This window comes from Eretmochelys imbricata, chromosome 2 (assembly GCF_965152235.1).
Source record: "Eretmochelys imbricata isolate rEreImb1 chromosome 2, rEreImb1.hap1, whole genome shotgun sequence".
NCBI classification, from domain to species: Eukaryota; Metazoa; Chordata; order Testudines; family Cheloniidae; genus Eretmochelys; species Eretmochelys imbricata.
Genome location: NC_135573.1, coordinates 186,631,084 through 186,703,172, shown reverse-complemented (window position 1 = coordinate 186,703,172; position 72,089 = coordinate 186,631,084). Strand labels below are relative to the sequence as shown.

The window sequence follows — 72,089 nt, the reverse complement described above, 5'->3', positions numbered from 1 at the left end:
CCTCCTGCACAACGCAGGCCACAGAATTTTTACCCACCACTCCTGCGAAAAACCTCTCACCTATGTCTGAGCTATTGAAGTCCTCAAATCATGGTTTAAAGACTTCAAGGAGCAGAGAATCCTCCAGCAAGTGACCCGTGCCCCATGCTACAGAGGAAGGCGAAAAACCTCCAGGGCCTCTTCCAATCTGCCCTGGAGGAAAATTCCTTCCCGCCCCAAATATGGCGATCAGCTAAACCCTGAGCATATGGGCAAGATTCACCAGCCAGATACTACAGAAAATTCTTTCCTGGGTAACTCAGATCCCACCCCATCTAATATCCCATCACAGGCCATTGGGCCTATTTACCATGAATATTTAATTACCAAAACCATGTTATCTCATCATACCATCTCCTCCATAAACTTATCGAGTTTAATCTTAAAGCCAGATCGATCTTTTGCCCCCACTGCTTCCCTTGGAAGGCTATTCCAAAACTTCACTCCTCTGATGGTTAGAAACCTTCGTCTAATTTTCAAGTCTAAACTTTCCAATGACCAGTTTATATCCATTTGTTCTTGTGTCCACATTGGTACTGAGCTTAAATAATTCCTCTCCCTCTCCAGTATTTATCCCTCTGATATATTTAGTGATGTTAGACTAAATTCATGTATTTCACACACATGTAAAGTAGTAACAGCAGTATTTTTTAGTAACATAAAATACCACCTATTAGAAACTATTTTAGCACAATTTAACGAGTAAAATCTGAAGTCTTCGCTAAGCCCAAAAGGAACACTAATTCAGCAGGTCAAAAGGAGGGCATTTCAAGCTCCTTGTGTGTGCAAAGAGGTACATGCCTCGGAGAAAACTCTTTACAATTCCATAAAGCCAAATAAAACAAACTGCTCTGGTGTCTGTTGAAGAGAGAATGTACTTTAATAGTAAAGCTTCTTCTAACCAGAGCTACCAGAATTTCTCATCCTGTTGCAGGGAGAGAATGGAAACTCCCTGCCAAAAGGAGAGAGTTTAGCAGAAGGATTTCAGAACCCTCATTTAGAGTACCCCTTCTGTACAGGAGGAGTCTAAGAGCTCACAGCAGTGCTGTCTGATTATAGCTGTTTTCACCAACTCTGCCTGCCTGGACTGCTCTCTCAGTTTAATGACCAAAACTAGCTCAGACTGGTTTTGATAAGAGAGGCCTGTATTCACAACAATCCTTATACTAACAAAAAAACCACAGGCATATTATAAAGCTAAAAGTGTAATTGAACAGTCTCACTGCAAACAATTGTTTGCTAACATATTGCACCAAGAGCAAGCCAATGCATTGAGAGTATAAATGGCGGGGGGGAAGGCGGGGCGGAAGCTCTCCATGCATTCAATGCAAAATATAAAAGATGGCATCTGAGGTAACTGGTTTTCTAAAGTGACCTGTGTCATGTCTCAGACCATTTCCTCCTCTTCTACCTTCCAGATCTTCATAATTTACCTCAGCTATTCTCTAACCCACAGGACAGACACAACAAATGGAACTGTGCTACAAATGGAGGTGCCTGCAGCATAAATCTCCAATGGAGGACGTGCAGCCAATTGCCCTACAAACTGAGCGAACGTGACAACTTCATACAGGTAACATGTAAAACATGGGGCTAGATTCATCTATTACTACAAAGTGGGTTTCGGCAGTGGAAATTAAATCACAATCTGCCCCATCATTCTGCAACACATTTAGCGAAAAACGGTCAGACACAGAGCTAAGCGAGGGATTCATAACACAACCGCAAGCTGCTTGAAATGGATTTAATTTCATGTTTTGTTACAAATTGTTACCTGACCCAAAATTCATAAAAAAGATTTGTAGGGATTCACCAGCCTCTCAAGCAAACCTGAGCTGATTCATTGTCTTATATCAAAATTTTGCAAAATTCACCTTCATATGCTGAGTAACTAAGTAATGGCTATTTGCTTTAGATGTTAGGTTCATTCAAACCTGAAATTCAAAGTGAAACTTTGGGGTGCAAACCCTTGACGATGAACCCCTCCCCCCAAAAAAAATTATTCACAAAAAGCAAAATTTCTGAGTTTACTACTTTCCTAGTCACAAAGTTTGCAAAGATCTAGTATAGCAGATGCATGGCAGTGTCCATTGTCTATAGTTCAAACTGGAAACCAGTGCTTTGTTTCTGCCTGTGAAAAATAACTGTATGAACATGTCTCACTATTAAACTATGGACTTCAATACACACGTACACATATAGTCCCACAAACTGTTAGAAACCACTTACATGCATATGCCATCAACAAAAAACAAAAGCAGGAAATCCCTACTTTAGTTCTCATCCAACCCGGACAACTACAAGCAGGATTTCACCTTCTCTGTATTACCTCAACCACATCCACAATACAGATACCCCCTCCCTCTGCCCCAAAACTGTAATTAAATTTTAAAAATAGGTTAATATGGTGTCTAGGTTGTACATTTTAAAAAAAATCACAAAAAGTCAGGGAATGCAAGAGTTCCAAGAGTGATATAAAATCAACTGCTGTGCACGTCGTACTTCTGTATTCCTGCATTTCTGGTTAAAATGTGCAGCGTAATATAGTATTGTTTATATTTTTAAAAAATAAAAAAACAGGCTATGCAATACAATCAAGATAATGTTGCTGATGAACCCTCACTTTTGCATTTCCTGATTGTTAATTTTTTTTGTGATTTTTAAATGTGCGACATGAACATTGCATTAATTATACACATGTATTCCAGTATGATTTGCTGAAATTAATATGGAAGGGAAATGATCAAATCTATTAATTTCCCCCACAATCCAGTGCATTCTACTGGTTAGACAAAAGAATTTGGGGGCTGGAATCCTGAGTTCTATCAGCTCTGTCACCTACTCACTGTGTGATCTTTGGGCAAGTCAGTGTCTCTGCACTTCAGTATATTTATAACATAGGGCTAATATTTACTGCATATCTCCTCCGGGGCATTGCAAGGCTTACTGTGCAGATGATTTGAGGTTTTTGAACAAAAGATGCTAAACAAGCACAAATTATTAATACTAGTAACAAACTATTCTTGGGCCTATAAATAGAAAGCTTTTGATTGAAAAAAAGAATCAAAAGGATAATGAACGCAGGAAGATATATTCAGCTTCCCTGCATAATGTCCATATAGAGCGAGGGCTTTTCATAATCTAGTCACATCCACAGACAGCAGCACCCCTCAAGAGTTGTGAAAATTGGTATCTCTCTTATCATAAAATCTCCTAGGCATTTTTGGTTCATATGCACAAAATGAAATGACTGCTCAAAAGCAGGTAGATGCATAGCCTTTCAGGGAAAGATTTTACCATCGGACATTTCATAGATATTTGATCTGCTGCTGAATCACGGCAGCAAAATTCCCACTGAACTGTATTAACTGCAAGTCATTTCTATGGATAGCAAACGATCTTGGAAGAGTGCTCAGACAAGCAGACATGCTGGTCTGTTGCCTTGAGATCTGATACCACAGCTCAGTATTAGCACATTTAATGAAGGAAAGGGAGCGGATGATGACAAAGGAAACCAGTTTAGAGGCAATTTAGAACATTGCCCTCTAACCTCTCTGGGCTCAATTAACCCCATGACTGCAATGGAGTTAGTGTCAAATTCATTTCTGGTTTGTCACCTGTCCCTAAGTGTTCCTTTGGGCCCTGAGTCAGCAAGATACTTAAGCCCATGCCTAACTTGAAGCATTTTAATAGCCTCACTGAAATCAGTTGAACTACTCAATTGCTTAAAGTTAAGCATGGGCCTAACTTTAAGCCTGTGCCCTAAATAGCTTGCTGAACTAGGGCCAAACTTTCCACTCACGGACTGTTCTCTCCCCTTGTTTGTTGTATTTTTATCATTTGATGGCTATGCTGCATTACTGACCTCAGTTCACAGCTTCAGTGCCTCTGTATGGCTTCCTTCCCCCTAAAAATCCCACATTTGCACCATTCAGTAGTGATTTCTTACTGTGTATCTAGCTCAGTCAGGAGACAAAGAAAATGGGACTCTTCCCACTCACCCCATTCCCAATGTTCCCTCTGTACAAATTCACTGAGCAAATAGGGACTCTCCAGAAAATGGATTGTTTTTATATATTTCAGCATTCAGCGGGAACTTCATCTCCTTTCTTGCTTGATGCTGAAATAGAATGCAGGCCTTGCCTGTATTTTGTTAAACACAATGGAGGCAAGATGCAGTTGTGGGGGAGGGGGAGGAGAAATATAGCCTGAGATAGTGAGATTTTGTTAAAAGTGTTTTTGCAAAGAAAATCTATTAATTCATATACTTACGTATTAAATTATAAAGATCCCTATATTTTAAAAGGGCCTCACCCAACCTTTCAATGTGTGTGCAGACAACTGCATATGCCAGAGGAGAATGGTCTAGCGGGACAAGGAAGCATCAGCAGTTATCCTAGGGGGCAGCAGTCAAGGATATTCTTTGCTTAGGGCCTATTCTAAATGATAAAACTACATTTCAGTCAGTCAGTCAGGGCTCGATTAAGTCATAAGCACTACAGACCCATGTCGAGGAACCCTGGAGTCATGTGATTCCATCAGGGTTTCAGCTTTTGTTTACACACACACACAGAAAAAGTTTTGCCCCCTTAAGAAAAGCTTGAAAATGTGACCTGAATATAACAAATTCAGTAACATCTTCCTGAGTCTGCAGACAGCCTGAAACAACAGCTCAGAAAGGGGCAAATGCCCCATGCTTCTCTGTGTTGTTAATTCCAAGTTACCCACACCCACCCGCCCCACTCTGGGGTGAGGCACCCTGCCTCCTACTGCTGCTGCTACTCTACCTGTCCAGTGGGGAAGGGAGCCTTAGCCAGCCCAAATAAGTGTGGTGGATGGGGGGTGTTTCCAGCAGACAGTTGCGTGGGTAGCACTTACCACGCCGAATGAGGGGCAGGCCATGGGAGCCCCCTAGTTATGGCAGGCCTAGAGCCTCAGATTGCCTTAATCTGGCCTGGTTTATGTTGTGTTTTTGACAATAATGGGTGGAAACAGGGAGTCAGAGAATTGGTAGTGCATAGTTCTGTAACATATGTTGCGCAGAGATGTGTATTTTAAAAGTGAATTGGCTCAGTAAGAGATGAATAAATAATAAAGATTGTCTGATGAATTTTGCCTCGCTCTGTTTGGGAGTTGTCCAGGAGTTAATCATCTTGGTACTGAATCTAACTGGAGGGTGTACTGCCGGCCATCCCTGACCCAATGTCAACAGGGAGACAAGCCACTTTCCTGTCAGAGTGTGCACAGCTTAGAGGCTCGATTTCTTTGTTGATTTAAGTCCAACTGCCCTCAACTAGCCTTATGTGGCCTGACTGGGCTTCCACAGTCACACAACATTCCCCAACCGGCGATGTGTCAGACACTCCATCAGAGACAGGGCGAGAGCACAACATGACCGGTCCATGCCGGTTATGTGCTGCTTCCCCCTTGGGCAGATCAGTGTCCCCCAGTTCCACTCCCCATGTCAGTTTTAGGAGTAGAGGGGATATAGAGTAATCACCAAAAAAAGTTGTCTCTGGAGCACCAGAACAAGATGGTTAGCCGGAGGTTTATGGCCGTTGGCAGAGTTGGCTAATTAATCTGAAGAAACTAACGCAATGGAATGCAAAAATCTCTCTAAGGCTGGGGAATGGGAAGCGTGCCAGTTGCCAGCGTTACCTCATCAGTAGCCAAAATGAAACATTCACTGTCTTGGGCAGGTTTTCAGATTCCTTCTAGTGCATGTTTTAGTAATGGAGGAAAAAAAGCCAGGGATTTTTTCCCAGTTCTGCCCTTTTGCGTTGTGGAGACTCTGCTATTACTGATAAATTTTGTAATTCCTTAAAATCAGCGGGGTGAAAACAACACTGCTTTAAAGGGATGAATAAATAGGTTTATAAAAATCAATAGAACCCAAAGTGCTATGTACAAAACACCAGGCACTTGAGGAACTGCCAGACTCTGACGGAAATAATAGGTGTGAGAGGATGGATTATGGAAGAGGAGAGGCTTGTTTAGAACTAATGGGCCGAGAACGGATGGCTAGCAAAAAAAGAAAAACAGCAGGACAGCTCATTTTGAAATGTGAAGGTAAACTAAGAGGAGTAAAAGCTTTAGACGAAATTCCCTTCAGTCATATCTTTGGCTTTGCGTACACTAAGGAAATTATCTACGAATGCCCTGCCATTGCTAACACCAGCTCAGTTCCCCTAGTACTAGCAACAGTGGGATCCCTGGTGTGAATGGTGCGCCAAGCACAGCAGCAATTTTAACACTATCATTTAGCCCTGCTTAGAGGAGGTCTAACTAAGTGTTAATAATGCTAGTGGCACCTGCCAGCATGTCTACACTAGGGCTGTGTGGAAAATTTTCAGAGCATGTCCCTAGTGTAGATAGGGCCTTTGAGTCACTGCCATTTTATTCCTGCAAAGCAGCAGAGTTTCTGTTGTTTTGCGAAGATGACACACTTTTCCTGAAAGAACAAGTTAGCTTTAAGGAACAAAATCACATCAGAAGTTAAGAAACAAAATAAAGAAGGGAGGGTGTAGTTGTTTCAGGTTCTATATATTTAGACTTCCGAGAGCCAGGGGTTCAAATCCTGGCAGGGTTGATTTAAGATGAAATCTTAAAAAAGAAGGTACTGTCTGCTCTGATTGGATCTTTCCTGTGGTAATTTTTGAAGAGATTTTGTGCCTCTTTGGCCAAAGTTTTCCCCAGACTGCCCACTGTTGTTCAGTGCACTATATTCCATTTACTCCTACTCTCCACCTCTGTGGTGGCTGCATTTCACTGGTACTATCAGAACTTGCCATAGTATTTTTGGGCCTTAGCTGCAGAAAAAATTTACTGGCCCACTTTCCCATTCCCAATTATCTCAGGCAGCGGGATTATGCTTTGGAGTACCCTCGAGTTCTGTTAGTTTCAAAACAAGAAAAAGGGTGGAGAAAAATCTTTGAGCAGCTCACAACTTCTCCCTGTAGATAGGTGGAGCCCAGCTGCTTATGCTGAGGTCTGAGCGTAGTTGCTAGCTGCATTCAAAAAATACATGCAAAGAACAAGTTTCCAAATAAGCTAGAGGTCTGAAATCACTGTAGCCATTAGAGGGTTGCGTGTGAGTTTTAGCACTTAAATAGTGGTCCTTTAAAAACAAACATTCAAAATATCCCTGACTCTGATCCTCAGCTTCTCTAGGAGCTCCACAGAGATTATGTTGAGGTTGAACAGCAACCTTTTGTTTCTAAATTAACATTCTAAGTCGTTAACACCATCTTTGGTCTCCTTTATTTCTCCCCCTTATGTTGGTCTACCTTATTTCTAAATCAGTTGCTATTGAAATACCCCCATCAGTAAGTTAGAAGTGATGCAGCAAGTGGGCAGAGATTATGGGGAGAAATAAATATATCTTTTGCACTTTAAAAAAACCCCCACATTCCTTTAAAAACAGGGCCCCAGCTCTCAGAACACATGACAAATCTCTCCAAATTGAGTAACCTGCTATGTAAATTTACTGCCACAAGAGGGAACTCTTATTGCATTATTACAGGGTTCACTTATGGTTAGCATTGACCAGACCCAGCTGCATAAAGTGCTAGAACAGACTCTAAAATGGTATAGCACAAAAATGAGTATCACATTCCTCCCCTTTCTGTATCTTAGGCTTTTTCCACATGTGAGTTAAAGGCTTATAACAGACTGACAGCCCTGAAGGCTGAAGTCCTCTCTCTGTGAAATAGGTACAGTAGCCAGGCAGCCTTCTCTCTATCATGTTCCCAAAGTGGAGTGTAAAGATCAAGTTATACATGAACAGTGCATGTGTAGAGCATGTTGTACAGGGATTTGTTCCTACAAAGTAACCAAGCCAATCCCAAAATGTGCAATGCAGTGTGTAGCAAATGCAATATAGTGTGTAAATGTATATCAAGGAAGTGGTTTTCTGTGTAACTTTGGATGTGTGGCACACTCTATACCCACCCCCTACGTTTCAGTCTGATCAATTCAGTATAGCTTTGCTGTCTGCCAAATAAAGATACATAAGTGATGAAATCTGGAGGCGAACTGAGTTTCTGAAGGCCAAGTGGAAAGAGGTTGCAAAGGGAATCCCAACAAATATGTGCCAGAGATCCCTGCAATCCTAGAGAAAACATGCATTACACACATCCTGATGGGGACGGATACACACACACAGACAGTCATGGACTCCTTTGCATCAAGTTACAGCCTACAGACAAGGTAGAGTGACAGCATTGTGCTCCCGCAGGATCTTTAGAATTCTTGGGGCAGATCCTCAGCTAGTGTAAGTTGTAATATCCCCCCTGAAGTCAATAAAGCTTTGTCAGTTTACACCAGAGCCTCAGGCAGGCATTATGCCTTCAGGAGCCCTAGGGAAACACAGCTGCAGGGCTACTCTTGGCAGAGGTGCAGAGTGTGCTTCTTCTTTTGAACCCCTAATCCCCACCATTCCCCTGGTCAGTAAGCTTGCCCTACGCCTTGCTACGTAGAAGTATTCATTTTCCTGGGGAAAAAAGCTTTAGAAGAAAATTACTGTTTGTTTTCATATTTAAAAAAAAAATGCAGCAGCATACTTAAATGAGGCAAGAGCAGCCAGCCTCCTCTTTCTTCCTTAGGAGAAAGCAGGGAACTATAGCAGCAGGGCTCTTCACTTCCTGGGAGAACTGGAGTGGTGGGGTTCAGCTATTGTTCCAGGAAAGCTCAGGAAGGAGGTGAAGTGGGGCTGTTGCTCTGTCCCTACAGCATCCATCATCAGCCAGCTGAGCACCTCCCAAGAATTAACAGAACAAAACAAACTCTCTCCTGGGAGACCCAGTGAGCCCTAACACTGGAGGTTTCCTTCATTCCCCAAGAGATCTTGTGCAAATTAAGGAGGAGCCCCAGTATAAGAATTCCTCCAGTAGGGTGCTTTCTAATGGGAAGTTCTCATACAGAAAAAAAGTGTCTAATTCAGGTGTTTCTATGTACGTTTTCTACACAAGAGATTTTTGCATATTATGTTTTCTACATGTAAATCCCTCACATGGAAAGTGTTCTACACCAGAACCTTTCCACATGAGTCTGACTCTTCATACAGCATGAGTACAGTTTCCTGGATAGAGATTGTCTACAGTCAAGTCTCTCACACACAGGGGTTTCTTTTCATTTACTAGGAGATCGGGGGGAGCAGTCTGAATGGTTTTCATAATTCCTCTCTTTTCTCTCTCCTGGTACTTCGGGGCTTCATCAGTGGAGCCTATAAATTCTTCAAAAGGGAGATAAAGGGACACTTTAGGCCAAAACAGGATCTTCTTACAAAGTTAGAGGGGAGGATGGTAGTGATGGATGGACGCATGGGTGTCAATACAGTATCAGGCTGAGAATGGAAATGGTCGTACCAACTCCAGTTAACTAACTATGGCATAGTATCACAGACCAATAATGGAGAGTGCTTTGCAGTTTAATACAGCTCCCTGAGCACAAAATCTCTTCCCCACCCAATATATCCAGACCATGACTTCTATTCATTTAAGTCTTAATTCAGCAGAGCACATAAGTTATGTCATTTCAGACAGACAGCAATATTGGCAATAAAAGTGGGTTTTTTTAAAAAAATAACCTTATCACAACTTTCCACATGTAATAAAGTGGGGTTTTGTATAATTTCATTGGGTTACATTTAAGAAATGATTTCTCTTTCTGCTCCTACTATTCTAGTGCATGCACGTACCCCCAGCTTCTTTTTTGTGTTTGTTTGAATTCTGCCAGACTATCTATATTGACATCTTTCTAACTGTAATTGTTATTCAGATAAAATAGATAGTAATAGATTATACTGGAGCTCACTTTCCTTTTATTGTTTTCATTCCTAGGAGGTTCTCAGCTGCTCTCTCAATGAGATGAGCTATTGACAGGAATAAGAACAGGAAATGCTAACAGAAGAGAAAGGAAGTATTTGATGGTTCCCCTTTTCTGTTCCCTGCCCCTTCTCATCATTCCTAGAATTATGTGATGAGATTGTTTCCACAGAGACATATGGCAAAAGTAAGTGCGGATTTGGGAACTCCGCTGTTATTCAGAATGCAGCATTTTTAAAAGTTATACTAGCTGCTCTTAATCCTCTCAGTTTAACTCACTGTGCCATCCACAGAGGTAATTTAATGCCCACAATATACAAACATATATCATTTATAAGATAATTTTGAGTATACCCTTTCTACAAAGCTCCCCCCCACCCCCCGCCTCCCTCCACAATGCAAGTCAATTGTTAATAGGCAATGAATTCAGGAGTCTCCAAAAGGAAAAAGTTAAGTGCTCAGAAATTTCTTTGTCATATTCTGCTAACTTAATGTGACTCTCTACCTCCACATATACAATGAATGCCATTAAAAAGTCAACTGTTACTAAGAGTTACCATACTGTTGTTTCTGAAATAGAATTAGAAATGACCCTGAAATTAAGTAAGAGAAATATAACAGCATATCAGACATTACCGTATGTGAAGTTGGCAAATAATGACTTTTTGGTGATAACCACTGTGAATATCTGTACATGTGCACATTCACATGCACCCCAAGGCTGGTTTTGCAAGACTCAGTCAAGATTTGTTCTGCAAAATCCAAACAGGGCCTGATCAAATCTGAATCTCATTTTATCCAAATAAAGTTAAGGGACATTTGGATACATGATTATGCCCATCTCCAAACACATGTATATTTAATAGATGTTCAGTAATACGTTACAGTTTACATGCAACAAGGGACTGTTTCCCTTGTTGCATGTTAACTGTAATGTATTACTGAACATCTATTAAATATACATGTGTTTGGAGATGGGCATAATATATATGCATGTGCAATATGGTTGAGTTAATGTTGAGGAAGCACTCCTAACTTTTGAAATATCTGGACTTCGGAGAGCTTGATTTCTCAAACTTAACATGGAATTAATGCTTGCTTTTGCAATTTACAACTTCAGTGCCTCACCAGAATAATAGTAGGCACAAATCAAGTATTATTGGGAAACCTTCTCAAGCACAGATCACTTATGAATGAGATGAATTCATTAATTAAGGGATTAATTAGCTAAAGCTCTATGTTTACCAGACAGAAAGGAAATTCTATCTCATTAAATATTAAGATACATGTTACATGTGCTTCCAGGATCCAGTTACACTTCAAAACACAAACTGTTTTTAATTTAAAAACTTGGATGTGGGTGCAAAGTCTAATATCCCAGTATATTAAAACTGTAATGTCACAAGTTAGACACTATTAGTCATCAAAAAGGAGAGAGACACCTAAGTAATATCAAGCAGAAAAATTAGAGTTCTATGAATTGTTCATGCTCCATTCACAAGTCTGACAATTACATAAATAATTGTTTAGGTTCTTGATTGTGCATTACTAATTTATACCTTGTGTGGAGCAAACTTAGAGGTAAAAGAGCAATCCTTTCTTTTCCCAGCCCATAATTCTAAGGAAGAAATAAAGCGTGCAAGACATTTTATCCTCCTAGGTAAACCAACCCCATATACTAAGAAAAACAGAGGATTCAAATCCTCATTGCTAAACAAGGTGAAATAAATTAGCCACATTATACAAGTATATAAATCCATGTCAAATATACATAGACTATTTTGTGGTCTGTTCTCTACTCTGATTCTGTGATGCATGCACACCACTGGAAAGGGAGTCCTGGTATGCAGTGTGCCAGACCTTTCTTTCCCTGATTCATGCCACTTCATACTGCTAAGATAAATTAATCCTTCCTGTCGCATGGTCTTTGACCGCTAACCTTGTGATGCCTTTGCATCCATGTGCCTACTCTGAAGATGCTCAGACCACTTCCCCCGTCACACTAATAGAAAAAGATATCGCTAGTACTTAACTACTAGCAAGAGGGAACCCCTGGATATCAAGTAGTCTGTCAAATGATTTTTGTATGTGAAGCAGTTATAGATTTTCTCCAGGTAACCCTGGAGATGTGTCAGACCCTGGAGATGTGTGATCACTAACCCAGCAGGTGCAGCTGGACTGAGAGCGTGTGTGTGTTACTCAATGGCTTCATAGAGGACAAAACCAGCAATGCTCCCAGGAGATTAAAAGTTGTGCTCGCACCCCAAAAGGAACAGAACTCTTCCATTTTTACCATGCTTTTGCGCCTGCATTTCAGCCTTAGAAAAAAGCTTGCTCTAATTTGCGAGGAGGATAATGCTGATCAGGACGTGATTATTTTGTTCATGCAAATCTGATCTAATACGGCTAAAGCAAGCGAAGTGGAAGATGAGGTGAAAGGGTCATTGTGACACATTAGGCAAAATCATGGATGGGAACGCGGTTAATCTGAAAGGGCTGCAAGACTGAGGCAAGGGTAATCACTCAGATAGCTATTAATAAATCCCTTTGATAAAAAAATAATTGTGTGCCATTGCATATGCCTTCCTACACACATGCTAACAAGTTTAATGAGGCAGATACTGCAATATATGATGATCACTAGCTTTGAGGAGGACAAGACTGCCATTTCTAATGTGTGATTACTGTTGATGTGAATTTGATTCTGGTATTATTTCAGTTTATAAAATCATCAGATGACATGCACCTAGGCTAAGCCTCTTTCCTCCTCACAGCATGAGACTGTGGAATTACCGAACTTCATAGTTTAATACATTTGCACGTCTTTGGCTTAATGAGTGGAGATGGTACGTGTGCACACAGAGAGAGAGAGAGAAAGAAAAGCAGCAGGGGCCATCTATGGGCAAGAGAGTGAGCCCTTGAATTGCTGCTTCTGTGAAAGACAACCTCTTTCTCAGGAAAAGGTTATACAGACAAGCCCTGAAGACATCAAATCAAACTGCATTTCTAGTGAACCTTCCATGCCATTTATTCCAAGGCACTTTTGAAAATTATATAATTAGCTGTGAGTGTACCAAAACAGGGCTTGAGCCTGCAGCTACATTTTAGAGGATGAATGAATGATCAGTTAGTAGCTATGTGATTAGGTGGAAATCTTGATGCTTAACCCAACAGTGAAGTGGTCATCTGACCCTGCTCTCAGCAGCTGTACACTCAATGATCAAGACCACCACCATTAGGCAGAACCAGTGATGCACACAGAGGAATAGATGTGGGATCTGTGCTTGAACAGAGCTGGTAGGCACTCATATTGGCACCATCTTGTTCTTCAGAATCTCAACTTTCATTTAAAAAAAAAAGTCGCTTGTTGTTAGGGTTGGAAAGAAGACACCAGGTTCACATTTTTGAGGTAACTGACGCAGCACCTGCAGAGAGCCTGGAACAATAGCTCTGAGAGGAATACATGGAGCCCCACTGCCCTAACACCCAGTCCTGTGCTTCAGTTATTAGACTACGTGTCCTCTATAGGAATGTACACAGACGACAATAGAGGACCCAAAGATCTGTGCCTGAGAAGCAAAACATCGACTGGGTTAAGATGGTCATTTGATGTTTCTCCCTTATCAATAGGGTTACATAAATCGATGCAGGTAAGAAAGATATTACAGTATGGAACTAGGTACTCCCAAAGCTTTAGTGTACATGCTTAGGCCAAAAATGGACATGACTTGTGTCTGCATGTCGTAGGATACTGCTGAGTATCCATCAAAGGGCTTTCCTTCATGTTTAAATAATGTGATGTAATGTAACACTGACAGGTGCTTTCCACACTGAAAAAGGATCAGAGCAGAAAGGGTTTGGATTGGATTGTTGTAGAGTGTGTGTCTCCCCTTCCCCCAAGCTCAGACCCTGAAGTTGCTGTCTAGCATGCAACTGATGTCAAAGTGAACTAGATACAGCTTCTTGGACTGCTCGCTTTACTGCACAGCAGCATGGAGACAAATAATTGGACTCTGAAAGAGGGGAAATAATAACCTACTGATAATTGGTGTGTGCACCGTACAAGGGCTACAGTGTTTCTGGGGGAAAAAATCATGGGGAGGAAAAAGAAATGTGCATTACAGGTCATCATGGAAGATGGTTAGTATGAACAAACAACCATTTCAGTTTTGATATATTGTACCAGTTTTACCAAATATTTGTAAAAATGTGTCTTAGGGCTCCACTTTGTGCGTGTCAATACATTTGATATTCTTTTGTGTTGGGAACTTTTATTAATTCACTTGCAAAGAGCTAAGAAATATTAAGGACTTCATAGCATAAAGATACAGTAGCATATCATTAAAGAGGGCACTCTGCGGTCCTCAGCCAGTACTTCAGAACGACAAGTGTAAAACATTGTATGTGAAAATCCCAACAACAAATTCAATTATTCAACATGCTTTGTCTTGCAGTTGGAATGGAGATTGATGGACAAGTGGAAAGTGACTCAGAGAGTGAAGGTAGAGTGGAAAATAATAGCTGCTGTCTTATTTGGAAATACACAATGAGAGATCTTTTTTCTCCAGAGCTTTATTTTGTGATTTGACTTGCTACACAGTGGTAATAGTCTAATGAGGTATGCATGGTTATATGCAGTGTTGTTGTAGCCCTGTTGGTCCCAGGATATTAACAAGACAAGGTGGGTGATGTAATATATTTTAGTGGAGTGAAAGCTTCTCTCTCACCAACAGAAACTGGTCCAATAAAAAGATATTACTTCACCCATGTTGCCTCTCTACTATGCATAGTTAGATTTCCTACCTGGGTAGTTGACTTTGATGATGATGATGTGCAGGAGAACGCTCCTAAACCTGGTTGTCCCCTTCTCTCTGTGTCACTGAGAAGGGATGGGACCCAGAATGAAGCTTTCCTTGGTCTGCCACAGTAAAGCAGGCCGCACTGTGTTCCATGGGTGGTGTGATGTGAGTGAATTTATAGGATAATGCAAACACCTAGAAACTGTCACCTTTCACTGCTTTTTATGTAATTCTTGTCATTACAGTAAGGGTGAGTCTTCGTTACATATGACTATGAGGAGAGAGAAGTAAAGCCAAGATAGATTTAGGACAGACTAGCAACTCATGGCAAAAATCAGGAAAAGCCATAGACCGGATTTAAATTTTTTAAAAATACTCTCACAAATACAGTAAATAAAGAGACATTGCTAAGGGCTAGGATTGCTGGGGTAGTGGATGGTTTTTGGTGATAGACAGACCCTCTAGAGCACAGTTCAAATCCAGCTTAGGTAAATAGTAACTGAAAATCCTCATCTGATGGCCTCTGTGAAATCAATTGATAGTCTTAGTCTAGTTTCCAGTGGACAAGGGAACCCACTAGAGCTGGTTAAGTTTTTTCCATTAGAAGCAAGAAGCCTTTTGAGAACAGTTTTGGGTAGTTTCACAATTTCCCTGTTTTTCCATCTAAACCAAAAATGTCAATATTTTGAACTGGGTTTTTTTTAAACTCTTTCTTCCCACTATTTTATTTTTTTATTTTAATTTTTGTGTGTGCCACTGAATGCAGCAAAACAGGTGATCTGTAAAGTTTTGTTTTACCACTTAATCTTTTCTTCCTCTCCCCCCCCCCCCCCCCCCATTTTCCCTTCTGCCACTCTAACTTTTCAGAGTGTTTCCACCTTTGGAAACATTCTAGAGAGGCAGAGTTACAGACTTTTCATTTTCCCTTTTGCCACTGTGTAACATTTCCAAAGTTGGAGACATTTGGAAAATTAGTGGCAGAAAGCAAAAATGAAAGTGAATGAAGCCTTAGAGAGGGTTTGTTTTAATCCTCTTTTTGCCACACAGTTAAAACGGGGGTGGAGGAAGAAAATTAACAACATTTTGGGGAAAATATGTTGTAATATTTAAAAAGGTAGAAACACATGTTCCATTTCAAATGCTGCAAAATGGAAAAAACTTTGAAATTATATTTTTTTCTTTTTTGCAAAATAATGTTTTGATCAGCTCTAGTATCCACATTACAACTGTTACAAATTAGTGTCTCTGCTGACAACAGGAACAAGAAAATGAATGTACATAGAGACTGGTCTACCTTTTCCACCCTACATCATTCCCCTCCAGGTAATGATTACAGCTTATTGAAGGCAGAGCACGGAGAAGCTTATTGCTGTCTACTTGTTCTGCACTGACAAGGGACCTCAGTCTCCAGGGCTAAGAATCAAGCCACTTTCATGCACATTAAATTAACATGCTGTTGTCTAAAGTATAGCCAATTGGTTGACCACACTTGAGATTCAATATTAAAAATGTTCTAGAGACCAAATCACCAAGCCTAGCCATTTTATTGTCTAGAAACAGAGCAGTACAATTCACAAAAGAAAGAGTTAATATGTTACCAATGCTTCCAAGAAGCAGTTTTCACAGCATGCACTCCGCCTTATATAGAAATATGATTTCAAAACCAGTCACATATATTGGGAGGTTGTTTACAAATTAAAAAGCGCTTTATAATTCACACAAGACCAAAATTCACCAATCAGCTTTTACTTTGTTTTTATGTACCATGCTGTACCCTTCTCATTTTCTGTTTTGGAAACCATATCCAAAGGTTAGAGTGGTGAAGGCACTCCTTACCTGCACCAGGACATAGAATGAATGTATCTTGTGTTTGATAGGTTTCATATTTGCCAAAGCTAAGTTCAGCTTTGCAAAGTGCTGTGGGATACTTGGCATGGATGAATAGAATTATTGGAAGAACATGATACAAGTCAGTTAGCATAATGACCCAGCACTCATATTTAACAATAACATATACAATATTAGTACCATGCACATAATACCTATTAACATGGGGGGGGGCATAATCTGTAACATAGGTGTTGGATAACAATGCAATTTTTTACAAGAAAAGTAGAGTAAATTAAACAATTTGCTTTCACAATTCTGGCATATATTTAAAGGTCAAATTCAGACTAAGGTCAGAAGGGATTATCATGATCATGTAGTCTGACTTCCTGTACGCTGCAGGCCACAGAACCTCTCCCACCCACTCCTGTAATAGACCCCAACCTCTGGCTGAGTTACTGAAGTCCTCAAATCGTGATTTCAAGACTTCAAGTTACAGAGAATCTTCCATTTACTCTAGTTTAAATCTGCAAGTGACCCATGCCCTATGCCGCAGAGGAAGGGGGGAAAAAAACCAGGGTCTCTGCCAATCTGACCCAGGGGAAATTCCTTCCTGACCACCAGATATGGCAATCAGTTAGACCCTGAGTATGTGGACAAGACCCACCAGCCAGACACCTGGGAAAGAATTCTCTGTAGTAACTCAGACCTCCCATCTAGTGCCCCATCTCCAGTGGTTGGAGATATTTGCTGATAGCAGTCACAGATTGCCTACAGTAGCATGTAGCCAGTCTCATTATACCATCCCCTCCATAAACTTATCAAGCTTAATCTTGAAGTCAGTTAGGTGTTTTGCCCCCAGTGCTCTCCCACTAACTTTGAAAGAACAGGGTCTGGAAATGATTTCTAGCTTTCAGCTCCTAGGATCCATTGACACACAAACATGAGTTTCACGATCATCAGTGGACACTGTGTGCACATGACCAAAGCTAAATGCAGTTCTCAGCCTGCTTGTCATCCAAAGTCTGTGGAGGTCATTGGTAGCTTGTTCAGACACCAGCGGGGTTTGGATTTGGCATTCTGTCTGTACTTTTTGAATAAAGGGCAAATCTTTATTGCACCAATATAGACTGTTTCCAAAAATACTTGGTTTCATCAATTGCAGAGGATGAAGAGGGGGAAAAGGCAACCAGAAAGCAGCACTCCAAGAAAGCCATCAAGTCAAGTGGACATGAAAGGAAAAAACAAAATAAGAATGGGGAAGAAGCTGAGCTTGAAGAGAAAGCTGAAGCCCCAAGGCAAAAAAGAACTACTAAGAAGAAAAGTCACAAAATGAATGACAGTGATGGGGAAAGTGAAGCAGGGGAAGCAGCAAGTAGGAAGAAAAAGAGAGAGAAAAAGGCTTCTGGCAAAGACCAAAAGGAAGCAGAAAATAAAGAAAAGCAAACAAACAAGAACAGGAAGGAGCAGGATAAGAAACAGAAGAAAAACCCGGCAGAGAGGTACTCTAACAATCCCCAGACAGAAACCTACATAGTAGAATCTCATTTTTGTTGAATGCCAGCTTCCTGGGAAGCAGGTTCATGAACCTGTGACGTAGTGGTGCGGGTTACTATAACATATTACAGTAAATTATTATCTGTAACAAAACTTTAACCCTGAGAAACAAAAAAGAGTTGTTTTTCTGGTTAAAATGCAAGCTAGAATCTTCTTCTACCCCAAATACAATCATAGAATTAAGTATGTAATGGATTCCTAATGTGTAAGTATTGGAGCAAGAAAAAAAAGTCCTTTTAAGGAAGACAACTGAAAGTAAGCCAGAATAAGGTACCTTCCTTTGGCTGGACACATGATAATCCTAAAAGGTTAGAATGGATCTCTTAGGTTTTACAGACTATTCCTGTTAGTTTTCCTTCATTCCTTTGTCCTTTCCTTTTCTTCTTCACCCAGACTTTTTATTTGCTGTGTCGCCTGGCTATCATGTTTCTCACAGCGATCATATCTGGTTAACTGTGAGAACCCCATTGGCAGTCAAAGAGGTCACATGATACTTATGAAGATGGTTGAGTTACTTTACAATAATAAGAACAAGAAAAGATCTGCAAGACTGAATTGGAGTTATGGTTGAATCCCCAAAATGACACCTGTTTCCACTAAGTGTTTGTTAGTGTCAGCTCATGTGATGCCAGTGAAACTTAGGTTAGCTGACAATAAAACAATTCATTTAAGGTCTGATTTTGCAACACTTACTTTGGGCAGTTCTTAGGCAAGGAGCGTCAATAGGACAACTCAACATCAAGGCTCCAGAATTGAGCCTTTTATAAGTGAAGGCCAAGACAAGATACATGTGCAAGATTCTCAGCTGGTGTAAATCAGCATAACTCCACTGAAGTCACTGGAACTATACTGATTTATAGCTGAGAAGCTGGTCTGGGACTGATCAAGGTCTGGTGTTTATATAAAGCACACACCCCTCCCTCATAGGCCACCGTTCTGAGAGGACTTGTGTCCTGGGTGAAGGTAACTATTTTTATAACTGAAATGTGGCAGGCAATGTCTTTCATCTGGTATTCTGTAACCTGAAGCATTTGCCCAAAATCTTCTCCTTGACTTGAGCATCTTAAAGAAACTGGATCACTTTGACTACCCCATCACTGTGTCAATTTAGTTGGTAGCACGGTCACATTTGGGCCAGAAAGGCAAATGCTCAAATTTCCTCCCTTGGTTTGGATTCATCACATGCAGTGTTGATATTGAAGGACAGCACCAAGTGGGGAAAATATCATGTGAACCCTCTCTAGTAGATACCAAGATTAAAGTTAAAGATCCCAGAGAATTTTTCAAAGAGCAATAGAAAAAAATCAGTGTCTTAAGTAGAGTTTTCCTTCATGAAAATTTCACATTTCGAAAATTTCACAGGAACCAAAAATCAAAACCAAATTTGGATCAGGGAATTCAAAATGTTTTGTTTCGATAATTTCAAAGTGATTGATTTCAATTTCTATCTTTCTTTTTTAAAATATTTATTAAATAAACTTACCCTAAATTAACTTACATTTCAAAATGAAAAGTTGTTTTGAACCCAAAAGAAAATGGAACTCCTGCTTTGGAAAAAGGTAGCACCATGGGGCATTTCAGCAATTTCAAAATATTTTTTAAAAAAAAATTGAAACAGGAAATTTGTCAAAAATGCCACTCTCCTGAAAGTTTTCAATCTGCATTTTCTGAAAAAAACAAAAACAAAAAAATTACATTTCATCAAACAATTACCAACCAGCTCCAGTCCTGACCAACATTCTCCCCCACTCCCAAACATGGTATGGGATACAAAGTTCTCTCTGTTATTGTGGAGTACATAATGGCTGCTCCATTTTTTGTTCAGGTACTGAACACTGCCTGTGTCTAACTCACTGGTCTGCAAAGTGCTTTATAATCCCTGAAGTATATAAGGTGCTATATACAACTACATTTTATTACATTGTGTGTGTGATTTTTTCCCCCTGATTTTACTCTACTCTCGTCCTAGCTCTTCTTCCTCATCTGCTTCCAACTCATCTGATGAAGAGTCTCTGTCAGAGGAAGAGCTGATGAGGCTAAAGGAACAGGTGGAGGAAAAGAAAAAACTAATATCTACCATGAGGAACAAACCTTGGCGTATGGTGAAGAAATTAGCATTGCTCAGGTAGCCCAGTCCATTCCCAGCTATTTATAGTTTTCACAATAGGAACCACTGAAGCTAGATCTTGTGTTTAATAATTGTTGATGCACATAACATTTTAGGATTAAATCATGCTGTCATCATCCCAAGAACCCAGTCTTGGAAAAGCAACCAATGGAATTTAGCCAGCATGATTTGGTTTAAATGAGAAGGGCTTAGAGGCAGGATTCTGTTGTCTGTCTCTGTAACTAGAGAACAGATGATGAGCAAAATCTGTTCAACTGATACCCAGGCTGGGATCATTCTGCCTTTTTATTTAAAGGCAGAGAATGACTTTCAGACTCCCTGTTAAAGCTAACTCTGTGCCCTTCTTTGCTTATTCATGCCTACTGTTATATAGCAATCAGAGCAGCATGTCTCCATCTTACTTTACACTTCCTGGAGCATTGCTGCTTGCAGGTAACTTGGAAAAAAATACAGTATTGTTTACAGCCAAGATAACATTGTCTGCCATCCCACACTGTACAGGTGAGCAATGCAGATGTTTCTAGCGAATGCAATGAGCAAACTGTGAGACTTGTAAGACGGATTTTGGGTCCCCCCCAGTCAATGTCAATGAAGGAATGGCTCAGAAGCCCTTGATAACTGGCTGAGGGACCAGCACTGATGATGGTAGAGAGGGGTTTTAACCAAACCTAAAGTCCACTTCCAAGGAGAGAGAATTTCACTCCTCAAGGTAACCTTGCAAAAAGTCCCATGAACCCACTGGAGGGTGAGGGGGAGAAATGGGTTCACTGTTCTGTGTTTGCCTGGAGGCTATTCACAGCACCAGCCACCCATGTTGCCAAAGCAGGCAGTAGCTGCGGCACCTCCCCTCATCTGCTCCTCTCTTTCACTCTGAAGAGCCAATCTGACCTTCAGACACCTGGCCCCTCTCACATCAGCAGCATGCAGTTTGATTCCCACAGATTAGTTACAGCAGCCTGGTCCTTCCCTTTGCCTCTCCTGACCTGGGTCCTTGGGGGAGGCGGGAAGGGGACTTCAGCTCTCTGTACCTAAATTTCCTTATCTGTAAAAGGCAACTAATCATTTTTGATCTCCCAGGTGGGTTGGGAAGGTCAGTCTGTTGTTAGTTGTAAAGACGTTGGAGATCCTCAGTGTGAAAGGTGTTACAAAAAGGCATAAAGTATTACATTTTTATATTGTGTCCTAGCAGCTGAGAGGTTGCCTGGGATCATGTTTGACTACACACTCACCTCTTTGTCCCCAAAAGAACTGCAAAGAACAACTGAGAGTGAAGGAGGGCACATATATCCACTCTAATTTACTTAATCAAACTGCTCCATTACCTTGGCTGGGCAAGAATATTTAATGAATAGGTTGGAGTACATAACAATAATACTAGTCTATCCAAGGACCTCAGAATGTTTTACAATTAGTTAATTGGGACTTATAAACACAGCTGCTGTGAGCTAGGTAAGTATTAATCCCATTTTACAGATGAGGAACTAGAGCAAAAAGAAAATAAAGTCAACATTTTCAAACATGGGTACCTAAATACAAATTTGGTGGCCTCTCTTTAGGCATACAAGTTTTGGAACATATCCACAAATGACTGGCCCAAGGCTACACATTAAGAAATCCAGGAACAGAACCTAGACCTCCTACCTCCCAGGCATATGCGTTAACTTCAAGATCATCTTTCCTTCCTTCCTTCCGGACAGCAGCACTGTTAAGAAAGTATAGAAGGAAGAACCAGACTTCTCCCATCAGTATGGAAGGAAGACCCAGAATATGAATGCTGTTGGAAAGGGAACCAGGTGACCTTAGGTCTACGTATGAGGAAACTCAAACAGAGGGATATTAAGTTACTTGTTCCAAAAATCATACCAGAAATGTTTGACAGAGCTGGGACTAGAATCCAGGTCACCTGACTCTCACTGTCTTCCTCCCTTTGCTAAGAGCACAATTCACAGAAATTAAGTTACTGTACAACGGTCTCTGTACCCAGTGCCTTCTTGGGGAAGATTCTTTCAATGTTTTAATGTAAACATAATCACCTTTATATTTTTGAATTAGGGAGGCCCAAGCTTTTGTAGAGCAGTTTGAAGGAGCATTGGGAAAGGGAAAGGGGAAAAAATTCTACGCATACAAGATGATGATGGCAAAGGTAAGTGCTGCCGTAATGACAAATAGAAGAGTGGATGCTTGGTCACTAATACAGTGTATTTTGGCTACAAGCAATAAACTCACATTGGGCAAAATAGCCACCATTACAGAAGCCGAGATAGCACTACCTGTATGTATTTTAATTCTCTGAATAGCTGCATGTTTCCATGGTTCCTAACCAAATTCATGTTTACAATTATATGCAGGATATGAGCCAAATTCTGCCCAACTTAAACCTCATACAGCCTCCCTACAGTACAGGAGGTTGCAGAGCATGTAAAATCGGGGAAGGATGAGGGTCTCTGGGTGTGGTCTCTCACAGGTTATAAAAGTATTGATTGCACTAAGGATTGGAGAGACAGCAAAATCCAGGCATAGTACCCTTCGCTTCTGTGGAATTGCGCCAGTTTACAAATTGGACCACTGAATGGGAAGATGAACATGGAGAATTGTGACTTCTCATTGCAAGACTAGAGTCAGTAATTAAGTTATTGCTTTCATTGAGATTCCACTGATTTAAGACTTTAAAAAAAAAAAAAAAGATCATGTCCTGTTCCCATTGACATCCGTGAGAAAAGAATCAGGGTTGCTATTTATCAAATGAATCCTTCTTTTAAATAGAAATGGGCTCAAATCAAAGCCTCACACACAGATCTGGCTCTGCAGCTTCAACCTCTCTCTTTATCAGTGGGTTAAATCCCAACACTAACTCTGATCCCGCAGAAACCTAGCAAAGTTAGGATTCAGGACCTGAATTTGAACACCTGAGTTTGGAAGTGTTTGGATTCAGGGTTTTGATGTGGACTGTTACAGAAGTAAAAAAGGTCAGACCCAGATGGAAAACTCCAGGATTTGGTTCAGGCTCACCTCTGGCTTTAAAGTTTGCCATCAATTTTTAATAACTCAACTAAGCATTAACTTTAGGAGCTCCTTAGACAAAGCAACCCCAGATTCCTCTCCAGGACCAGTTTAACATTGAATCTCTATTTGCAACACTGTTTTCTTGTTTCAGAAATGGGTGAAATTTAAGAGAGACTTTGACAATTTTAAGACACAGTGTATACCTTGGGAAATGAAGATAAAAGAAGTGGAGAGTAAGTGCAACTTCCATTTAGACTGAGACATGACTAAGATATTTTGTTATACTGTTTTGTGTTACTTCAAATAATCTCTTGGTCACTGAGAATCTTACCCGCCCACAGTACTAACCACTGTCTCTTTTTGTTTAAGGTCACTTTGGTTCCTCAGTAGCTTCTTATTTCATATTTCTGCGATGGATGTATGGAGTAAATCTGGTCCTTTTCGGTTTAATATTTGGACTGGTTATAATTCCAGAGGTAAGAGTTTAGGCCCCAATCCTGCATTCAGGTTCATGCAAATAGTATCTTGTCCATAATAAATGTCAAAATGAGATTGAAGGCATATTGTTACTTATTTCCAATTGTACTTTGTTACTTCCAGTGTTATTACCTCTGGTAATGTCACATCCAGTCACGTCATCATCCTTATCTTAACTCATGATCAATTTCTTATCTTCTGCATCCGTCCCATTTTGACATTCACTAGGAGCAAGATACTGCTCATGCAGGCACAGAGACCTTGGGCTGCCTTACTGATAGATCTGTGGATAATGTCACTTCATGATGCTCTATCTTCCTGGAATGACAGAATAAACTTCAGTTTTACTTAGCCTTAGTTAAAATATGGTAGAAGATACACCTTATACACCTATGTGGATTTATAGTAGCAAGTTAGGCTCCTGTTTTTGAAAATGTTGGCTTTTGTGACTGTCCCTAAATCCATATTTATCACCAATGGAAGAGATTTTCTAAAGCATCTTAAGAGACTTAAGACCAGAAGCCCCACTGAAGTCAATGCCTGATAATCACTTAAAGTCCTCCACTCACCGCCAGGATGGCACCTGCTCCTGGTTATTGTGGGGAACAGCTCATGAGTTCATAGAATCATAGAATATCAGGGTTGGAAGGACCAATCCCCAATTTTTGCCCCAGATCCCTAAATGGCCCCCTCAACGATTGAACTCACAACCCTGGGTTTAGCAGGCCAATGCTCAAACCACTAAGCTATTCCTCCCCCCTTCCCATCACCCCTTCTTGTGGTTGCACACTGTCTCTCAGTTTCTCTTTCTGGGTCAGCAGCTCCTCTTTCACTCCACAAGCTGCTGCCTTTGTGACTTGACCCTCCAGCCAGGTCACCAAACTTTTCCTCTTCTGGGGTTGGAAAGTCTCTTCCCACAAACAGGCTCAGGCAGCCTTCCCATTCACTGATTTGTCATGCCACTCCCTCAGTGGCTGGCATGGGAAACTGGGCCCACCCTCTAACTCTGCGTTCTGGCTCAGGGACCCTCTAGCCAGCAGTTAAGGCCTGTTCCATTTTGACCTTCCTGCTTTTCCCTGACTCCTCTGATACCTTTCTTACTCTCCCGCCCCCAGGTTTGCCAGCCCAAATGTACCTTCCTTCTCCCAGGGAGTGACTGCAAGCTTTCCCAGCAACCCCTTTTCTGTGGCCAATTTCCTGCCTTTATAGTCCCCAGCCCAACTCATTTCTCCTCAGCTGGGCTTCCTCATTCAATCAGGGGATTGCTTAGCCACTGGATTCCCCTTAGCTATGACTTGTTGGGTTAATTAACCCCCTTCTCAGTCTGCATTAACCCTTTCAGGGCAAGTGTAGGGTGAATACCCTTTGAAAAATTCCACCCTTAAGCAACTAAACATGGATTTGGAAGCCTAATTTTAGGCTCATATTGCTGAAAATTTTAGGCTGAGTGAAAAACAGAACTCAAGAATTCTATTGGCTTCAAGTATAGGCCATCATATCTGTAAGAAATCCAGGATGTACATTTCCAAAAGTGATTAAGAAAACCATAGTGACAATATGACACTGTCAAACACATTTCTTAATCCCGACATTCTTGTAAAATATATATATAGATATATATAAAAATATATATATATCTCACAGTAAAGGTAACATACTGGTAATATTTAATTACACGATTGCCTATTGAGGAGTTATAAAATGTATATACAAAATACTTAATGACGTGATTTAAAAGTTCTTACTGGTGCTAATGTTCTTATTGGTGTTAATTTGACATCACTGCTTGACTAGTAAGTGGTAAGTCTGACTAAGTTTTGCATAGTTTTTCAGGTTGTTTCAAATTAAGAGGATGCATAAAATAAATAAGAGTTGCCAAATCCTCTAACAACCAATAATTGTTGGTTTCCAAAATATCCCCATTTTCCACATCTTAAGTCAGCCAGTTGTTTCTTCATGAGAAAGGGTTTTCTTGTTACTCTTTTCCATTGTTATTGGAGGAGGCTTGGCCAAAGAAGAGTATCATGGAAATACTTAGTTATGCTCCTTTTAAAAATAGATGTGTGTATTTAGCTATAGAATACTATGGCTCAGTTTCTGTGTGCTGTGTCTAAGGGCTCTGCTATCCACCAAGACTGCCAGATGTTCTTGTTCAATGCAGGTTATTACAGAGAAAAGACAGTGTGTGGTCTCTGATAGAGATTGCAATTTTTTCCCCTTCTTTAATTTTGTTGTTTGCTTTATCTAAAATAAAAGCCATTCAAATTGAAAGTATCCTCTCAGCATGGACAGGCATAAGCATTAAAAGTGAACAGTACAAATGCATTTTCTTTATTTACGAATTGTACATTTCTGTATGATGAAGTAGTTGTGCCTGTTTTGTTTATACAGTATGTATATTATTCATGGTGCATTAAACTGTTACAATGTATACAGGAGCTGGGCAATAACCATTTAATTATAAATGGCTTTAAAACTAAGTATATAACCCTTGCAAAACAAATGCATTAGAAGCGATGGACGTGCTCTGTCTGCTTCATGCTGCAAATGTATTCTAAACTATTTATGAGCCATTTAGACTTTGCTGTGCACTGGCCATAGCCTACTTATAAATATATTAACTCTTTATGACTCCTTCATAGACAACCCTTAAATTAAAGGGTTACCAATCAATTCTGATAAATCTTGGTCTTGCTGTGAGTCCTACCCTGCACAATGCTATTGGGAGATGCCATGGCATTAGTCTGTTCTCATGTCACCTTCCTGATACCAGCTGCCCTCCTGACCCCTGCCATTTACAACTGCTTAATGTTGAGATTATTTCATAACTCAAGTACTGTATAAATTTAAAGCTATCTGTAAGCATGAACAAATGCCCCTCAGCTGATCTTGGCTTCTCTTGAGGGAAGAATACTGCATCAATGGATAAAACTAATCCCTTTGTTGCATTAGAGAGAGATAACCCATGAAGTTCAAGGCAAAGGAGCCTTCTATCCAAATAAGTGAAGTTTAAATTGAAGCTGTTGCTGTGCAGACATGCTCCTCTCTCTAGCAGCGTCCATTTCCCAGGCAGTATTTAGCCAGAGAGACTATTCCAATAACTCTGGGGAAAATTCACTCGGAATGTTTTCAGATAGTGCTGTGACATGCAGAAGAAAAATAAATTATTCTAAAAGGTACAGTATATGCTATTGGTGGGCTTTTATGAAGCACTCATAATTTGTCTCAACTCCAGCATCACTGGGATTAGAGCTAGACCAATGCTGAGCATTTTGAAAATATGACCATAAAAACATCAAAGTCCAAGCCCAACCCCAGCAATGCTCTGCTTCATCCTCCACTAACAATTGATTTGTATGCCATTCCACCACTACATCATAGAACAATTTTGCTTTAGTTCAGGGCAAACCCTTTCAAAGGGGCATCAAAAGAGAAAAGTTAGATGAAAGGATCCATCCCATCCCCCTACCCCCAAACATGGCCATTCCTTCCATTCCACCATCAGAATCTAGAGAAGGCAGTTCTGGAATTCTGGATCACTAAAGACCCAGATCACAAGCACTTTTCCTTATTTACAACACCACACTGAAGAGGGAGCTGAATGACACCAAATATATCCAAACAATATGAAGAAACATCATCTATCCTCGGGTTGCACTTTACATCACCAGTTTAGTAACAGATGAAAACAATAAAAGGAGGCAAGAAGTTAAACCATCCCATTATTAGTTGCTGCATTTCATAATCTATATGTTCATAAAGCATTAAGCCATATTCACTGTAGCCCTAAACCAACTCCGGGTTACCGGTGTTCATGTACAGAGAAGCGCCAACAACATCAGTATCTCTGAACAATGAAAACAAAGGAGTATCTGGAATCCTGCATGTACTCAGATCAAGTTTTGACCGCCCAGGAGCATTTGATTATCCATGAGCCATCTGCATGGCAGCCAATGGCTCTTCTTGAATAAGTCTAGTTCAGGTTACATAGAAAACATTTTATCAACAGCATCACCACTAGATTACTAAGAGAAAACAGGGGAGACAGAGGGGGAGGGAAAATTCTGCTCTCTCAGACACTGAAGTAACTCCATTAAAATAATTGGAATTGCTCTGGACTTATGCCAGAGTAAGCAAGAATAGAATCTGGTCCAGAGAAGACATGAATTGGTTGCAAGTTAATTTAGATTCCTCCATCCTATGTTTATTCCTGCAGAATAGATCTTACTTGCCAGAGTCTCCAAATCCATCTCTCAGCCCTTTTAAAGACTTTCTCCTTTTATTTAGGGGTGGTGGGTGGTTTGGTTTGGATTTTTTCTTCATTTTTAACAACGTAGCCATCACAACTACAATCACATTTTATGGACTTTACGATATACATGGTATATGAACATCAAAGTAGCAGCAGTAAAAGGGTGGTGGTTAAACAATATAGGGCCCAATTCTCATCTCACGCAAGTTTTTCACTGGTCTAGTTCTAGGAATTACTCCTCATTTACACCTGTCTGAGATCACAATCAGGCTCTAGATGAAATCCTGGCACCAGTGAAGTCAATGACAAAACTCCCATTGACCTCAGTAGGACTAGGACTTCACTGTGTCTCTCAGCATTCTTGTGAAAGTGTTCTCTATTAGATAACCATCTTCTTCACTCATGTCATTCACAGTTGATTCCAGATCTGGAAGTTTGTACCCTTCCCACAAGAACTAGCAACATCAGGGCCGGTAAAACTTCAACCTACTGGTCGAGAGATTCTCTTTTTTTACTACTAATTTTTAAATTGTAGAAGAAGTCATTCTAAAATCTCCCAAATTCTCAGAGCAATTTGCAGCAAGTCATTGCAACATGGCAGCAGAAAACACACTCTCACCATGTCAAATCCCAATTCAGCAAAGAACTTAAGTTCAGCTAACTTGACTTCAATGGCACAATTCACATGCCCAAAGTTAAGCTAATGTTAAGACAATGTGGTGAATCAGAGCCATAATCTACACACATCATGAAACAACAGAATTTTCTGCACTTTTGATAGTCCTGGGAAGCATTAGGAAGCTTATGGGGATCATTAAATGTGCATGTGCTAATTCAGGTTGAGTCACTTCTTGCAATCGGAGTTCTATAACTTTTGCTAAATAATCCTGTTTGTGAATTAGTTCCACATTTTAAAATCTTCCCTTTGTCTGGTTGTATCTTATTACAAGGAAAATATTTAGTTAGTGGAAAAATGAAAGGTGATATACACTCTGCTATACTATAAACATGTCTTCATAAACCTCACCTAGATCTTGATGGGAATCCCATATGGAAGTATACCTAGAAAAACTGTACCCAGAGCTGAACAAGCTACCGCTATGGATTTTTCTGTCCTTTGGGATTTTGAGGTATGTATTGTACTCTTCCAAAGTAGATAAGACGTGTTAATATGTAAAGGAACAAAATTCACCCCTGATGTAACTCCATTGAAATTGCCAGGTTTACAGTGATTAATTTGGTCCCAGATGTTGATTACATCTTTTTATTTTATAGTTTTTACACACACACATTTTTCCCCAGACAGGGACATGAAATGACTCCCATTGACATCAATGGGCTTTGGATCCCCAAAACATTTTGGACCAAAATCTATTGTGTGTGCGCATTTGTTTGCATATGGATTTAGCAGATTTCCGTACACAAATGTATTTTCAATGCACATACTGCACATATATATGCAATTGTTGGTTCTGCACGAAAAAGCTGCTGCCTTTTTTTTTTTTATTAAAAAATGGGCGCACATGCACAATTACAGAGCATGTGGCTGTTCAAGTTGTAGATTTAATACTCATTTTACAAAAAGATAAAACAAATAAATCCACTGAAGTCAATGGAATTACATCAGTCTTTCATTGGGAGAAGTGAAATCAGAATCAGACACCTGCTCTCTCTATACCTTAAAAAACAAAATTATCTGTAGCCCTGGGAGACTGAAGTTATATATATCTCAATCCTTGGCTTGTTTTATTAGAACTACAACAGGCAGGCCTATTAGTTTGATTTGCAATAATAATTTTGTAGCGAGGATAACTGTTCACAGCTAAGAGGAGTGAAAGCAACTCATTTCACATATGCCACTGAATAAATCATCAGATAGCAGTGACTTTTGGCACTACTGATGTAGGTTCATATAAGTGATTTAGACTTACGGGCAAGGAAAGATTCTGGAAAAATAAAGACCGCTTAATAGTTACATCTCTGCTGCACTGCAAGTCAATATAGACCAAGTATCACATCATCATTTTACATTTACATAGTGACTTTCATCCTGAAAAAAATCCAGGACTTCTGTACAAACAAGAATCACTTCACTAATTACTAGTGCATAGGTTCAGTATTGATTCCGAGGGAAGAGTTCCACTTAGTTACCAGCACCACATCCCACAGCAGCTCAGGTTTTCCCAGTGGGGCCAGAATGTCAAACTCATGTGCGCACTGCCTCTAAAATTTAGGTATGTCTAAGCAGAAAGCATCTTCACATAAATGGCAATAAATGGAGAGAACGAACCATGAAATGAGGGGCCAGAAGAAGGTTGGTGAGGTGCTCTTGCCACTTATCAGAAATAAAGTGGCAGACACTGTAGGAGTTTGCTGAATAGACAAAATGGAGCGAACTAGGAAATGAAATCTCCATTATCCTAAATTTCCAAGTTCATCTAGTGAAACGATGCCTCCGCTTTTTGGTGCCCAACTTGAGGCACCTTGAAGGATTCAGTTTTCAGAAATTCTGAGCCCCCGGTTGTCTGAAAATCAGGTCCCTTGAAAGGAGTTTGAAGTTTGGCAGCCAAAAATTGAGGTGCCCCCAAAAAATCAGTAGTCCCACTTGAAAATTTAGGCCACCATGCTTATGTGCCGTTAGGAAACCTTCAAGCTACTAAATCAGCCCTCAGAGAAAACTAGCAGGAGGGTGAGTAGGTTCTGTTGTATATGATACCTCTCCTGAGGCCAGACAATAAAAGATGGTATTTCTGGAAGTGCTGTTGAGACACTATCCAATGCTGTGGAGAACTACTGTTGAAGGTGGTATTTCCAGAAAGATCATCATCATCGACGTTTTCTAAAAACCACTAATCTGAAAGTAGGTCAATTTATTAGAAGGTCTTCAAATGTCTGTTTTGAACAACCTGATACAGCGGTGATATTGTCCCACTCATTTTTAATTGAGGACCTTACTGGAGTTTTAGACTTACTCTCCCCACTCCCTAAGCCCACTTGTTAGTGTTTAAAACTTACCGAAGCTCAATGCTAATTATCGGTAATCTGAGTATGTTTGCGTAGAATGAGCAGTGCATCTTTAAAAATTAAAAAAGGAAGGTAGCAGCAATCTTTAGTCTGTCTTGTTAGGGGAAAAAACCAACCGCAAGACAGAGGGAAATTTTTTGCTGACCTGCATCTGGTATTTTTATTTGAATGTCTATAAGTTCCGCACATAACAACTAAGGAAATTTGTTCTGAGATGGGGCCATGTGTGACCATGCTAGGGCAAAGAGCAGATCTACAATTAGCTGCCAAATTTTTGCCTTTTGCTTGGCACACGTCCACACTGTGCAGCTGTGACTAACATCCACGGAGACTCACCCTTTATTACTACAGTGTGCACCATATGTGTGGTACAATGGGGAAAAAAACTTGAGTAAATTTAAAATGAAGAGAAAAAGCGTCAACATCACCAATCCCTGTAAAACAGATTTCTAACAGACACAACGTTGGAAAAAATATTTTTCAACACAGTAATGAATAAGGGAATACTTTGGCAGCAAGTGGGTTGCATCACTGGTGACAGCATTAGAAAAGAATAGATCTCATTTGGACATAAGACGACATGTATCACAGAAGGAAAAAATTTTTTAAAAAAACCCAAACATGTGGTGTGATGTTCCGTACAATTTTGACCAGGGACCAGAAAGCTAAAACATTAGGAAGGTTATTTTCAGGCTTGAGTTTCACTCTGCACTAATGAACTCCAGAATGGTCCTCTTTCTATTTTACAAGGCTTTTTACTTTACTCCTCCCCACCACACACAATCATAGAATATCAGGGTTGCAAGGGACCTCAGGAGGTCATCTAGTCCAACCCCCTTTGCTCAAAGCAGGATCAATCCCCAATTTTTGCCCCAGATCCCTAAATGGCCCCCTCAAGGATTGAACTCACAACCCTGTATTTAGCAGGCCAATGCTCAAACCATTGAGCTATCCCTCCCCCATAATATAATCTTCTACCATTTCCAAGGGACTGTGTTGCTGCCATACCAGCTGCTGTGTTGTTCTCTGCTCTCAAAGACTCCCCAGTAATGGCAGAGACATGCAAAAGGTCATGCTGTACCTATGGCATTATACTCCGAATTGTAGTGTTCCCTCCACCTGCTGGAAATCAGGAAGAAATAACTCTGCAGCCAGTGTTGTGGCCTGGATTACTAGAAATCTCCCATTAATAAGCACATGAATAACTAACAATTTTACTGAATGCATCCATCATTTTACAAAGAACTGATTAAACTGAGTCAAGTGTACAGCCTAGGATATTGCTTTTGTTGTTCCGAAGTCCTGATCAGAAGCACAGATGGGAGCTTTCCAGAATGTTGTAGCCAGGCAGGGCTGGATTAAAGCAGGGGCTTTAGGGGCTGCAGCCCAGGGCCTCGGGCTAAGGGGAGCACCGCAGGCCAGATGCGGCCTGCTGCTTCTTTTCATCCGGCCCACGGCAAGTCTCCAAGCCGCGAGCCGGACACTGGTCCCCAAGTCTCAGTGCCCCCCCCCCCCGCCTTCCCCCAGGGCTGGAGCCGCGAGCACTGGCTCACTGATGTGTCCCTGTGGCCCCTAGGCAAGGGGTGTTCAGGGAATCTCTGTGCACTGCCCCCGCCCACAGCACCAGCTCCGCAGCTCCCATAGGCCAGGTACTGCAGCCAATGCGAGTTGCGGGGGTGGTGCCTGTGGGCATAGGCAGCATGCACCATGCAGCATGGTCTGGCCCCTCTGCCTAGGGGCCGGACATGTCAGCCACCTCGTGGAGCAGAGCCAGGGCAGGCAGGGATCCTGCCTTAGCCCTCCTGTGCCACCAGCCAGGAGCCGCCTGATGTAAGCACCTCCCAGCCGGACTCTACACCCCACACCCCCTACCCCAGCCTGGAGCCTCCTCCTGCACCCAAACACCCTCCCAGACCCCACACCCCCACCTGCACCCCAACCCCCGTCCCAGCCCTGAGCCCCCTCCTGCACCCAAACTCCCACCCAGAGCCCACACCCCGAAGCTCCTGCTGCATCCCAAACCCCTGTCCCATCCCTGGCCCACCTCAGAGCCCACCCCCCTAAGCTGGAGCTGCACCCCCTCCTGCACCGCAATCCCCTGTCCCAGCCTGAGCTCACTCCTCCACTCCAAACCCTCAGGGGCCCCAAAAAATCTAACAGCCCCGAGCCCACAGGCGAGTTAATCCGGCCCTGTAGTCAGGTCTCTACTATCCAGTAAATATTCAGTTAAAGGGTAGAACAGCCAAAGCAGAGGAGGTGGACAAGATGTACAATATGCTACAGTACTCGTCAACATGGATCGGCTCTTACAGAAAAGTGGGGAAGAATCTGCTGATGCCCAAAGAAATAAGATTTTCGAGGAACTCAGTGAATGTCCACTTGAGTATGTAATAAAAACACAGCTCCATTTCAGAAACGAGAAGAACATTTCCTGAGATCTGATGGTCCATCAGAGTAGTGGTTTCATGGAAAAGAGTCAAGATCATTTTGATTTTAGACTTAGGTGAATTTGCAACGCAGACTAAGCCATAAAAGGAGATGCTCTGGGGTGAAAGTCATTCATTTTCCAATTAGAAGAAAAGGTTTCAAGTGGGTGTGATGGGACCTTGGGGAGGGGAAGATGCGATTGTTTTGGATTCACCTCAGAGTTTTCAGAAAATTGGGATGTTTGGTCCAGGATTATGTTAGTAACCAAGAGTGGCACGAATTAACAACTACATCAAAGGGACGTGTAAAACAGGGAGAAGAGAGTCATTCCCAGGGGGAGAACAAGGCCTCAGTTGTGGACAGGTTCAGCTCAGACCTCAAATTTCACCCTCTGACTTGCTTCCACTCACCTAGACAGGTTCTTCTGGTCAGTAGAGGGGCAGAGTGTGTGTATCACAGGCATTTGATAAGGATAGCAATGGAGTGGTGTTTCAGAAGCTAGTCGCTAAAAAGCAAAGATTAACCCAAAAGAGCAGAACTAAAAAACTTCATCGTTAAAATGACTATTTTAACTTGCAACATTTACAAGAAAGGTTAAAACAATGCAGTGGCCTTCACTCTTGTAAGAGAAATCCATGTAACAGATAAGGAATCAAACTTATTGGTTGGATTTTGTTTGTTTTGTTTTTCTTTAGGGTTATATCAAATATTCTGCTCTTTTTTATGGCTACTACAATAATCAACGGACAATTGGCTGGTTGAAATACAGGCTACCAATGGCATATTTCATGGTTGGAGTTAGTGTATTTGGCTACAGCCTGATGGTTGTTATAAGATCGTAAGTATAGTTCTTTGGTTTTAGTGTTTTTCCTGCTTCTTTCTCTGAAATTCAAACTACTCTCTATTGCATTTCACCTTTCTCCTCCACTTATTGTTAAAATAGCAGATTTAGGGACGTGGCATAGCACTTTCAGTCCAGTTCCCAGGTGATTGGAATTCATGTGACAATTTCAGAAGACTTTTAGGACCTACTTCACCAAAGAGCCTACTCTTACATTCCTTGCACCCCCAAAACCTCACACTGACGCCAATAGGAGCTGTGTGGTGTTCATAATGAGTACACATTAGAACCAAACTCTAATGAGCAAAGCAGATGCATACCCAAACCAATCTGCACTGGGCAGAATAATAATGTTTTGCACTAATCTATCACCTTCTAGTCCAGGATCTCAGAAAGATTTAATTTAGCCTCCCAAAACACTGGAGATAGATGTTACTGACCTCATTTCACAGATGGAGAAATACAGGCACAGAGTTAAGTGACTTGCCTGTGGTCACACAGAAAGAAGTTCTATTCCTGCTTTTGCACAGACTATTTGCTGACTCCACATCATGCGAGTTAACCACAAGACTATCCTTCCTCCCCATAGGAAAGCGTAAGCCAAATGGATTTTTATGTTTATTGAAACGGGCATGTTGCTATTCAGTGCACCCAAAATCTTGAGTCCTTTGTTGGAATGAAGCACAGAAATACATCCAGACACTCAGATGTGCTGTACATTTACATTATTACCATAAAATCTCAACATCTGTTGTCTCATCTATACTGGAGGGATTTATGCTAGAAACTCTAATAGGAATTACAAAATATTTCAGGGATCAAATAAAAGAGAGGAAACAATTGAAGACGTATCTGCTCCTGTGTTGATTAACAAGTATGCTTTCCACCCCCCCCCGCCCCCTCCTCATATTGGTTTACTGCAAGTACTCTACTCCAGCGTTGCGTAACCATTGAAATCTCTCTGGAACATCATGCTGTAGCTGGTATATCTGACAGCATCAGAAATTTGTTTTCCTTAATCTAAATAGCATGAAAAATAATACAGATATAGTTTGATGATGATGGTGGCATTTATTTGTATTGCCATAGTGCCTAGGCATGGACGAGAACCCTATTGTCCTAGGCACTATACAAATAATTCTGCTCCTGGTCTATTTATGAATCCCCCTAAATTTCATTGATGTTAGTTATTAAAAATCCTCCAATATAGCTATCATTTTGTAATGAATAATGGATCTGCATCATGATATATGGACTTAGCCCTCCTTAAACCAGAGGTATTTATTTAAAGAAAACAGCTACAACCAGACACAAACCAGATACTGCCACACAACTTGAGTCCCAGCTTTGTTTTCCTTATTTACCAGGAATCACAACTTGTCTGAATTTCTATATAGCACACAGGGGCATCTAGTGGCTGAATAATATACTGCAAGTAAACACATTGCCATTTGTGTCATCGCACAGGATGGCCAGAAATGCCAATGAAAACACAGGAGATGGGGATGACAACAATTTCACTTTCAGCTGGAAAATGTTCACTAGCTGGGATTACCTCATTGGCAACCCGGAAACTGCAGACAACAAATTTGCATCTATTACAACCAGCTTCAAGGTAATATCCAAATGACATACACTTTCTCTATAGGGAGTTCTCTGCCTCTGGAGATGCTACCAGAATCCACCTTAGTAGCATTTCAAGGGGAAAATTAGACAATAACCTGGAAACCTATATAGCATCCTAAGGGGTCCCCTGGGATAAAATGATTAACCATGGTGATTCTAGTTCATACGTTCTGTGATGAACTGAGCTCCATATTTAGGGTTAAGAAGACTACAGCTGTTTTAACTTTCCTCTGGGGAATGGAGTAGGGACTATCAGTGAGGAATAAGTGAGTGGTTTTCAATTGTAAGGGACTGAGATACTCTTGTGAAGCATGATCTTTCTGATATGCCCTCATGTGTTTCAGTTAGAGATACAGCAGAGCTGAGAAGTTTGGATCCAGATGCTAATTTCCCCCAAATTCAAGAACAATATGGGATCCTCCACTCCTTCCCAACACAGCATGCACACGATAGATTCTTGTCCAAACTCATGCCCTTGCTGGCATTTGCTTTAGTTTGCTGCCTTGGAGACTCAGCTTAAGAAACAGGATTTTGCTTATAAACAGTTCTATGCTGAACTTAATCCAAGCTCCTTCATAGGCTGGTTATCCCGAGGAGTGCTGGAACAATTTGTATAGTGAGAATGGTGAGAGCCATTGGACCAAACTGTAAACCCTGCATATGATGAAAATCACTTTAAGCTGGGGGTGCAGTAGCACCCCCAGCACCCCTAATTCCAGCACCTATGGTGATCCCCAGGGCTTTTGCCTACAGGGCTTCTTGTCTCTCCTCCTTGCTCTCTCTCTCACCTCCAATCAAAGATCTTATCTTCCTGAGCTAAAATGAGATCCAGCTGCTCTGGCTGCCAAAGAGAGTCTGTGGAATTGTGCTGTACATCCTCACAAAATACTAAGTCATGATACTCTATCACAGAGCTCATTAGAGAGATTAGCCCTAGCCCTGATGCATTAATATGAACTTTCTTAAATACAATGGGATCAGATCCAAGGATCTGGTATGGAGTCCAGCTCTAATTCCAATATAGAGGTTGGGTTCATTTTTATTTCTAATATAACTCTCACAATCTGCCAGTATACAAGCTGACTTTGAATGAAGGGGATTTTGGCGGGGGGGAGGGGTGGGTCTCTTTGCCAAAAATTCTTTGTTTAGCTTATTACATGTTTATGTAAAAGAGGGGACAGACAAGGAGTGTGTGTACATTTGCATTTGGGTCTTGACTACCATGTTACACAATACCAGCCAAATTCTGCTTCAGTTATACTGGTGTGAATCACAATAATGCCACTGATGTTAATGGAGTCATTGCGAATTTACACTGGTCTAGTTGAGAACAAAAGGTTGGCCCGTATTGTATTAATTCCAAAGAAAATTGTTATGGAGAAAGCAATTATTGAGAAGATCCACTGTGGAGCTGGTTGAAAAATGGCAATTTGCAGAAAAAAAATAATATCTCATGAAAAGTTTTAGATTTTCAATAAAAATCCATAAGCCAAAAACTGAAAAAAGTTGTTAATTTTTCAAAACTATTTTCAATTTTAAAAAAATATCAGGTTTTGCTAACAATCTTTTGTTTTGAAAAGCAAAACACTGAACATTTTAACTGAAAACCAAACAAAAAATGATTAACTTTTAACTTTACATGGTTCCCCTCCCCCCATTCAGTTTTGGAGTTATGGAAAATTTCCATTAACATTTTGGTCAAAAAGCCATTTTTTTCATTAAAAACAAGTTTCAATTAAAAAGTCAACCAGCTGAGATGAACTCTGTGCATAGAAGAGCCCAATATAAAATGGACTGAGTAAAACATTTCTAGAATTCTTGAGAGGAGCAAAGAGCAATTTAGGTATCAGCACACCTAAAATGATTTTACACATGGAGAAAACCAAATGCATAGATCATTGTGGAAGGAGAAGTCAGTAATTAAAGGTTATGTTCAATTTCCTAAGATACAAATTCTTGAGCTGAATCCTACATCACAAAGTCCTTGAACTTAATTGTCTGCATTTGTCACACTCAAAGACAGACCTTGGAGAACGAGGGAGGTCACATGTGCATCAAGCATAGATAAAAACAGAAGGATCTTTGCTACAACAGAAGAGCCAATTTTAAAGGTGTATTAGATTTAGGGCTTATAATGTCTAATAGTAGGCAAACAGCATCTGGAGTGCTTGCATTAGTCATTTTAGTCCTCTCTATTTTAATATTTGCTGTTGAAAAGTTCATCCTTGAAGCTGGTAAAACTTTTGGGAACTCTCCAGAGAAAATTACTGGCTCAGACTGCCAAAGTAGTGGGTTTTCTTGTTTTTAATTTCTTTTGGCTCAATCCTGAAAAGCCTGGACCATTTCCTTTATTGTATGGGTAAGCAGGTAGGTAGGGAAGATTTAGGATCCTAACAATTCAGAAAAGTGCGACATCAAGTCGGCGTAAATGGCTTTTATAAAAAGATTGAGTGTGGGTAAAATCCCTTGTAATGCTTTGAAACAATGGTTTTACTCAGCTGTAATCTAAGCAAACATCTTGGACAGAAATCTCCCTGGTTTTGAAAGCACAAATTTGTTCCACAAGTGGTCTGATAAGTGCCCATGCAAATATTGCAATAAATGAACAAGGCAAGGGGAGGGTGCTAAGAAGGCAAATGTGCTACAACTCAAACTCACAGAGTGGAGAACAAGCTGAACTAATGTGACAAAGAATCTGAAGGAAAAACATTTTTCAGTTGCTTAGATACCAGTGCTAGGAGTCTGGACAACAAGCAAGAGGAATTGGAATTTCTCATTGATGAGAAGAAATTTGATACAATTGGAATGTTAAAATCACTGGTTACAATCTGTTTAGGAAGGTCAGAGTGGGTAAAAGTGGGTAGCACTCTACATTAATGACACCTTTTTAGTTGAAACTCAGAAGGACAGGATCTTGAATGCATTTGGATTAATATGCTAACTCACTAACAGAGGACAGGAGTGGGTACTGCTGGGGACCTGTTACAGACCACCAAATCAAACCAGAGAACAGGATGAGTTACTCCTGAATACCCAGCTATCGTGTGTGAAAAGAAAAATTGTGTTATGGGATATGTATGCTGGAGGTTCTGTGTGACCAATAGTAGAGGTTTTTAGAGTTTCTAAAAAATTGTATATATAAGAAAATTTTCCAATGCAGATAGTATTGTACCCAACATGAAGAAACTTAATTATGGACCTCACTATAACAAAGACAGACAATTTTATTCCTGGACTGGAAGTTGCTGGTTGCCTAGAGACTACTAATCATGATCTGATTATATTCAATCCAGGCAACCCCACCAGAAATAAATATATGCTTCAAAAAGTCCAAATTTTTCCCAAAGCTGAGGAAAATGTTGAGTGGAATTGAGAGGAAATCTTTAAACATAAACACATGAATGAAAATTGGGGGAATGCTTTAAAAAGAGTTTATTAGATGTCCAAAAAGCCATGATTTCACAGTCATAGCTCTCAAAAAACAGATTGAGAAGTGGCTTGATTACAGGGAGAAAAGGGTACTAAACAGCTCTTTAATCTAGCAGAGAAAGACATAATGAGAACCAATGGCTGGAAGATGAAGGCATAGATGTTTAACAGTAAGGGTTATTATTAACTTCTGGAATATTGGAACAAACTTCCCAGGAAAGTGAAGTCTCCGTCTCTGGATGTCTTCAAATGAAGATGGGATACTTTTCTGGGAAGATATGTTTTAGTCAAACACAAGGCATTGTCCTCAATAACAGCATGGTGTAACTGGATGATATTCTATAGCCTGTTATATACAGGAAGTCAGAGTAGATGATCTAATGGTCCCTTCTGGTTTTAAACTATGAATCTATGTATCTGCTACAATTCTTTAAATGTATCTACTTATAAAGGAGTCTATTGTGGATGAGCAAGAAAGTAACAAGGATGAGAACATCCATCTGAGAAGATTCCTTCGGGTTCTGGCAAATGTGCTTATCATATGTTGCTTGTGTGGAAGTGGCTACCTCATTTATTTTGTGGTTAAACGGTCCCAGACTTTTTCAAAAATGCAAAACATTGGATGGTATGAAAGAAATGAGGTAAGAAGAGTTTGTTTCTGATTTTTTGTAATATTAACTTTCCTTGGAAAGAAGTGTAGTAATTGTTAGCATGAAGATAGCTGCTAAGACAAAAGATTGTGGGTTCAAATCCCACATCAGGATTAAGGTTAAAATGTTAAAAAGCACCAAAGTGTACATCTAACACGGGGCAGGGCAGAGGGAGTGAGTCTCGGAGTTTGGATCAACTGACTTGGGCTTGTGGTACAGGGCTAAAAATAGCTATGTAGACATCCCTGCTTGGGCTGGAGCCCAGGCACTAAGACCCATCCACCTTGCCAGATTTCAGAGCCCAGATTCCAGCCCAAGCGGGAACGTCTACACTGCTGTTTTTTAGCTCCACAGCCTGAGCCACACAGGCCTGAGTCAGTTGACCCAGGCTCTGAGACTTTCTGTCACAAGGTTGTTCCCTCCCCCCACCTCCAGTGTAGACGTAGCTGAAGTGACTTAAGTAACTAAGGGCATGGCTACACTTGCAGATGTAGAGTGCTTTGAGTTAAACCAGCCTTCGGAGAGTGAAGTAGGGAAAGCGCTGCAGTCTGTCCACACTGACAGCTTCAAGCGCACCGGTGTGGCCACATTTTTGGCACTTGCAGCAGCACTGGGAGTGGTGCATTATGGGCAGCTATCCCAGCATGCAAGTGTCTGCAACATGCTTTTCAAATGGGGCGGGGGGGTGGAGGAGAGAGAGTGGGTTTTTGGGGGGCTGAGAGCATGTCAGCATGCTGTCTTGTAAGTTCAGACAGCAGCAGACCCCCCTCCCCCCGCGCCTCTCTTTCTCTCACACACAGCATTCCACGCAAATGGTTGCTTTGTCTCGGAGCAGATGAGCAGCCGGCTGTCAGAAACGGAGCTTTCAAAGGGCATATCTGCATTCCTGCAGAGATTCAAAAACAATGACAAGAGTGGCCACTTGACTGAAGGGGATTATGGGACGTTTCTGGAGGCTGATCAGAGCAGAGTAATGCAACATCTCATTCACACTGGCGCTGCGGCGCTCCATGAGGGCACAGCAAACGTTATTCCACTCGCCGAGGTGGAGTACCAGCAGCGCTGTAGCCGTGGAGTCAGAGCGCTCTACGTGCCTTGCCAGTGCGGACGGGTAGTGAGCTCCTGCACCCGGGGCTCCTTTATTGCGCTGTAACTCACAATGTAGCCAAGCCTTAAGTCCCATTAATTTTCAGTGGGGCTTATGTGATTTAGGTGCTTTGGAAAATTTTATCCCAAGTCTCAAACTTGGTATTGAGATGCGGTATTGTATAAGAAGGGTCCCTTGACTGTTAGAGGTGCCCTCTCCTCAGATAAAAGGTTAAACTGAGCTCCCTTCTGTCTGCTGCTGATCAAGCTGGTTGAAAAATAGAATCTCCACCCCATGGGAAATGCTGAGATTTTGACATTTGGTTTTGTTACATTTTGAGGCAAAAAGTTGAAATCTTGGAATCTTTCAAAGAATGACGTATTCCTGAATGTGTTTTGTTTTGATCTTCTCAAAATGTTTCATTTCAACTTTATCATTTCAACTTCTGTTATATTTAGAATATATAAAAGTTGAAATGATGAAGTCCAAACTAAATGTTTAGATAATTTCCTGTGAGAATTTTGACAAAATTGATACATTCCTGCAAAACATTTCAATTTAGTAGAATCAGCATTTTCCAACAGAAAAATGTTGCCTCAGAAAACTTTCAACCAGCTGTAACCTCTGAGGCTTTTCTGCTGATATTTTAAGATCTCGTGGCATTTTTCCCAAAAGAAAAAGGGATATTCCTGATATCCAACTTCTGGCCAGCGTTCCCTCCCTCAGTAAGGTAGGTACTAGAAAAACCTACACATTCTATCAGGGACTACACAAGTGCAACTCCCCCTAAAGTCAGTTGGTGTTGTACATGTGTGACCAAGGGCAAAATCTGTGCATCATTCCTGGGTTCATAAGAAAACTGAGTTCCAGGTATGTTTCCATTCTAGTCAGCAACATATTCTTAAAAGTGTGAAGGAGACACTCATTTTTTTTAAAAATAAAGATTATTTTACACACAGGCTGACAGCTTAGTTTCTGTGATATTCTTGCTACATTAAAATAGGAGCATTGGACCTCATTCTGAAAGGCCTCCGCTCTCTTTAAAGTAAATGGGAGTTGTGGTTAGTAAGCTCTGGGGTCACAGGAGCATCTTCTGTTGACCTCATCCCTCCGATAACAACATAAGTGTTCTGGCAAAATGCACAAATCATCCCAGATTATTCAGCCTTTGGGACTGTAGGAGGTACAGTAATTAGATATGCCAGGAACTGAAGTCATTTTGCAATCTGGGAGGTACCTCAGCTGGGTTTTCCCCCTTTGAGTTATTATACGGACACCACCCCCGTGGCATAGTAGATATCACAAAATAAATCTGGGAAGAGGAACCCAATGAGGGAGAAATATAATTGACCATGTGTTGCAGATGCGAGAATGGATAGCCCGGGTCACCCCTATTGTACGGGAACATTTGGAAAAGGCGCAGGAGGCCCAGCAAACCCATCACAATTGCCAGGCAAAAGTCTGACAGTTCCAACCAGGGGATCAGGTGATGGTGTTGGTACCCACGGCAGAAAACAAGCTTTTGGCCCAATGGCAGGGAGCCTATGAGGTGATTGAAACTGTGGGGGAAGTAACCTACAAGATGTGGCAATCAGGATGCTGGAAACAAGAACAAATTTATCACATTAACCTCTTAAAGCCTTGGCACAAATGGGAGGTGCGTGTAGTGGCCCAAGACACCCTGATCCAGGGAAATAACATGCAGGAGCAGATCAGGATATCTACTGATCTGACACCAAACCAGAAGAAAGAGGTAACTGAGATGATCAACCGATACCAGGACGTGTTTTCAACCAAACCAGGTCAGACCACCGAAGCATATCATCACATTATCACAGACCCTGGGGCAAAGGTAACTTTAAGGCCCTATCGGGTCCCAGCAGCAAAAAGGGAGGAGATCAAGGCAGAGGTAAAAAGGATGTTGGAGCTGGGAGTCATCGAAGAGTCTCACAGTCAGTGGTCAAGCCCGATTGTGTTGGTGCCCAAACCCAATGGAACCACTAGGTTTTGTAATGACTTTCACCAACTGAATGAGATATCCAAATTCAATGCATACCCCATATCGATGAGTTAGTTGACTGCCTGGGCAATGCCCGATTTTTGACCATTTTTGACCCTTTGATTTAACAAAGGGATACTGGCAGATTCCCCTTGCCAAAGATGCGAAAGAAAAGACGGCATTCTCTACCCCAGAGGGTCTGTTTCAATATACTGTTCTTCCTTTTGGACTGCCTGGGGCACCTGCCACCTTCCAGCATCTTATGGACAAGCTCCTACAGCCCCATACGAGTTATGCAGCGGCATACCTGGATTATTCACACCCCTAAACTGGAAAACCCACTTGGAAAAAGTGGAAGTGGTTCTGGAAATGCTAAGACGGGCTGACTTCACAGCCAACCCAGCCAAGTGTGCTGTAGGGCTAGCTGAGACTAAATACCTTGGCTACATTGTAGGAAGGGGCATGGTCAAGCACCAACTAAACAAACTAGAGGCTATCCAAAATTGGCCCTGGCCAAATTGGAAAAAGCAAGTCTGGGCATTCCTGGGTGCGGTGGGGTACTACCGACAATTTACTCCCCATTTTGCTACCAGAGCGAGTCCCCTGACAGACCTGATAAAAGCCCGGGGTCCAGACATAGTGAAGTGAACAGATGCCACAGAGAAAGTATTCATGGATCTACGGACAGCCCTCTGCAGTAACCCAGTGCTTATAGCCCCAGACTTCAACAAAGAATTCATTTTACAGACAGGTACATCTGAAGTAGGATAGGGAGCTGTCCTATTGCACATGGTCAGAGATGAAGAACACCCAATCCTCTACCTCAACAAGAAACTCCTCCCGAGAGAGTAGAAGTATGCCATGGTTGAAAGAGTGCCTAGCTGTGAAATGAGCCCTGGAAACACTACGTTATTACCTTCTGGGACGACGGTTTACCCTTGTGACTGACCATTCACCCCTCCAATGGACTCAGCGAAATAAAGAGAAGAACGCAAGGGTGACCAGATGGTTCCTGTCCCTACAGCTTTTCAAGTTCACCATACAACACCAGGCTGGAAGCCACCATTGCAATGCAGTTGGCTTGTCACTGGTACACTGCCTAACGTCCCAAGTTGCCCAACCCTGTGGTGTTTAGCGGTGGGGGGGGGAAAGATATGTGACAGGGTCAGGCCAGATGGCTACAGGAGAGTGATAGAAGGCAGATATATTAGCCCCAGTTTAAGCAGGTCCCGTTTCCAGAACAATCAGGAACTTTCTGGAAACAATTAAGGCAGACAGGCTGATTAGAACACCTGCAGCCAATCAAGAAGCTGCCAGAATTAATTAAGGCAGGCTAATCAGGGCAACTGGTTAGTGAGGGGTGAGTAAGGAGCTGGGAGCTAGAGGACGTGCTGCTGGAGGACTCAGGAGTACAAGCGTTAACAGACATCAGGAGGAAGGCCCTGTGGTGAGAACAAAGAAGGTGTTGGGAGGAGGCCATGGGGAAGTAGCCCAGGAAATTGTAGCTGTCGCACAGCTGTTCCAGAAGGCACTCTGCACAGCTGCAGTCCACAGGGCCCTGGGCTGGAACCCGGGTTGAGGGCAGGCCCGTGTTCCCCCCAAACCTTCCAACTCCTGATCCAACACAGGAGGCTCCACTGGAGGGGAAGGTCTCTAGGCTGTTCCCCGACCCACATGGTGGATCAGCAGAGACTGCGGGGATTGTTCTCACTCTTTTTTCCCCATGCTGGCCAGTGATGAGGTTATCTGAGTGAAAGGCAGATTTGAGCCATGAAAGTGGCCAAACTGAGGGCTACTGTGAATCTCTGAGGCGAGCAAATCCACCAATAAGAGCAGGACCCACCAAGGTGGAGGAGGAACTTTATCACAATACATTTCCTGACCTGCATTAACGGAAAATTGCAGACTCTGAAAAGAGATGTCAGCTTTCTCTTCCTAGGAAGTGAAGCGGCCTTCATATATGAAATACTGTAAGACCTACTTTTGATAAGTGCTGAAAATATCATTATTGTTATTATTAACAGCAGTATCCTCATTTGGCAGGTTGAAATTGTTATGTCCTTGCTAGGAATGTTTTGTCCTCCGCTGTTTGAAACCATTGCTGCCTTAGAGGAGTACCATCCTCGCATTGGATTGAAATGGCAGCTGGGACGTATCTTTGCTCTGTTTCTCGGAAACCTCTATACCTTTTTATTGGCCCTAATGGATGATGTCAATGAAAAGGTAAGCAGCACTACAATGAAAGAGAAAACAAGAACCATAATATGTTCTAGAATCCAACATGTGTGATCATAATTCTTAAAGCTAACATGAACAAAAGACTCCCTTGCTATAGGATATTACTGATTTTTTTCCATTCATATGTACTGTCATAAATATAAAGGGAAGGCTAACCACCTTTAAATTCCTCCTGGCCAGAGGAAAAACCCTTTCACCTGTTAAGGGTTAAGAAGCTAAGACAACCTCGCTGGCACCTCACCAAAATGACCAATGAGGAGACAAGATACTTTCAAAGCTGGAGGGTGGTGGAGGGGGGGGACAAAGGGTTCTCTCTGTCTGTGTGTTGCTTTTGCTGGGACCAGAGCAGGAATGCAGGTCAGAACTCCTGTAAAAAGTCAGTAAGCAATCTAGTTAGATATGCATTAGATTCTGTTTTGTTTAAATGGCTGGTAAAATAAGTTGTGCTGAATGTATATTGTGCTAGTTGTATGTTCCTGTTTTTGTGTCTTTTTGTAACTTAAAGTTTTGCCAAGAGGGATTCTCTATGTTTTGAATCTAATTACCCTGCAAGGTATTTACCATCCTGATTTTACAGAGGTGATTCTTTTACTTTTTCTTCAATTAAAATTCTTCTTTTAAGAACCTGATTGCTTTTTCCTTGTCTTAAGATCCAAGGGTTTGGGTCTGTGTTCACCTATGCACGTTGGTGAGGATTTAAAAAAAAAACAAACCCCTAACCCCTTTTATCTCCAGGCAAATAGACAGAAAACCCCTCTAGCTGCTCTTAGCTAAAAAAAAAACCTCTTCAGGTCTGTGAAGACTGGTGAATTTCCCTGTAGGAGGTTACCTACTGTGCCTTTAGGTAGAGAAAACTCCAGCTCACAAAAGACAATTCCCTTTTGTCTCTGCTCTGGCCCCCAAGCAGAGACAAAAAAAAAAAAAAAAAAAAACTAACTGCTTTCAGTTTAAAACCTGCTTTCCAGCAGCCCAAAGGAAAAAAAGAATTTCCTTTTAAAAATCTGTGCTTCTGGTTCAAAAAATCTCAAATTGATCTCAAAATGATTTCAAGTTAATCCCACTGCTCTGCCACCATGTCAAGGTTCCTTCCCCACTCTGAACTCTAGGGTACAGATGTGGGGACCTGCATGAAAACCCCCCTAAGCTTATTTTTACCAGTTTAGGTTAAAACTTCCCCAAGGTACAAACTATTTTACCTTTTGCCCCTGGACTTTATTGCTGCCACCACGAAGCGTCTAACAAATATAAAAGGGAAAGAGCCCACTTGGAAACGTCTTTCCCCCCCAAATCCTCCCAAACCCTATACCCCCTTTCCTGGGGAAGGCTTGATAAAAATCCTCACCAATTTGCATAGAATTTTAATTGAAGAAAAAATAAAAGAATCACCTCTGTAACATCAGGATGGTAAATACCTTACAGGGTAATCAGATGCAAAACATAGAGAATCCCTCTAGGCAAAACCTTAAGTTACAAAAAGACACAAAAACAGGAATATATATTCCATTCAGCACAACTTATTTTATCAGCCATTTAAACAAAGCAGAATCTAATGCATATCTAACTAGATTGCTTACTGACTTTTTACAGGAGTTCTGACCTGCATTCCTGCTCTGGTCCCAGATTTAAAGGTGGTTAGCCTTCCCATATATTTATGACACACCCCCGCAAATCACAGATAGGCTGAAACGCTGGCTGTGATTTGTTGTAGGTCACTATTTACATTAAAGATGGCACCTACATATCATGGTAGTGGCCACATTAGATAGATTAAAAACTATACAGCTTGGGCCTATCTGGATTTGGGTTGGAGCCTGAATTTGCCCTATGTGTAGGTGTGCTCTGATCTGGTGTGTTAATTTAGGCCCAACACTAGAGGTTTTCAGCTGCATGTGTCTCTTCTGTTTTAGTTGACTGAAGAAGTAGTGATAAAGAACATCACACACTGGACCCTGCTTAGCTACTATAACTCATCTGCAATGAATGACAGTGCGGTTATTCCACCTCCTATTGATCCTGCAGACATGCCTAGAGGTCCTTGCTGGGAGACAACTGTGGGCATTGTAAGCAATTTTGGGGACCTCAGCTATGATAATATGTAGAAGTTTCTTAGCGGATACTTTTTTTGGTTGTTATTAATTTTACCAAAGTCTGAAGTTTGATGCCCAAATGACCAATGCTTTAAAAAACTTCCATGCAGTAGCACTGCTGTACAGCATAGGGGCCTGCAAAGAGCCAACTACCTCCTCATAGCTGATGGAAGCACTCAAACTACCACTGACGGAGGAAATTACAGGCATTCCTCCCCTCACAGATGAAGCTCATTTGGGGCAAAATTTTCAGGAGTGGCCACCAAGTATCCAACTTGGGATACTTTCAAGAAGGCTGGTTTTCAGAAACACTGAGCAGCCAGAACTGGAAGCTATTGCAATTAGTGATGTAGACTGTATTATCCGTTTGGTCATACATTAAAGAGTAGCTTCTAATTTATTATTATTCACCATGTTTCACCTTTCACCCAGTATTTAATATAAAGAGTAGGTAATATGCAAAGGGAGGTTCTGAAACCAACCGACAAATTGCAATGAAATTTTAGCACAACTTGTTCAGAAAAATGGAATTCATAATAGAACAGTTTATGGGGTAAGCCACATTAATTCAGAGTTTTTGGTGAGCATATTTGCAGAATGCTATATGGTAAATCAGAAAAAACCACCTCAGCATGTGTATGTTTTAAATTAGCACTGGACCTGCTCCTATTTCCTGGGATCGCAATGTATAAGGGAGACAAAGTGGGTGAGGTAATATATTTTATTGGACCAACTTCTATCGGCTTAAAACCACCTTCACCAAAACAAGCACAGTACACCAGAGAAGTAGATCACATCATGGAACAGAGCACTAATTCCCCACAGAACCTACTTCAAAATAGCATAAAAGCCACTGACCACACAACCCTAGTTATCAACCCCCACCCCACACTGGAGCTCAGACAAGGTATTGAACAATTACAACACATACTTGATGGGGACCACATCCTGAAAGAAATCTTTCCTGAACTTCCTCTCCTGGACTTCAAAACAACCCCCCAACCTCATCATCTGAAGCAAGCTCTCCATAGACCAGGACCCACCAACTCAAAGTGCCACTAGCCCCTGTCATAACACCACATGCAAAACCTGCAGACATATTTCCATCGCTATGATGATCAATACCCCCACAATGCCCCAGTATCCCCAACAACTCCCCCCTTTGAGAACACTTAACAGCCTTGGCTTTGAGTTTTTTTACTTGGGCTACTTATTTTTTACAATATGACTTTGCATAAGCACTTTGTGATAGCCTGAAGAGAAGGACTTATTAACTTTTGCAAAAGGGCCCTAACACATGATACTGCACAGCACAATACCAGTAATATAAGCAATACAGGAAAAAGAATTTTTAATAGCAGGCTAAATAAACCACCAAGCCAAGACGACAAACCCCAGCCTGAAAACAAGGTTTGCAACCAATTGTTTTTTGGGGCAGTATAGGCAACCTGTGCTTTGGCTTGGGCATGGGCCTTAGCCTGTACCACCTTTTTATAGATTTTATAACTGCTATTATTTACATATACACAACATTGGGGCCCGATGAGGGCACAAACCCCTTCTTGGGATACCAAGAGATAGTTTAAAGCCAGCCTTTAATTGCTCTTTCCTTGTGTTCAATTGCAGGAATTTGTAAGACTCACGGTGTCTGATATTCTGGTGACCTACGTAACCATCCTGGTGGGAGATTTTATGCGTGCTTGCTTTGTCAGATTTGTGAACTACTGCTGGTGCTGGGACCTTGAGGCTGGATTTGTAAGTCAGTGTCTTAAAGCTGAAAGGATATAAGCAATTTTTAGCCATTTTATAATGGATTTTTTTTAATGCATCAAGCATTATTACAATCTAATTAGATATTTTAATTCATGAAGTGTATCCATGCAACATTTCTCTGCAGGTCAATAAAGCTCACCTTAAAAAAAACAACACAACAAAAACTTAAGAAAAACCCACCTTGCTCTAGTCCTACTAAGGTAAGGACTGACTGAACCCTGCAAGATTCAGTCCATTTTGGTGTTCATGAACTAAACCATGCAACTGAGTTCACAAGGAATCAATTATGTGTTTGCTTGCAGATTGAAATTCACTTAGCTGAACCTTCAAGTCCTCCACATTTAGGTCTCCTTCTCAAGCCCCAGGACCTCCCTATTTATAGGGCCCACTATGGATGAGGCAGGATACCTTAAGTAACAATATGAATTTTATCATGAGATTACTGGTTCTGTGGATGAAGGGAAAGCAGTGGATGTATTGTTTCTTGACTTTAGCAAAGCTTTTGACACAGTCTCCCACAGTATTCTTGTCAGCAAGTTAAGGAAGTATGGGCTGGATGAATGCACTATAGGGTGGGTAGAAAGCTGGCTAGATTGTCGGGCTCAACGGGTAGTGATCAATGGCTCCATGTCTAGTTGGCAGCCGGTGTCAAGTGGAGTGCCCCAGGGGTCGGTCCTGGGGCCGGTTTTGTTCAATATCTTCATAAATGATCTGGAGGATGGTGTGGATTGCACTCTCAGCAAATTTGCGGACGATACTAAACTGGGAGGAGTGGTAGATACGCTGGAGGGGAGGGATAGGATACAGAAGGACCTAGACAAATTGGAGGATTGGGCCAAAAGAAATCTGATGAGGTTCAATAAGGATAAGTGCAGAGTCCTGCACTTAGGACGGAAGAATCCAATGCACCGCTACAGACTAGGGACCGAATGGCTAGGCAGCAGTTCTGCGGAAAAGGACCTAGGGGTGACAGTGGACGAGAAGCTGGATATGAGTCAGCAGTGTGCCCTTGTTGCCAAGAAGGCCAATGGCATTTTGGGATGTATACGTAGGGGCATAGCGAGCAGATCGAGGGACGTGATCGTCCCCCTCTATTCGACATTGGTGAGGCCTCATCTGGAGTACTGTGTCCAGTTTTGGGCCCCACACTACAAGAAGGATGTGGATAAATTGGAGAGAGTCCAGCGAAGGGAAACAAAAATGATTAGGGGTCTAGAACACATTACTTATGAGGAGAGGCTGAGGGAGCTGGGATTGTTTAGCCTGCAGAAGAGAAGAATGAGGGGGGATTTGATAGCTGCTTTCAACTACCTGAAAGGGGGTTCCAAAGAGGATGGCTCTAGACTGTTCTCAATGGTAGCAGATGACAGAACGAGGAGTAATGGCCTCAAGTTGCAGTGGGGGAGGTTTAGATTGGATATTAGGAAAAACTTTTTCACTAAGAGGGTGGTGAAACACTGGAATGCGTTGCCTAGGGAGGTGGTGGAATCTCCTTCCTTAGAAGTTTTTAAGGTCAGGCTTGACAAAGCCCTGGCTGGGATGATTTAACTGGGAATTGGTCCTGCTTCGAGCAGGGGGTTGGACTAGATGACCTTCAGGGGTCCCTTCCAACCCTGATATTCTATGATTCTATTCTATGATTCTATGATTCTATGAATCCTATGCAATATTATCTGCCCTTGAATACAGTGTTCCTTCTGCTGTAAGTACGCATGAATAAACAGTAAGTGCAAGGCTGAATAAAGAGTAAGTGCAAGAATTCACCTCAGGCAACATGGAGGAGCATAATGCACACCATTTATATCCACCTTCCCTACCCGGCTCCCCAAGCTGGGCTGCCTCTGCACAGCCAGGCACTCCCCAGGCAACTCCGAGCTGCATCTCTGACTCCCTCTTGCCTCTTCCCTGAAGGAGCCTGGCACTGGCTGGTGACACCGCCTGCCCACAGAGCCTGACTGCCATGAGATGCTCCCCAAAGTGCTCGCTCACTGCTGCCTTGGTGCTCATGGCTCTGCTGCTGCTCCACAGTGGTGACCAAGTGCCGTGGGGAGCATCTCATGGCAGTCGGGCTCTGCCGGCAGGAGCTGGCTCCTTCGGGAAAGGCAAGAGGGCGTCAGGATCACAGCTCAGAGCTGTACCGCCCACCCTGCCTGGAGGGTGCCTGGCCATGCAGAGGTGGCCCAGCACAGGGAGCAGCCAGCCAACACCCCAGCTTCCACAGTGTTGCCGGCACCCAGTGCCGAGAGGCTGAACAACAGCTTGAGTTGGTTTGTTACCCGGTGTGCTACACCCAATAATTACAATGGGGTGGAGAAGCAGAAAAGTTTATTTGCAGCTGCAAAAAGGTACAGGGAGAATAAAATTTTAAATTTTGCACACAGAGCAGGAAGTTACACAGGCTTTTATACATTCTTTTTCCCAGCATACTTATTTAATAGCAAGCTGCCCCAAGTATTTATATAGCCAGCCAATTCAGTTTTCAGCTAGTTTCCTGATTTTTTGTATTATTTGTTAAACTATACATAAAGCTGCTTTATTTAGCATTGTTTTTTTATATTTGTCCTGTTTGGCCTTGCTTAGTTTCAGGCAGTCTGACTCTGCAACATATTGTTGCAGATTCTCAGCATAACTGCTGTGTGTGCCTTCAGGCGGGGGGGCCAAGGACACTTGGGACTAGTACGCAGAGCTGCTGCGAGTGCCTCCAGGCAGGAGGGGGGCCAAGGACACCTGGGCCTAGTGCGAGGGGGCTTTATCGACACTCGTGGTCTTCCATCCCCTCGAGTTACCTAGTGGCCATGCCCCAGTATCCCCAACAACTCCCCCCTTTGAGAACACTTAACAGCCTTGGCTTTGAGGTTTTTTTACTTGGGCTACTTATTTTTTACAATATGACTTTGCATAAGCACTTTGTGATAGCCTGAAGAGAAGGACTTATTAACTTTTGCAAAAGGGCCCTAACACATGATACTGCACAGCACAATACCAGTAATATAAGCAATACAGGAAAAAGAATTTTTAATAGCAGGCTAAATAAACCACCAAGCCAAGACGACAAACCCCAGCCTGAAAACAAGGTTTGCAACCAATTGTTTTTTGGGGCAGTATAGGCAACCTATGCTTTGGCTTGGGCATGGGCCTTAGCCTGTACCACCTTTTTATAGATTTTATAACTGCTATTATTTACATATACACAACATTGGGGCCCGATGAGGGCACAAACCCCTCCTTGGGATACCAAGAGATAGTTTAAAGCCAGCCTGTTTTGGAGGGAAAACGTTTTGAGCTGCTGTACCTCTTTATTTAATGTTTTTACTGCTGACCCTAAATTACTAACCGAGTTTTTTAACTTTAAGGCCACCTTTTTAAGTACCATTTGCAGCCTTACAGTATAGCGGCCTATGCATGCCATGGCTGGCCCGGTAAACAGTGGCGCTATTTTTAGTACAGAGCACCCTACAAGCTTTTTGGTTGTGAGGGGATTTTTTATATTGCCCTTCAATGCCTTAGTTAGTTGCCGCAGGGGTTTTTTTGTGTAACTTAACAGAGGTGTTTTGGGCATTTTTAATTTTTTTTTTTTTGGGCAGTGTGGCAGTTATGGAAAGATGAGGAACTTTATGAGCTATATAACAGCTACCTGTTTAGTTGGCTGGCAGCACCTTGTAAGCCTTTTGGCCACATACAAAATAGTGACCCTGTAGGGCCCAGTAAGAACTGTTTTTTAAGGGGATTTTTGGGATATTTAAGGCTGCTTTTTTAAACAGTTTATATGCCCCTAGGGGGGCATTTTATTTTTTTAATTGGGTACAAGTGGGGGCATTTTTAATTGTGCCGTTTAAATTACACTTGCCATAGGGACCACTACAAACCCACCATTGGCTTGCTACATTGGAGATGTTAACTTGATGGCAAGTTACATTTCCAAACCCCTTTTTTGTGGTAAGATTATTTGTAAGAGTTTTTTTAAAAAGGGAGGAACCATTACACCCACAGTGTTGGCCTTTCCTTTTGGTTTTTATTTAATACCCATTAGCCCACTGTGTAATAACACAGGAGCTTTTTTTTTTACAGGACGCCCATAGTGATTAGATTGGTTTTAGGTAAAACATAACACTTTTTTAGTGAGTACTGCAACTGAATACTTTTGGTTTTGATAGGTGGCTTGCTGTAAAGAGGTTTTATTTTAGAACGGTGAGTTTGGTTTTTTTTTGCTTTTTGGTGGTGGCTAATTTTGCTAGGGTTAAGGGCAGCATGTTAAGGGGCATTCCCGTTTTGGGGGATAGTGGAGTTGGAGCACATACCCAGCAATTAGTTTGGTTTGTTAAAGTAGCAACATGGTGCGCAAGCAAAACAAAGGAGTTATGCTTTTGATATGCACAGTTTGGAAATACCAATACAGAGAATAACAATGTTACCCAATTAATTATGACCAGAGTTTTTTTAACCCAGGGCCTTTAATACCTGGGTGGGCCCATTTTAGCATTAAGGTGCCTGCTATTTGTGTTTTTTAAACAGTAGCTTTAGCCCGAGATTGTTACTAGATGAGGAGTTAGCAGGTTGGACGGTTTACTGTTTTGCTGACGAGGGGGCGGGTACTGCCTTTAGACGAGAGTGATGGATTTAGTTTTTGTGTTCCTTGATTTTTGCCGCTGTATGGGAGATTAGCAGGATGGTATAGGGTTTTTTTTACTTTTTGTGGAGAGGCTTGTTTTTTTAGCTGCGAACAAGCACAGAGTTACCGGGCTGTAAGGAGTGAACGGGAGAGTTTAAGGGGAGAGGCTGGGAATTTTTGGTATACCTGTGAAGAGACAAGAGAACAGCAGACAGGGAACACATATACTGTGACAAAAAACCATTACCCAACTTTTATTTCCCTGACAGAACCGGGGTGCCCTTTATAGGCCATGCCCTTTCAAACATAATTTTAAAGGGACTGAGCCCTAATTTACCCTTTGGGAGAACATGGATACGGAGCAGGACGAGGGGCAAAGCATTAGGCCATTGCAGTGAGGCTTTTTGGCACACTTTTGAGAGATACTGTTTAAGGGTTTAATTGGTACGCTTTACTACACCACTGGCTTGCGGTTTTCAGGGCGTATGGAGTTTTTAGGGGATTTGTAAGGCATGTGAGATGCTTTGAATGATTTTTGACGTGAAGTGTGTTTTATTGTTAGATTTTATTTACAGGGGGAGTTTAAAGCGAGGAATGATTTTTTTAACAAACTTAAGGGCCACTGTTTTGGCAGTGCAGTTACGGCATGGGAAGGCTTTTGGCCATTTGCTGAGCCGATTTACTATAACAAGGAGATATTTGAACCCTTGGGTTTGGGGAAACTTAGTAAAGTTTATTTGCCACACTTGTTTGGGGCCCGGAGTGGGTTTTAGGGCAGCTGGTGACACAGGATGTTTTGGTTGGGGGTTATTTTTTTGGCAGACTAAGCAGTTTGCTTGTACCTGGGCAGCCAGGGGTTGGAGTTTGGAAGTGATAAAGTATTTTTCCATTAGCTGGATAAGTGCTTTTTTGCCAGCATGAGTGGTTTGATGTAGTTTTTGCAGCACTGGCCGGATTAGGCCCTTTGGTAAGAGGACCTTTTTTGGGGGGGAATGGAGCCATTTTTTTTTTTTTTGGAGACCGAGTTTGTTAGTTAGCTGTTTTTTTTTAAGAGTACTGAGGGGTTGGAAGTTTTTTTTACTGATGGGATAAGGGCATGCATAAGGGCGTTTTTAGCCTGAGGGGATGGCAGGGTGGCAGCATGCTTAGCCTCTCTATCTGCCCGGGCGTTACCTTTGGCCACATTTTGATTTTTTTTTTGATGGGCTTTACAATGTACCACCACCACTTCCGAGGGAAGTTGTACGGCTTTTAGGAGCTGGAGGATTTGGGGCCCGTACTTGACTGGGGAGCCTTGGGCTGTTAGCATTCCCCTTTGCTTCCATAGGCCAGCATGAGCATGCAGCACACCAAAAGCATACTTTGAATTAGTAAAAATATTGACCCGCTTTTTTTTTTTGACAGTTTAAGTGCACGGGTTAGGGCTATTAGTTTGGCAAGCTGGGCAGAGGTTTCAGCAGGCAAACCTTTAGCTTTTACAGTGTTATGGACGGTTACAACAGCCTAACCCGCCCTTTTTTGCCCATTTATTACAGTACTGCTACCATTAGTGTACCACTTATAATTTGCATTTGGGAGGGGTACATTTTTTAAATTTGGACGGCTGGAGTACTGGGCATTTATGATTTTTAAACAGTTATGTTTTTGTTTTTTTGTTTTTGGCAAGAGAGTGGCTGGGTTAAGGGAGGGGCAAGGCTGTAGGGTGACTTTAGAGTTTTTTAACAGCTTAGCCTGGTACCGAGCAATTTGAGCCTGGGTGAGCCAAAGCCCTTTCTTTGCATTCAATAAGGCTTGGACTATATGGAGAGTATAGATTTGCATAACCCCTTTTAATGTTAGCTTTTTGGCTTCCTCAAGCAATAGGGCAGTAGCTGCGACCGCCCGTAAACATGCCGGCCAACCCTTTGCAACCTGATTTAATTGCTTAGAAAAATAAGCCACGGGACGTTTTTATGCTTTTAACAGCTGTGTAAGCACTTTTAGGGCCACACCCCTTTGTTTATGTACATACAACTGAAATGGCTTAGAGAGATTTGGCAGGCCCAGAGCCGGGGCTTTTATTAATTTTTTTTTTAGGATTTTAAATGCCCTATTAGCCTTTGGGGTTTAATAGAAGGGGTTATGATTTGCTTTTTTTACACAGTTGTACAGGGGGTTAGCCCACAGTTTAAACTTTGGGATTTATATTTTGCAAAAGCCTGCCATACCCAGAAATGCCCTGAGCCGCTTACAATTATTTGGAGAGGAACTTGACAGATAGATTTTTTTTTTTTTTTTTGCTTGAACGCTGACGCTTTTTTTGCCTTAGCTGTAACCTGATTTTTTTTTACCTTAGACAACAGGGTTTTTAGGAGGATATTACAGTTGTTTTAATTGGCTTGTGACTAGTGAGGCACCCCTTAAAGACTAAAATAAACCTGCTTGCGTTTGTTGAGAATTTTTTAGCCTGTGTTTTAAAAGCTGCTAAGTTTATTGGATTGAATGGCACATGGGTGTAAACTTGCATAGTGGTAGCCTGACGTTTGTTTGCCCCTGGGCAAGCCACAACAGTTTTGGTAAGCAAAGGGTAGAGTTTTACCGAGGGGGCAATTTTTGTAACCCGAGGCATTTTACCCTTATACGGTGGGGGTGTGAGGGCCGAAGGGGACACCGGCTTTGCCATTACAGTGGGGGTTGGGGGTCTGGGGACTAACATTAGCTACTACCGAACCAGTTGGAGTTAGATTACAGCGCTGTAAAATATTTGGTTGAGTACATAAAGTCAGAAACAAATGCGCATACATGTGTTTTTTTTGTTTTTTGACAGAACAGGAGTAACTGAAGGATTGTGTTGTAATTAATTGACCCTTTTGGTGGCCACCACTTCTGGTTTTTTAGTTGATATTGAGGCCAGTTAACTGTACAGAATTGTTTTAATTGGCTTTTAGTTATTGGATTTACACCAAATACTTTTTAGTTTGCTAGAATGCACTTTAGGGGCGTACACCGTGCCCTAACCTTTGAGCTTTGTTCTTGTTTCATACCTACAGGGTAACTTTGGGCGTTTTTAGGTTTTAACAGAGCATATAATTTGGATTTTAAAAGGGTTTTACCTTATTTAAGGGACCGTTTTTTTACCGTGGCCTGCAGCTGCTTTTTTCCCATTTCTAAGGGACCGGTTTTTTACTATATGAGTGCGTTGCACCGTTGTGCCCTTTGGGGTTGATTAAATTACGTTTTTTTTTTTGAGGCCCCCAATGAACTTACCAGTGCGCGCTGGGCGTCGGTTTTTGCCGCAATCCTCGACCTCCAGGAAGGGATTGGGCAAGGCTAAATTGCAGCCTTGTCGCCCACCCAGGGACGCCAAAAGCTGTTGCCGGCACCCAGTGCCGAGAGGCTGAACAACAGCTTGAGTTGGTTTGTTACCCAGTGTGCTACACCCAATAATTACAACGGGGTGGAGAAGCAGAAAAGTTTATTTGCAGCTGCAAAAAGGTACAGGGAGAATAAAATCTCAAATCCTGCACACAGAGCAGGAAGTTACACAGGCTTTTATACATCCTTTTTCCCAGCATACTTATTTAATAGCAAGCTGCCCCAAGTATTTATATAGCCAGCCAATTCAGTTTCCAGCTAGTTCCCTGATTTTTTGTATTATTTGTTAAACTATACATAAAGCTGCTTTATTTAGCATTGTATTTTTATATTTTCCCTGTTTGGCCTTGCTTAGTTTCAGGCAGTCTGATTCTGCAACATATTGTTGCAGATTCTCAGCATAACTGCCGTGTGTGCCTTCAGGCGGGGGGGCCAAGGACACTTGGGACTAGTACGCAGAGCTGCTGCGAGTGCCTCCAGGCAGGAGGGGGGCCAAGGACACCTGGGCCTAGTGCGAGGGGGCTTTATTGACACTCGTGGTCTTCCATCCCCTCGAGCTACCTAGTGGCCATGCCCCAGTGTCCCCAACAACAGCATGGAGAGTCAGGCGCCCAAGCAGCCTGGGCAACTCCCACCAGCTTCCGATACAATCACCTCCTGCCAGGAACCAGGGTTTTAAACCTGTGGGGTGTACCCTAAAGCCTATGTGCTTAATGGAAGGCAGAAATCTGTTTATCATTACATTCCAGGGGCCCTAGAGAATTATTTTTCTGTTTTTATACAACAATTTATATTTTATTTGTATACAAGCTGTAACCCAGATGCTTTACAGCAGTAAATACAAGACAGTAGATGAGAGACCTCAGAAATTACTGAAACTAGAGGTGTCATGATGACTAACACCCTAATGCAGAGGGCCTGTGGGGAATTTAAAAGGCACAACTGAAGTAGAAGAGGGCATGATTTAAGAGGGGTTCTGGGCTACTTTGCAATGGCCCAGATACCGTACTGCCCATATTCCTCCTTTTTTAGAGGACGAGGCTGTCCACATGCCTTTTGTTGATGACAAACTAACCTAATAACAAGAATAATACCAAACAAAGGGTGCAACCTACTTCCATTTTGACAGCATCTCTCCTCTCCCCCCATTTACCCCTCATCCTACTGTGACACAGACAGAAGTGTCTCCTTACCTAGGGAGGGAGGCTAATGGGTTTGTGAAATGCTGGCCCCAAACTATTGGCTAAAGAAAGTACTGTGCAACTGTTGTATGACAGAGGAGGAACTATTCGATCGGGTCTGATGAGTAAAGATGGAAGCACCTAATTTTACCCCTGAAGGAAACGAAGAAGCTGATTCTCTGAGAGTGCTACATTATAATTATACAGACAACTGGGCACATAGACTTAACTAGTATTGCATTTCTGTTCGTACGTAGTGGTGTAGCCCAGTGCTTCTCAAGCTATCTGATGTGGGGGACCGGCAAATATTTTTCCCCAATGTGCGCGCAGACCGGCAGCCGATGGCTCACGGACCAGCACCAGCCCGCGGACCACCACTTTGAGTAGCACTGGTGTAGCCTACAAGAACTTGATGGTATTGGGAGCCCGTTGGAAAAATAACAAATCTCACAACCATATGTAGATGGGTGGTTGTTGTTTTTAAAGCGGCAATCTAACTCTTTGTGATCTGTTAGCTGGAATAGTTTACAAAGTAAATGTTCTTATGTCGGCAAAGAGAATTTTAAGCCTGTCCTACACAATTTGGTTTCCTAGAAAAGACGATATGTTCGTTGCCTTAGGAGTTTCTACTTTTAGTTTAGTCCAGGCACGAGGAAGTTTGTGTGGAAGGTTGGTTTTTTAGGAGAGTATCCAGTTTTGAGAGCTCATTCTTAATCTTTCCCTGTTTGCTGTAGAGGATGTTGATCAGGTGGTTCCACAGTTTCTTTGAGAGTGTGTGGCACAAGCTGTCAGCATAGTCTGTGTAGTATGTAGATTGTAATGGATTTTTTACCTTCAGTCCTTTTGGTATGATGTCCATCTGTTTGCATTTGGAAAGGAAGATGATGTCTGTCTGTATCTGTACGAGTTTTTTCATGAAGTTGATAGATTTCCATTCCATACGGCTAAATTCAGTGCCTTACATAATGACAGGTTTCAGGTGCCACAAGTCCTCCTTTTCTTTTTGCGGATACAGACTAACACGGCTGCTACTCTGAAACCTACTTTTAGTTTGTTAGCCATAGCCATTGAGAGGTATTTCACTCTGATTAAAAGGAACATGAACACTGCCAACAGCCTTCAATTAGTTCTCACTATGTCCCACAGCAAACTGACTACCTAGAAGTCATCATGTTCCCCATGGTTGTTCTTGCAGTTCTACAAATACTGAAGGATCGTGCATCCTGTGCTTGCAACACTCATGACAACAGAGCAGAGCCATGCAGGCTCCATGCTTCTGGCGGACAGTGACAAGCACTGCGCAGGTTCATGGGGAAATTTAAAATAGGCATGAAAATTATGGGACAGAGATGATATTATGGATAGAGAATATTGCATTATGGGAAGTTGACCCCCTCACTCCCACTCACCACTGAGTGAGTCATTTCTGTCCCACTATGCATTGCCAAACTACCCAGAAGAGAGTGTGATGAACAGTGGCAAGTTGCACGCTTGGATACCTGTCCAGGGTACACTGCACTGTGAATCAACACAAACACTGCTGGTGAGTACATGCTGCACCAATGCAAGGAGCCATGTATGCACACACACAAGTAGTGTACTAACTGCAGCAGCTGTATGTCAACATAACTTGTGTTGGCAAAACTTTGTAGTTAGACATGGTGTTAGACTGAGCATTTTGAATTACACTTTGTTGTAGGACTACTGTTCCCTTGGCAGCCTCACAAAAACAAGATGCTGTTCTCTCAGGGAGCAGCATTTCTACTGAACAAAACAAAATTATGCATCATGCTTGACCTGCCTGTAGCATTTTAATAGATAAAAATCTCTCTCACACACACAATTTACAGAATCACAAACATTAGACAAGCTAAAAGGTCTTTTCTCTCTCTAGTCTGTTTTACCAGCACCCTTTTCTGAATCCAGGGCAGAACTGTACTCTGGAGCATATTCCTCTATTGTTTCCTCTGTCCAGTTTAATATCCCAGGCAATCAGGCTTTCCCCATTTCCCCTTGGATTTGAATGCCACCATCCGTAGATCAAATACATATCTATACTATAGGAATACTACAGCACTGTCAGCTCCTACAACATCAAGAGACTCAGTTTCACACAAGGCAATTCTGCCCTTTTGTATTTAGAGAGAGACAGGATGGGTGAGGCGTAATATCTTCTATTGGACCAACTTCTGTTTGTGAAAGACCTGAAGAAGAGCTCAGTGGCGCTTGAAAGCTTTACTCTTTTGCCAGAGAAGTTGGTCCAATAAAAGACATTACCTCACCCGCCTTGTGTCTCTCATATCCTACGACCAACATGGCTACAACCACACTACAGACAACTTTGGTACTTAGGTAGTTCAGTACAAAATGATACCACATATTGGACAAGCCACAAGTCCTCTCAGAACTACCCCCTCCCCAGCCCTTCTCTCTCCCCAACCCCCACCTCACAGCCTGCTTCTGGGAAATCTAAGCAAGTGGTTGTAGTATTTTTCACTCTCAACCTTGTTATAACCACTCAAACATTAAACATCTTGCCAAGATGTAACTAGGCCAGTGGGTCGATACAGCAGCTGGAGAAGTAAAATAAACACGCACGCTGTAGACCTTTTCCTCATAGCTGACTGTATTATTCAAAGATTCAAAACAAGAGCAAAGCAACTCCAAACACTTGGTAACCACCACTAGAGGCCTTTCCAGCTTTCAGCAAGCCAAGAGAGGAGAGGTGGCCCACAGTGCATAGCTGCCCCTTTGTTTTCGTAGCTGCACAGGTTACCTACTCAATAGGCAGGGAATCTAGGCTTTACTTGGAATCCCCTAACACACTAGGACTTAATGAGCACCTTGATGCCTTGGCAGACCAAGCAAGAGCAGATACTTTATACATAAATTATTTTCCCCTCTCATTTCATATAGCCCTCTTATGCCGAGTTTGATATTAGTGGTAACGTGTTGGGCTTGATCTTCAATCAAGGAATGATCTGGTAAGATATCTTTGCTTTCCCACTCTCTCCCCCTGCCCCTTAGAATGGAAAAGTCCTTAACAGCACTAAGAATTCAAGAGATTGGTAATGCACCTAGACTTTCCAAACTGGATGGACTGATTTGCATGGGGGGGGTTTGTTTTGTTTTTAAAAAGTTTGACTTCTATGTTCCCTGCTATTAAAAACAAAACAAAAAACCCAGCCCATTCCTCATCCTCACAAAAATATCTGGCCGATTTTAAATGGAAATTAGTACTGCAGACCCTGACCTACTCCTTTTATAGGATTATTTTTGGATGATAAAATTGACCTTTCCCCCAGCTTATAAATCTCTTAAGGATGACACTATAAACCCTTTTGATTTTTCTGTTGGGGAGGGAGATCTGCATGCTTTGAGCATGTTACCAGATGGTACAAGTTTGACCATTAGCAGATGCATCAATTGGGTGGGAGATTGGGCTGGAATAAGGCAATTAGGGGCCAGAGGCACAGCCTAACATGGGGACCTGCACAGCCATCACCCAGTAGTGGCCCCTTTCTGCCTCCACAGTGTTGGGAGCAGTGACAGGTGTGTCTCTACATATGTGCCTCCAGCAGTGGGTGGATGCTCTTTCAGGAGTGGTCATTTTCTCCTCAACGGTGTGCATGTGGAAGATAGAAGGGAAAGGAGAGCAGCATAAACTGACCTAGCCGGAATCATTTCCAAGTATACCCGTCACCAATGCTAACGTGTTTGCTGATCCTGAAGTAGAACCCTAGTCTAGGTAAATAGTCCTTTTTTTTTTTTTTTTTTTTTTTAGGATGGGATCGTTTTATGCACCTGGACTGGTTGGCATAAACGTGCTGCGCTTACTAACCTCCATGTATTTTCAGTGCTGGGCGGTTATGAGTAGCAATGTCCCTCATGAACGCGTGTTCAAAGCATCCAAATCCAATAATTTTTATATGGGACTCTTGCTGTTGATCCTGTTCCTAAGCCTACTGCCAGTGGCCTACACCATAATGTCCCTCCCTCCTTCCTTTGACTGTGGACCATTCAGGTATGAAATAACCACAAGCCTGAATTCTTCTTCTGCTTGTATGCACAAAATATTGTAATAAGTTAGGCATTTTGCTCAACAAGGACTGTATAATACTTTTATTCTTGTCTAGTTACATTCTTTTTTAGAACATGACCAGTGCATCATGACCAATACTGAGTTGCAAACAAACTGTCATCTGGGGTGATGAACCTACTCCTCGTTTACGTCTGCTATCTTCCAGATAACAGAATTCACTGAGTCTCCTGCCATCTCCAAAACGAAAGTATCCCATAAAATCCCTACACCTATTCCTGTAGTTCCTCCTGAAAAAGTGCAGTAGGAACCAACAGAGGATTTTGGAGCAGATCCATGGAGGATGGATGTATGTCTGAATATGGTGCCCTAGAACAAAAAGTCTCGGACACACTTTTCAATGTTATACAAACAAAGAGGAGTCCCAAAAGCCATCTTTCAAGGGCTTCTCTATAGTCAATAGCTACCACAACATGTGATCATTTTTGTATTTGGTGGAGGAATAACAGAAACCAGATTGTTCTGAGCTTCTCTGTTGCTACTTTATTAATGGTATTTCTCCCTGTGTTTCCAAACCAGCACCACACAAAGTGTTCAAGAGACTGGATTAATATGCCCATGAGCTCTGATTTGATTTAGTAACATTATTTCCTGGTGCACACAGAGTCTGACTCAGCAAGGAGCCAGATTGGAACAAATTGTTTCTTTAGTTGCACTGTCTTAGGTTCTTCAATTGCTAATGGAGAATGTCAGTAGAAATCTGTGGAGAGTTGGAGAATGGGAGGAAATACCAAGATGTTCTTAATTTATAGACCAGACTAGCAGGATTTAATTATCTTGCCCTTTAAAAGTACATCACAATATCCAGCCCTGTGTACTCAATCCTGCCCTCACATACACAAACACCCATTATTATGTAACTTGTATATCATCAGCTACTAGGTGGCTCAGGGGAACTAGTGAGGAGATACAGAAGCTTTCATGTTGAGGTTGCCAGTTCAGCCTAGCATAGGGAACCAGCAACTGTGCCTTGTTACCATCTGACGATTGTTGAGTGGTTATGTTGAAATGAGTTAGCAATCTCCTCCCACTGCAGGGTTCCATATCACAAAAGCTACCAGAGTATCTGGAAACTTTTTGGCAGATCAGGAGAGATGACTGAACTACTTTCCCCCTTTTTCCTCCACCCGCCCCCCTGAAGTGGGCCCTCTATTTCCTAGGTCAGGGGTGGCCAACCTGCACCTGAGAAAGAGCCAGAATTTACCAATGTGCATTGCCAAAGAGCCACAGTAAATCGTTAGCAGTGCCGCCCCCTCACATCAGCTCTGCCCCACCCCCAGGGTCTCCCACCCACCAGCAGCACTGCCGATCAGCACCTAACCCTCCATCCCTGCGCCTCCCGCCCACCGCGATCAGCCGTTTTGTGGTGTGCAGGAGGCTGGAGGGGGGTAGGGGGGAGAGCAAGGGCGCAGCAGACTCAGGGGAAGGAGTGTGGTGGAGCTGGGGCCTGGGGCAGCGCCAGGAGCTGAGCAGTGAGCACGCTGTAGCACATTGGAAAGTTGGCGTCTGTAGCTCCAGCCCCAGAGTCGGTGCCTGTACAAGGAGCCGCACGTTAACTTCTGAAGAGCCGCACGTGGCTCCGGAGCCCCAAGTTGGCCACCCCGTCCTAGGTTGATGTATGTTCGTGGAACAGTGCAGGAAACATTTCATTCCTCATGCTGTACCTGGTTTATAAGATACAAGTACTTCAATCTCCAGAGCCACTGAGCCAACACCTTTCACAGACATTACAGTCACATGCAGGGCTGGCCCTTGGTGTTTTGCTGCCCAAGGTAGAAAACGTTTTTCATGCCTCATGAGCAGCACTCGCCCCGCCCCGCGTTGGCATCCGTGAAAGTTGGCACTGAGCGCAATCAACTATAAGGCCAGCCGTGGACACATGAAAGTACAAAGCCCAATACCACCAACTATGGTACTTGCACGCAGTCATGCACTACTCTCAGCGACAGAATCTGTATATAGGCAGATGTGAGTGGTGTACCTGAACCATAAAAGATTTTCAAAGTCCATAAATCATTTCACAACAATCCCCAAGCATTGTCTGAAGCATTAAAGAATTATTTCAAACCTTGAAGCCTCTTTCTCAAAATCCACTCTTATCTGCTTTGTTCAATCCCCTCAGCACAGCTCCCACCATAATGTAGAGGATTTGGCTAGTAATGTACCATACTTGACTAATGAAGAAGGGTGAAATTGTGGCACTGGTTCAGCCTCTGTCTGTCTCTGTTGACCCTTGTCATGAGGATGGACTGTGACTTCTTCCAAATTGGAGTCCAGAATAATTATTTTAGATCCTAAAAAGTAAAGGAGTACTTGTGGCACCTTAGAGACTAACCAATTTATTTGAGCATAAGCTTTCGTGAGCTACAGCTCACTTCATCAGATGCATAATGTAGCTCACGAAAGCTTATGCTCAAATAAACTGGTTAGTCTCTAAGGTGCCACAAGTCCTCCTTTACTTTTTGCGAATACAGACTAACACGGTTGTTACTCTGAAACCTTTAGATCCCAAATAACCAAGAATACAGTGAGTCTAAGGATTATGAGTAGGGCTAATACTACCCACAGAAATGGTCACTCTTTGAATCCAACACTGAATCGTAAGTGTTGGATGCTATGAAAGAAACCTCCTAGCTTATCTAGCCCATCCTCTTTCCTGTGTATGATTATTTCATTTGCACACAGCATATTCTCTAATGCTTTATTCATTGTAGTTTAAAATTACTCCTACTTTAAAATTACTCAGTGGGCTTCCTATTAAGTGATAATCACAGCTTGCTATTTTTGATCTTACTTAGTTGTTCTTGAAGTTGGCTCATTAGTTAAGAAAGCATTGATTTGCAGAAGCAGAGCTATCTTCAATGTGATATGAAAGTCACAAATCTCAGATTATTTTTTTTAAAGTCTGTAGGATTTGTGTGGATTCAAGGGAAATAAATAAGTAGAGCTCATGAAGTAACTAGGAGTGGTAACATACACATATATATTAGTGCTTGAAGCAAGTTACTTTTGTAGAGGTCATTCACATAATCAATACCACTAAAGACAGATCATTAGAACTCAAGAAAGAGTGGCTGGACTGAAAGATATTTGTAAGTAAGTCACTTCAACAGTATTTTAATATCTAAAGTCTTAGTAGCAAACAACATGTTGACAGACAATGAAATAATTGTATTGTTCTTTATAAAATCTTTTAAAGTTGTTTAACAAGGCACTACTGTGGCCTTTCAGTAACCAGCTACACAATGCGTAATTGGTCATTTTATCTTTCCAGTGGAAAGAAAAGAATGTATGATGTCATCCAAGAGACCATCAAGCAGGATTTTCCACTTTTTATAGCCAAGATCTTCAGTTACGTGGCAAATCCGGGACTGATTATACCTGCAGTTCTGCTTATGGTGTAAGTTATATTTGCAATAATACAGGTTTGGAAGGAAGGGAGACTTGAGAGATCATGAGGTTTTAATGAGATACACAGCCTTTTATCTCTAGATCACAACTAGGTAGCCTAGATCAGCAGTGATTAAAAGTCACTGCTGTGATTAACCCATGTAGCTTTAAGGACTATTGTGATTATTTGTGGTTTCTACATTTTTAATGTCTGGAACATTTTGCATGGCAGAGTTCAAAAGATTTGCTGTTTGAAAGCAGCCGGAGTTGGCTGCAGTTGGAATTTAGGAATGAAGTATCCTGGAACTAAGAACCCCTCTCACTGGTTTAACTTGTCTATTTTTTGTTGCTTTATTTCTTTGGTGTTTTTCTGAGCCAATTAAAGTGGCAGATGAGCCAACTGCGCCTTTCAGTTTATCGGATTTTCAGAGACATAACAGCTACCATCTGAAAATTTTTCAGTAGGGGTAGTGTGAACAAGCATCTACATAGCTAAAACTATCACCGCCGTTGATTGTACCATAATTAATGGCTGCAAGTGGCCACAGCCTTGGTTTTATGTCTTATCCACTTCTTTCTCCAGGAATAATTAGGTAGCTTTGAATCATTTATAGTTCCTGATTTCCTGCCTCCCTCTTTATAATCCATTAGCTGCTAGCACCACCCCTGCTATTGTACATACAGTTAGATAGATCCAAACCGGGGCCAGTCCCTTACATTGATCCTGCTCCAATTTATAACAAGATTAAAAAGAGAAAATGCAGCTGCCAGCATTTCACTTAGCTCTGAAAGATACTTCATCTCTCCCTCCTAAATAAAGCAGATAAGGTAACCTGCAATGCAGCCTTAATACAACAAATAACCTCTGCAAACTGTGGCGGGTGAATCATAAATTTATATTAGCTTGGTTTCAGTGGCAGGCAGCCACTCATAAAATGTGCTCTCCCTTTCTAAGAACTGAATTAGTTTGTTCCCCCTCCACTCACTCTCACAATTCCCCCTCCTTTTCCAAAAACAATTTGAGATGTCTCCAATTCATTTATACTCTTTGCCTCAATTGCCAGAGAGTACATTGTAGATATTACACTTTAAGTGAAATTGTTTTGTCTCGGTTTCCTCTCTACTTCTAGTTGCCTCATTTTTCTGGGGAAAGCTATTTTACGAAAACAAGGTTTATGGATAGGTAACCCACCCTTACGTGTGCCAATAGTAGGATTTGAACTCAGGACCAACAGAGCTGAAAATCTGACCTTTACTGTTGGAGTTAAAGAACTCACCCCCTTATGGAAAGCAGTAGCAAACTCAAACCTCGTATGCGGACCAGCCACTAGCCTGGGACAGTAGTCCACCCACGCCTAGTGCAAATTACTTACATTGTCACAAAAATCAACTGGGGGGATGAATCACATGATAATGTGTAAGATGCAGCTGCTCAGAAAGCCTTTTCCACCACCCTTTTTCATGGTGTTCCCCCTCCTCTCCTTCTCTCCATCAAGTCCCCTTAAGTGAGGATCAGAAGCTGTATGAGCAAATCAGTCCTAAAATGCCCACAGTGATTTCACTCAGAGCCATAAGGTACAGTGAGGAAATGGAGCAAATCCAGAACAACTGCAAGAAATATGCGAGAGAGGGAACGCAGGCTGACAAAATGCCACAAGTAGTGTGGGAATGCATTAAATTCCCTGATGGGAAAAAAATTTAACCAAGTTCACATCTATTGATTCTGTTAAATAAATTGCTAAATGGGGAGAAGTTCCAAGCGTTGAAGATGGTGATCGCTATTAATGAAGGGATGCCACAGGACTGAAAAGGAAACTGGAATCTGCAAAAAGGAAAATTGATTTACTCAGAGTAACTCAAAGATCTGGAGAATAAGGGACAGAGAAAACAGAGAGCCAGTGGAGACCACAAGGGCTCTGAAGGAGCAGATCCCTTCAATTAAGTGCAGTCAGGTCAAAACCAGACATGCATGGAGGGCCTTAGAACCAAAAGCAACAGATTTAAAAAAACAGACTTAGGTGAATCATAAGATTCAGTTATGTAGATAGGAAACTATTATCTGCTTACAGATAACCAAAAGATGTTTCCATGAGCACAAGGAAAACATTCATTTTCAAAAATCTGCATCACTTATCTAGAGTAGATGGAGGTTTGTCTTGATTATGTAGGAGAGAGAGCTCTGCAAACTTAAGTACGTTCTTTCCAGACAGACCTTTTATATACACATTATTCACCCACCCACCCAGGAAGTATACTATTAAAAAAAAAAAAAGACTTCAAAAGAAACTAGTCATCCTCGACAGACTTGCCCTGTCTAGCAGTGTTTGGATTCACTCTTTTTAAATCTACCCTACAAACAGCCTTCTAACTTGGTTTCCAGTTCACTGAATCTGAGCCATAGCTACACAGTCAAATTATGAACTGTCAGTAAGCTCTGCTGTTCCAATATTCCTGGTTAGATACTAGATTTTTTTTTTAAAGCAGTAGCAGCAAATTGATGGTGCTTTTCCAGGAATGGTCTGGAGTCACTGAGCAGATGATGTTTGGATTTTAAAGGAATAAAATCATTCTGCAAAAGCAGGAGACGACATTTTTGACAACCAAAATATTACTGGCTGGCTGGCAGCAGTGGGGATAAGACAGTCCCAGACACTTCAGCATGTTTTAAAATATGTACCTCTCTGTGAGCCAAAGGCTGCCTGCCACTGCCAGTACATCTCCTCTGATCCCTTTGGCTTTTGATTCCCTCTAGTGTGGCTCCTACCTTTATTTTATTTTTTATTTTTGGGGGCTTGTCCTCTTTGTGAGAGAAAGAATCAAGCCCAAAGCCCACAACTCCACTCAAAACTGGCTATGGTTTACACTGGTTTCCCAACCTTTGCCAATAAGTAACAGTTCAGTTGCAGGCTGTGGACTGGAGCAGTGCCTTGTAGAAGAGCAAGACTCTTCCATGGCTAGATCATTAGCCTCAACTTGGAAGAGCTTGGCTCAGTTCCCTGCTCTGCCACAGACTTCCTGTGACCTTGGACAAGTCACTTAGCCTCTCTGTCTCCATTCCCCATCTGTAAAATGGGGATAATTGCACTGCCCTAGCTCATGGGGATGTTAAAGATTGTGAGATGCTCAGGACTACAGTGAAAGAAGCCATACAATATCCACATCAGCACACTGTTGTTCTCTCTTACAGTATGTGTGGGGCTGCTGTGAAAGTAATGACTGCTCAAAACAGGCCATGTTCATCCCTAGTTTGACTCTCATGAACTTAGCAGAGCTACACCAGAGAGTCCTTTGGCTCTTTAAATGTAGCCTTTGGGGGTTGGTCTTTATCACTAGATAACTTCAGTATCATCTTCCCAGTCTTCACTGGCCCACCATCACTTTTGCACAATAAGCTTACAAACAGGCTTTTGGAAGCCACACAGTCTAACAGGGAGACTTACTTTATTGCATGGGGGAAGAGGCAATTTGTATAATAGTCTCCAATTTAACTACCATCTGAGTGCAGTGACTGGGGAAGGGATGATGGAGAGAGTTGGGGGAAAATAGATTGAAGGTCATTTGTGGAAGGTAGAATAGGGAGGAAGGGGTTTTGAGACTTAGGGTGCTGCCAGTGAGTTAGCCTTTGTGCTCCCCCCCCCACCCCCCACAGCCTATTCATTATCCCACAGGGATAACTTTAAAGGTTTTTAACTAGAGAAACACTGTCTAGTAAGTGCCCACTCCCACCCAACCACAAACACACAGCAGTGACTTGGCCATGAGCATTCTACGAGTTCACAGATAATGCCAGCTGTTCCCACTGGTCCTGCTGCTTGTGCTTTGCATCAGACAGCACCCCGATTCTAACACAACTCTTGTACTTTCCAAAATTGGCAAGCAACAGGTCAAATGAGAGCAAACCCATGCAGCATTGCTTATTTAGAAGGTTCTCTGTGTAATTCAGCTCCTTTGAAAAAATTTTCAGGGTTTTTTTAACCTGATCACATCCCTTGATTCATGCACATGCAGTAGGTGGAGGAGTTCTCTGCTCACCTCCCTTCCAAGATGGGCCTATCTCTCCACTATCCTGTCAGTGTATCTTTTTTTTAAATATTTGTAGCCTAGCCATCTACTATCTGAATGCTGTGGCTGAAGCATATCAGCACGCCAACACAGAACTGAAGAAGAAAATGCAAATGGTATGTATGTGATTTATCCAGTACAGATGTTTCTAAAATACCATGCACTTGCATCTTGACCTAGAGTATTATTTTTAAATAGCTTTTCATTTTAAACCATGTTATGGAACTGCATGATAAAAAAGTGAATTTTCTTTATTGTGCATTTCACTTTGGCAGTGTTCAGTATCTAATTACAATACTGTTAAGTAACACTTCCTAATAAGTGGATATTAACTCATGCTAAAATTAAAATGAAATTTCCCGAGAACTGCATTTTATACCCACATAACAAATTCCATGCCCAAATAATTCAGTGTGATTAATGTTAGTATAGTGAATGCCAAAAGGAGGTCGAGATTTGCCAGGGTTGATAAAGTGCTACCAACGTAACATGTAGGCTTTATACAAATTACAGCGCAAACAGACTTGCTAACAAGAACAATGACACCTAGGTCTTTGTTATATAGCATCTTTGACCAGTTGCTTTTCAAGCACTTTACAAAGGAGATCAGTATCATTGTCACCATTTTACATAAAGACAAACTGAAGTATAGAGCAGTGAAGTGACTTGCCCATGGTCACCCAGCAGACCAGGAGCAGAGCTAGGAATAGACCCCAGGTCTCTTGAGAGTCTAGCCCTGCAAGAGGCTGTATCTGCCATTTTACTGGTATGACACAGGATCTTAGTCAGAAGAAGAATAAAAATTGATGCCGCATAAAATACATTCCACGAAATATACGTAGGGATTGATGTAACATTAAGGGTGAGAAAATGAGCACTCAGGAATCAGCAGCCTCCAGAAATTAAGGCTAAATGTCAACTTCAGCTCTGCCCATAGCTTAAAATATGAGCTGCGGGTGTCTATATAATTTCTCAAATATGATATGGACCAAACCTTAGATCCACTGAATATGGCCTTTAGAGGCACATGAGCTCTTTAAAGTTACACAAATCAACTCCATAGCGGCACAAGCGATCATGAATCAGTACAGAAGGGGCCATGAAAGAGAAGACATTGTTACTCAGAGACAGAGACCTCATCAAATGTTGTGACTCTTCGTGCATAGGTAACTCCCCCTCAGAAAACACATGACACCAAGCCGCTATTTCACAAATCATGTCTCCAATTGCAAATGAAATCTAACACTATTAATTTGTGCAGCAACGTGATGAGGAGAAAAACAAGAGGAACAACAAAGCTATGACTAGTTCTGCAATGCAAGACTTAGACCACTTGCTGGATCCAAGTGCAAAGAGTGTGAGTCAGCCCAAACCAGCAGAAGGTAAAACATATTAGAGAGATTTTTGTCACAGCTCAGGGCAACTGCACCTGTATTTCCCCTCAGTGGTCCAGCAAGAACACCCACTCTCAGGCTCCCCTGGCTGCTGCCTCTCTTGGGCGAGACATGCGTCTCTCTCCCCTTGTGACCAAGTATCTCTAAGCTGAACCGTTCGCTGCCTGCACTGTGTTATTCCCAGCAAAAGACAGACTGCCTAAGCAGATCTGCTTGCTTTCTCTTCAGAGACTGATAGTGTAACTGCGCACAGTTAAGCTATCACACAGCTTTTTCTAAGCAAGGTAGAAGCATTGCAAAGGTAGGTGTGTTACAGAGAAAACATTAAAGAAAAAGAAAAAACACCACACCGTACTAGAAATCGCCTCCCTCCCCCGCAATCTTCATCAGTCCTTCCAACCCTTCCCTAAGGATTGGGGCCGGTCCCGTGTTAGTTTAAACTCAGGCTATTGATTCAAAAGTCCTTCCTGTGTCTGTTGGGGCCTGGAGAATCTAGTTTGTCTTTTTGAACTGTCCTCCTGTAACAAGTGATCAGCAGACAAAATGTCACCCCGGGAGTAAAGCTGCAAAGGCTGAGATAGTTGTTGGGAGGTTGCAATCCCCTCCTCCCCAGTATTTCCTAGGAATTCTACTTCACACGTATTGTCCCTAACATTTCCCCAAGGTTTACATTAGTCAGTCTCCTCAAAACATTACATAGAACCCTACAACGCCACATCATGTAATTTTTAATACAATGGACTCCTAAAATACTTAAACTTAATTCAGTGAGGTTTGTCCAGGATATTGCTGGAAATTGACATCGGTCTCAGTTTTTACCATGGAATGGCTGTGGACATAAAGAAATTGAGCTGAATTCTGTCCTCAGACACACTAGTGCAAGGGGATTGGATGAGCATAACTAAGGGCAGAT

The 72,089-nt window shown here is 41.9% G+C and overlaps 1 protein-coding gene across 1 annotated transcript; it reads left to right on the top strand.

Annotated features, from left to right (window-relative positions):
- The first annotated feature begins 13,957 nt into the window (after positions 1–13,957).
- TMC2 (transmembrane channel like 2) lies at positions 13,958–71,178 on the top strand. The gene is made up of 19 exons (XM_077808728.1): positions 13,958–14,003; positions 14,318–14,365; positions 17,655–17,991; positions 20,016–20,171; positions 22,227–22,317; positions 23,329–23,410; positions 23,547–23,653; positions 28,938–29,036; positions 34,053–34,195; positions 35,666–35,813; positions 39,706–39,894; positions 45,033–45,212; positions 47,135–47,287; positions 48,941–49,069; positions 61,148–61,215; positions 62,016–62,255; positions 65,605–65,730; positions 69,820–69,898; positions 71,044–71,178. Exons 1-19 carry the CDS (start codon positions 13,958–13,960, stop codon positions 71,176–71,178), a joined length of 2,556 nt encoding a protein of 851 aa, XP_077664854.1.
- The last annotated feature ends 911 nt before the right edge of the window (positions 71,179–72,089 follow it).

What these genes read in the sequence shown, in the direction of transcription:
- TMC2 (XM_077808728.1), top strand. Translation starts at nt 13,958, where the DNA reads ATGGGGAGGAAAAAGAAATGTGCATTACAGGTCATCATGGAAGATG. An exon ending in GATGGTATGAAAGAAATGAG is followed by an intron (nt 39,895 to 45,032) that starts GTAAGAAGAGTT and finishes CTCATTTGGCAG; the next exon opens with GTTGAAATTGTTATGTCCTT. An exon ending in TGAAGAAGAAAATGCAAATG is followed by an intron (nt 69,899 to 71,043) that starts GTATGTATGTGA and finishes TAATTTGTGCAG; the next exon opens with CAACGTGATGAGGAGAAAAA.